Genomic DNA, 72089 nt, shown 5'->3' on the forward strand with positions numbered 1-72089 from the left:
GTACCCTCAGAGGACAATTTGCACAAGTCCAGATTTCTGTTGAGAAGGTTTTACAACAAATTAATGTATGCCTACACATCCCACATTTTTTATGAAAATTCAGCAGTGGTGCTTACTCATTTATGTTGTTTTGTCACTCAAGACTTATCACCAGGGCCCTGTTCTTCGTACGTCGCTTATTACATCCGAGATCAAATGACACATCCAAGATGATATCATCGTGCTAATCCTGATCCAGCTAATTGGGTTCTTCGAACACACGTGTTGTGTATGATTAGTATCGCTGGATTGAGTTATCTGAGATAATTGCACGTTCATGTGTTGTCTTAAAAGGGGATATGTATCGATACTCGAAACCATGATCAGCAGTGCAGCGATTGGCTGGTGGCAAGACGGCAATGTAATGACGTCATATAATTTAAAACGACACCTGACGAAAAACTTGACAAATTTCTGGACTTTTATAAGGAAACAGCCAAGCAAACAAAACTACATAAATGATATAATAGATACATGAAGCAGATATGAGATGCATGTTTTTATTTTATTAGAATTTTAGATTAGCAATTTATAATAGTTGTGCAGTCTTTACATTTTTATTTCAATGTAGAAATTATCTATTCATTTCATTTTATATTTGGAAAGATTTGTTACGTGACAGCATTAAAGAAAGTTTCTTAAGGGTCAATATCATGTTATCTGCATCTCCTGCGCTCCATCAAGCCACTCTTGTAATAGCAGTCATCACTCAAAATAATGCACGACTCTATCTGTATAGCATGTGTGTAAGACTCTAATACAATTATGAAGTAATACTTTTATGACAAATAAATATTTCAGTGAGTAAAATGGTCTGTCTATAGTAGGCTGTTATGGACTACACAACATTTTTATATTATTTTTAAATACATTTTTTAATGATTATTATTTTAAATTATTGTCCCTGGATCAGTACGATACTATTGTAATAAAGTAGCAGTGGTAGCAGACATATTTTGAGTATCAGTTCTGGTTGAAAATAAGCGATCTAATCCTGTTTACATGAAATAAGCTGCTCCCGAGCAGGTTTAAGCTAACGGACCTGTTGCTATGACAGCAGCTCCAGGATGAGCTTCGAAGAACCAAACGATCCAAGATCATGCCAAATCGTCAACATTCAAATCCAGCTAACTGAGTTAGCGACGTACGAAGAACGGGCCCCAGGCCTTGCATTCAACAGTAAATAAAATGACCCTCATTCCCACTTAATAGATGTTCCTGTGCTTATTGTGTATGATTGATTAGTAGATCAGAAAAGTGTAAAACGTTGGTCTTTTTTTAACCCCCGGTTTCACAGACAAGGCTTAGACCTAGTCCCAGACTAAAATGCATGTCTGGGCTGTTTTAACTGAAAGAAACTTGCACTGACTGATCTTAAAATGGCAGTTCCATAGTTTTGCCTCTAGATGCACACCAGTAATTTTTTTAATTTTTTTATAAAAGATACTTAAATGTCCTAATTGAACTGTGGCCTAATCCTGGCATAACCTAAGCCCTGTCTAAGAATCCAGGCCTAAATGTAATTAACTTGTTCCCAGTCGGAAACAACTTTTCTTTTTGGGCTGTGTGATGATTTTGATAGACCATGTTCAGAAAGAAAATGACTTGTACTTCAGAACCCCTAAAGGGAATAAATACGAGATGGGAGGAAAATATATATTTCCGTACTTTCACTTGCAGTTTTATCATTGAGTAATTATACTGTATATAAGTGGCAGGCATCAGGGAGCTGTAATTATGCCTGGCATTGAAACTGGTTTTGAATGCATGACTGCTTTTTAGTTTTACCGTGACTTTCGAGATTCTTGATCAGATGTACTGACTCCGTTTATACCACTGAGCGGCAGTACTCACCACACAATTTACAAGATTTAGATGTTTGTCAGTGGTGCTGAGGATCTGCAAATCATTCGCTATCGTCCTCAGTCATCTTTCCTTTCTCTGTTTATGTGGTAAGTGAAATTTGATGTGCTGTAATGTAACAGGCAACCATTAGCAATCGTTAATTATTTTCGGTGCCTTTCTGAATACAGAAAGGCCCCCTCTCCTCCATGTAATCGCCCATTGTGATGTTTCACACGTCAAATCCCAATTTTTTTGACATCATTCCACCGTATGATCAGTAGTACAGCTAAAATGGCAAATAACAATCTGCTGGAAAGTAGTGTAGCCTTTGGGATATTTGGAGAAGACCTTCTAACTTGACTTTCAGCATCAACGTCCTGGTGAAAAAGCTTCCTAAAAAGTGCCCTAGGAAGAGAGTAAAATCAAATTCAGATCTAACTCCATTCTAGTATTACAATTCTAAGTGGATCCAATCAATTTCCAATTAACAAAATTCCTGTCATGCAACATTTTTCACTCACAGAAGTCAAATAGGTTGTGAATCCGGTTTCTTTTAAGTGTCTTTGTTCAACTTATGTCTTTTGTTGTGTCTTTTTAGGAATCGATTTTAAGATCAAAACAGTTGAATTGCAAGGAAAGAAAATAAAGCTACAGATATGGTAAGTATCATTAAGTTACGACCATGCTTTTTGTAAAACCATTTTAAAATTAGATGTAATTTATATAAAAATTTAATTATATTTAAATGCATTAAAAAAAATGACATAACCAGCACACATTTCATTCTCTTTCTGGGAGAAGACAGCATCACTATTACTGTAAAAAAAAAAAAAAAAAAAAAAAAAGTAAACTGCAGTGTTTTACTTTAGCATTAAATGAAAGGTTAGATTTTAACAAAGTAAACAAACAACTATTTAAATACCACCAATTCTTTGCTCAACTTGGTAATAAAGTTAAATTAATCTTACATTTTTTGAACTATTGAAATCATTCAGGTATTCCAAACTGTTGTGATATGCATATTGCATTAGATGCTCATTTGTCCATCTGTATAGTTGATGGCAACAGCTGTTGAGATATTGGTTGGTAACAATTGGTGGCTCTTAACAACTAGTCAGCTGTGTTCACCAGCTATTGCCAGCCAAAGTTAATTTTGGATCTTCTGTAGTCTATAATCCATTAAGTCCACGAGCGTCTGGGCTGCTGCAGTGTTTGATTGTGGTTGTCAATGTTTTTTTGCAGGGACACAGCGGGGCAGGAACGGTTTCACACCATCACTACCTCTTACTACAGAGGGGCCATGGGAATCATGCTCGTATATGACATCACCAACGCCAAGAGCTTCGAAAACATCAGCAAATGGCTCAGAAATATTGATGAGGTCAGTCTTCACACAACCTTACTGCACCCCTCAGACAACATCAGAATAAGACAGTTATTCAGGGAATGGTGTTTTAAAGGGAAGTTCACTCAAAAATTAAAATTGTTATCATTAGCTCATCAAGTTTTCCCAAACCTCTGTGAATATCCTTCGTCCGTTGATAATAAAGTCAATGGGGAACAGAAACTTTTTGGTTGCCAACAGTGTTCAAAATAGTTTTTTTTGTGTTCAACAGTTCATATTTCTCATTTTCATTTAAAGTTGAAGAACTATAATAACTAGAATTAAGTCAACTAAAACTATAAAATCTGGTTTTAGTTAACTCTGGCGATGTGTAAAATGAGTACGACATGAGCTGAAAAGGAAAATGTTGGCCAATAATTGACTGCCCAGAACAAATTCTGGTCAAGTGAAACCATATTGAATGCAGTTTTCCTATATCTTGCATAGTTTTTTTTTTTTCATGGTTTTTGAGACATGATGTTGTATCCAAATACAGAATTTGTTTGAACAAGCATCTTCTGACGTCAGTGAAAAACAATATGGGAAGTGTTTTCTCTTCCCTTTTAAAAGTTAATAAGCCCATTCATTTTACTAGCCTAACTGTGCATGATCATATGGGTGGTTGCTTTGTATTGTTGTGCTGTTGTAAATAGAACAGACCTCTGAGCTATTTTTGAGTCGAGAACCGCTGGTGTGGGACTTAAGAAGTTCCAGTGCTGTAAAAACACCAGCTTACAGATACATAGTCTGCTGATGGTTAGATTTTTTAAGTCTGATGATTCATGCAGAATTTCCCAACAATCAGCACTTTCAGGAGAATTCATATAACATGGGACTCCATGAGGGATGTGGTTTTGTGTTTGGTGGCCTGTCGTTCAAATCCAAGTTACTTGCACCACTGATGTAAACTCGGTTCTTCAGTGCGGTTTCTTCTGTAACTTCTGAAACTACTTTTAATTGAGGTTGTCAGTCTGAACATGAGTATTTTGTAAGAATGCATCGACTCAAATGTTGTGTATGTTGTTACAGCACGCTAACGAGGATGTAGAGAGGATGCTGCTAGGCAACAAGTGTGACATGGAGGACAAACGTGTCGTACCAAAAGCCAAGGGGGAACAGGTAAGAGACTGTGGATGGATTATGGATTAGGGCTGGTTTTGAAAACATTGATTTGATTTGATTCTCATTTTTGATGAACCTATATGTATTTTTAAGTCCCTAGAATCGACCTGTGTTGTTCAGTTGATGCGTCTGATCAAAATGTAATGAAGCATTCAATAAATTACAATAAGCTTTGTGAAGCAATGTGCTCGCTTTTAAAATATGTCAGTTGTATTTATAAAATTCAAACAAATAAATACTATTTTGGCATTTAATTCTTTAATGTTGTGCAACAGACCTCTGTATAGACACGGCATGAGAACTGATCACTTCCTCTTTACTACCAGTTACTGCACCAAATATACTTGAATAAAAATCAATCAATCAATGTTAAAAACAAACTATCAGTGTTTCAACCATGGAAAGGTGTCAGTGAAACAGCTTGTTAACAATGTTATAATGATGCGTTTACCTCAGAAAAGCCATTCTGTTACCATGAACTCTTAAGTATTAAGTTGTGCTTTTACTTAACCTATTCTGTAATATTTAATGTATGTTTAAATAAATCTGTCAAACAAGCTGCCATCCACTGTTTAAATGTGTAACAGTTATATAATTGAACATTTATTGTAAAACCACCGCATGCAGTTTAAAATTTGTTTACATGTCACTTTAACATAGTAAAGTACCAACTGGCAGCGGTTATTGTATAGTTTACAGCATTAGTTAATTTTAAATAAATTTTTAATTAAATGTTACTGTATTGTCACTGATTGCCTATACTTAAATTAATCAATACTAGGGCTGTAATCGAGTCATAAAAGTCAGGCCCGACCGGACACGAGCCCAACAGGTTTCGGCCAGAGCCCGACAAGCACATTTTGATTGACAGCTTTTTAAAACCCCGAATCATTTACTTAGTTACTTAGCAGTCACAAGCCTCCTGGTTTTCATACAAAATATCTTAAATTGTGTTCCAAAAATGAACAAAGTGTTTACAGGTTTGAAACGACATTTGGGGTAAGTGATTAATGACAAAATTTTCGTTTTGGGGTGGAGTTACCCTTTAATATGTTTTTTTGTTTTTTTATGTTACGTGAGTCAGTTTATTTGTTGAATATTTGTCAGTTCCTCTATTGAAGCACTTTGCTGAGTGTTGATATCTCTAAGAAACTTGAATGGCTCCATACATATTAGTTCCGGCCTGCCAACACAACGAATGTTGACTACTTGTGTTTGTTGATCCTCAGATCGCAAGAGAACATGGGATTCGCTTTTTCGAGACGAGTGCAAAAGCCAACATCAGCATCGAGAAGGCGTTCCTCACGTTAGCAGAAGACATTCTCAAAAAGGTGAGCCGGGGAATGACTGACTGAAGACACCATTGTTATTGTTGTTACAAACCCCTGTTATAAAATGCTCATTGAGAAAGGGGTCCACAACATAAGAGGAGACATGAGGCCAACAGCAATTTAACCATTTATTTTTGGACTAATAAATGATTACTCAATCTCACATCTCTCATTCACCTCAACTCTCCACATGTAACAATTAAACTATACCAAAGTCAAAGAATATACTTAACCGACACTGACAAATAGATCAAACCAAATAAACATCAAATAGAACACAGCTTTCTTCGGAGGCTGGACATCACGATGCACACAACATTCACCGCTGAATGGCATTCACTGCTGCATGCTTCATTCTGGTTCACCCTTCTCTTATATACTCTAGTTGAGCCATCAGAGAAACAGGACAAAGGTGTGCAGGGGCGGAGCCTAACACTCAGAAGAGAAAAGACTAATTAGATCACAAACAAATACAGATTCAACACTCAGAAGGCTTAGGCCGTAACATTGTGCTCAATGCTTTTAAGCAAAAACATTACAGTGCAGAAGAGCAGTGATTTCATGTCATTTAACTCATAAATACACAGTAACAGCAGCTGATCTCTCTGGGATATTAAAGGTTTTTTTTGCTTTTGGTGTTTACTTGTCTGTTATACTCTATTTCTAATTGTAGAAATGAGTCTATATGTTTTTTTCTGAATCATAATACAACAAAACAAAAGTCACTGTCAATTCTCAGAATCGCTTTAAAATTACAAATCAATTTGCTGAAAGATTCCCACCCCAGTTGTGTTTCTGTTGATTTAAGACGATGATGAATTTATCCTGTCTCTGTAATGACAGGAATTTTCTCATTTTGTGGTCCAATTTGGATTTTGCTTTTAGTTTACATCAACAAATAGAGGTTGGAATAGTTTGCAATCCCATGATCCAATTTGATTCTTCGAGTCATTATTTCAATTTGATAGTAAAACTTTATTAGCAGGCAAATTTCTGGAGGTCTTCTACCTCTTTCATTTTTGGATGATGGCGTTCAAAGTGAGCCTCTAAAGTTCTCCCAAATATTATTAAATCGGTCATCTTTTTATGTCAAATTCTTTTCAATTAGAAAAATAAGATGCCATAGGGCTGCTCCCAAGTGACCGTCTCTATCAATGGTTCATTGAATCATTGACTCGTATGATTTATTCAAAAACAGATTCATTCAGAAATGAAACACTGCAGTGTTGAGATGCACAAATGTTCTGCTTTAGCTTTTTTTTTTTACTATTTTTCATTGACTGTATAAAAAAATATTGTCTCTAAAATGTAACTCTCACTTCAATATAAGCTTGTTTGTTCAATTGCGCTTACAATGTATGTTTAAAAAAAAGCATTACTGTTACTTTTGTGATATTATTTAACTATATAAATATAAAAACAAAAAGCCCATACAGGGATATTTAGCTTTTATATCTGGACTTATAGAGGTATTTGGTTACACTTTATTTGAAGGTGTCCTCAGTGTAATGTTAATTAACTACATGTACTTACTATAGGGTTAGGGATAGGGTGAGTGTTTGGTTTAGGGTTAATAGTATGTAATTATGCCTTTTTATTTATTATTATTATTATAACACATGTAACGTGTAACAAGGACATCTTACCAGGCATTCTAACAGGCTTCATCATGCAGTGAATGCTTTTGGACTTTCAAGATGTGTTTTTGTTTGTGTTTTATGCAAAGTGAGTGACATACTCGATAATGTCAGATCACCTATTGTTAAAGCAACAATTAGGATATAGTTTCACACCCCTAATGAACACTGTGGCTCTGTTTGTTTGAGCATCCTGATCAGCCGGACAGAAGCAGTGACCAGCGACCAGTGGTGCGAGTTTGGCACCAGAAAGCGATTAAAATAAACCCGGGTTCACTCCAAAACTCCAAATGTGATGTTTGCAGATCCAAAATGTTTGTTCATATCTATTTTGTGTTGTTTTTTCTGCAGACGCCCGTAAAAGAGCCCAACAGTGAAAACGTGGACATCAGCACTGGTGGTGGAGTCACGGGATGGAAGACCAAGTGCTGCAGTTGAACAGACACACACAGTTACTCACACACTTTACACAGACACACAACCTGTTCTTCTATACCCCCCCCCATCTCTCTCTCTCTCCCCTCTCTTTCATTCACACATCCTTCATTTCTGTCTAACACTCTTCCGTTCTGTCCTTCTCACGGGATTCTCCGTAAAACACATCTCTAACATCTCTCAGACTTACGACTGCTTGCTGACATCATTTTTATTTCTGAAAAAAAAAAAACAAATGTAAAGAGAAAGTCATTTTGTGTTGTTTCTTACTTATTTTAAAGTTTAAAGAACGAAAGAAATGAATTTAAACAAAAAGCGCATTCACCACTACATAGAGACCGTCAGTGGAGCTGGAGACGCTGTCCGGCGGCACAGAGGAGCGGCGTCGCGTTTTAGACGAGACTTTGTCCAGTGTTTTGGGGTTAGTGTTGTGTGTTAGTGTGAGAGATCTTCTCTAGCTGGGTTTTTTGTTCTTTGATTTATTTCATCCGGTGCCTTAATGTAGAGCCTTAGAGCTCACCCCCCCCCCCCCCAAACACACATTTAAACATCACTTTTCTGTAACAGTTATGCACACACACACACTGGTCCTCTCCTCTCTGTTTGACCCGCTAACCCAACCCAACACGCCCGAGTGGAACCATCCGGATTCAACCTGTTTGCTCAGAAGAGAATGGCATTATATATATTTTTTGTTTCGTGTCAGAATTACTTGTTTTTTGAATCTCCTCCTGTATGTTTTTTTTTTTCAATCAGTTACTCATTCTCTCCTGCATGCTGGTTTCTTTGGGTTTTTTAGGGTCCTTTGTAAGTTTTGCCATGTTTGTAATTGACGGGAAGTATCTCTTCTGGTCCAGACACGTGTCAGGGAGGGGAGCGTTCTCTTTGGAATTTCAAACGATTTTGCAGATCCATTAAAAAAATAAGCTTGTTTAAGTTACATGTTGGTCTTGGTTATTGAAGTGTGTGTGTGTGTGTGTGTGTGTGTGTGTACACAGGTTTATGTATCCTGGTGGAGACTTAAACCTGGATACACAGACTCATGGGGACTCGGGATTCAAATATTGAATCATCCTTAAATCAAGATACATTTACTTGAGATGCAAAATAAAGAAGACTTGTTTTCTGAGAAAAAACAAAATTAAGGGAGTTTATGCTTAAAACAAGAAAAAATATGTCCATGGAGAATTAAAACCGGTTTTCCATTTGAATTTTTTTTTTTTTTTTTGAGCCCATCTTTAGACATTTGCACTAAAATGAGACAAAAATACTGATGCGGAACAGTTTTTTTCTATATTTTAGTGTTCAGGAGCAGAGCTATTCAAGCCTCAAGGTGTGTGTGTGTGTGTAATTAATTAAAAAGTAGTTTAGAGACCATAATGACATATTGTGTTCATTCAATTTAGTCCTTATATTTTCACTTACTTTGCTCAAAATATTAAATGTTCATTCATATAACCGGCAGAAACCCTGGTTTTATAGTTACTGTGGGGCATGAGTACCTGAAAAACCACTCATCTGTACATTTTGAAAAGTAAAAATGTATTTCAAAACATTTTCATTGAATGGATTCTATTTATTCCTTGTAGTCTGGTGAATTTCAGCTCTGAGGATGCACTAGTAGTTTTTGGAATATAAATATTTCAAAATTACAATTGCAGTAATATAGCTAAAGAGACAAACTGATCTAATATGTTCTGATCATGAGATTTATGGGATAATTTAAAATTAGACCAGATTAATCAAATTATTAATAAGCCTACCGGTAATCAAAATCCTGATTTGAGAGTAGCGTGCATCTGTGCCTTGTGTTGTGCATCCTGTTGGTTGATGGAAACACTTACACAAATCAACGGAAAATTGTAGGAAAACTCCGCTGTCTGTATTGTCGCTTGCAGGGGCGGATCTACCGGGGTGGCAAATGTCACCCTAAAAGAAAGCCTTGCCACCCCTGCTGCCACCCTAGTTGGCAGCAACGAATTAAAGGTTATGGCCAATTTGAAAATTTACTAGTGCGAATCTTTCGTGATTCGTGATCCGTGATCCCGCCCCGAACTGATTCAAATGATTTGCGATCCCCAAACTGACTCAAATGAACCGCGAATCCGCTTTGAACTCCCGAACTGATTCAAATGATTCGCGATCCTCAAACTGACTCAAACGATTCGCGAACCCGCTTTGAACTCCCGAAATGACTCAAATGATTCGCGATCCCGCTCCGAACTTCCGAACTGATTCAAATGATTCGCGATCCCCAAACTGACTCAAATGATTCGCGAACCCGCTCCGAACTCCCGAACTGATTCAAATGGTTTGCGATCCCCAAACTGACTCAAACAATTCGCGAACCCGCTTTGAACTCCCGAAATGACTCAAATGATTCGTGATCCGCTCCGAACTCCCAAACTGACTCAAATGATTCGCGATCCCCATAACTGACTCAAATGATTCACGATCCCCAAACTAATAATTTACAAAGTATTAATATACTGTAATATTTTTTTTTGTTGTTGTTGTTGCTATAAAAACAGACCTAAGCCATCCGTAGCCTTTAAAATGGCTTAAAATGCATTATATAAAAAATAATGAGGCAATAATGATTGGTTAATAATAACACTGTTAAAATACATAATGTAGGCAAATACAAAATAAACAATTTATGTACATGTTATTACAAATGCCCCGCCCCGAACTCCCGAACTGATTCAAATGATTTGCGATCCCCAAACTGATTCAAATGATTCGCGAACCCGCTTTGAACTCCCGAACTGACTCAAATGATTCGCGAACCCGCTCCGAACTCCCGAACTGATTCAAATGGTTTGCGATCCCCAAACTGACTCAAATGATTCGCGAACCCGCATTGAACTCCCGAAATGACTCAAATGATTCGCGATCCTCATAACTGACTCAAATGATTCGCGATCCCGCTCCGAACTCCCGAACTGATTCCAATTATTTGCGATCCCCAAACTCTAATAATTTACAAAGTATTAATATACTATAATATTTTTTTGTGTTGTTGTTGTTGCAATAAAAACAGACCTAAGCCATCAATAGCCTTTAAAATGGCTTAAAATGCATTATATAAAAAAATTATGAGGCAATAATGATTGGTTAATAATAACACTGTTAAAATACATAATGTAGGCAAATACAAAATAAACAATTTATGTACATGTTATTACAAATGCCATGTGATTGCTGCTGTTACACTTACAGGACGATCAAATCCTTGTTTAGGCTACTGACCAAACATTTCATTCAAATATTCACTTAATCTTTAATTTTTGGCCACCTTAGGCTTTATAATTTCTTCAACAAAAAATGTGCATATCACAACCCTTACAAAAATAAACCATGGCTTTATCATAGTAAAACTGCTTAGTTTCCTTTTGCATGATTTCTGAATGCTTAAGACTATAAATTAAATTAGAGTTATAATAAAGTTATAGCCACAGGTAAATGTCAAGAGCTAATTGTGATTTGTAAATAATAAAAATATTTTTTATTTGATATAAGTTATTTTTTCACCCCTATAGTTTTTTCCATCATCATATTTGAGGAAAGGGGGCACAACAATAAATCCTGCTTATGGGAACCCTTAAGGTGTTGTTATACACCTCTCTGGGAATGTGTGCTCTACTACTACACACACACACACACACACACTGAAGCACGCGTGGTGTTTTCAGGTCTTCACTATATTGATGCATGATGTATGCTACACATGTGCACCATTTCACCATTTCATTTGATAAAACTATCGTCATTCATTCGTATCGTATACACAGACTGACAGAAACGGCAATGTCTTTACGACAACCTGTCAAAATAAAATTTCGGTATAACTATAAATTCAAACAGAAATGTAGTACTATTGCACAGTAGAGTATACTATACATCAAGTATTAGCATACTTGATATGCTATACTTCCTATTAGCTAATAATAATAGTTAATTTAAAAAACACATAAACTCTGGTTACAACCCACCAAAATAAAAGTTTGGTCTAACTCAAAGAAATTATGTAAGAAATTGCTTAGTAAAAATACTTAAAAAAGATATACTAAAACATTATTTTAAAGGAATATCACACAAGTTTTCATTGAAGTTTTAATTTAAGCTTGCCAAAACAATAACACCATATTTTTCAAAAACAATTTCTAAAAGTACATTTGTATTTGTGCCTATAATGTTTATCTATTTATTATTATTGTCAGCTAATAAAACCTTTGCTTCAGAGACCATATTCACATTACATCTAAGGCTAAATGTAGCTCTTGACTGGTTGAGTTAGATGGTGATTAACACTGAACAGTAGAAAATCAGTTGAGTCTCCCCAGCTGGAAATGTCATTGGCTGTTAAAATCTTGTGTTTCTTATAATAAATTGACATATTGATAACACTGAACCTTTTATAATGTTCTTAATACATGTCTATGCATACTGTATGCATTAGTGAGTGTGGTGGGGCTTATGGGGTCACTTATTCCTTATATGTTTGTAACGTTTGTTATAACTGTTTCAAATGCAAGACATTGATTGCATGAGATTAAGTTTGTAAATGATAGCCTGTGTCCTTTTGTAGTGTGCACATATATTTATCATCAAACTTTTATAACTGTGACTAAATTCAGTATATATACGTCTGCCATATGTTGCCACCCCTCAAAAATTCCTGCCCCCTTCGCGCCACCCTATCAATATTTTTCTAGATCCGCCCCTGGTCGCTTGTAATTCATATCTCTCTTCACCAAATGCTTCTAATATTTTAGCAGTGTTTTATATTAAAGACAAGATCTTTTGATTAAACAAAGACCTGAATTTGTCTGGCGTTGCAAATTAAAAATATGTCAAATGTGTTCAACTGTCGACCATTCGCTGTCAGTCTGCTCGCACATCACTGATAAAACAACCACTTTTTATTTTATTTTATTTTTTATACATGTATTTAAAATTATATTGAAATAATATATCACACACACACACTTTTTATTTATTTATTATTTATTTATTTATTACATCAATTCATTTTCCGGTTCCGGTCATGTTGTGTTGTAAAGCCTAAATGATATGAACTAATCTAAAAGATGAATGAACCTCAGAGTGACAGATTAAATTTAAAATAAAATATATTGAAAAAATATATGAAAGGTATAATTAGTCTATGCGGAATATAAATGTGTTTTTATTATCTATAAGGTTTCGACGTTTGAAGATGTTGATCAGAACCACACGATGGCAGCACAGGAAAGAAAATCGTCATGTTTGTCCATGTTTTGAGAAGTGAAGATGTGAGTTTATACAGAGATGAAGTGAATACCACTGACAGCAGTCTTCAGCATGAACTACACATTCATTTTCATTGATTAGTGATTAACAGCACTGTAATTATGACTGGTGAAATATTAAGATGTAATAGAGTAAAGTCAACCATCATAAAACATTTTTATTAAAGACTTGAAAAGAAAGACGGCAAGAATAAAACATTTGATGAAACCAATTCCTTTTATTGTCTGCAATAGAGATATAAATGAAGACACAAATACATTACCTTCCAAAACTGTTTGTGACGTTAGTAGATTATTACATAATATGAAGATAGGCTACTTATAGAAGCCATTAAAAAAAACATTCGATGGGGTGGGTACAAATCAACATTTATACTCCAGCACTTTTAATTAAATTACTGACGATTATTGTATTTCGTTTAACACGTTGATCTATTTTAACAAATTCTTCAGTACGTCATATCTGGAATCTTTGCAGCAAAATTCAAACAGTAAAACAATTATGACGAACAGAACCTCAAAGAGCTAGCAAACATTCTAAAAATTGTTTTGGCCAACGGCTACAATATTACGGATATTGTAATCATTCAATTGTATAAAAATACACGTGACAGCCTCGATATAAATGTGACCATTTTTCCCAACCTTACATTTTTGAAAAGTACTCTAGTCTTGAGAATAAACCTTCAGTCTTTCAGTTAAAAGCTAACTTCCGTGAATAGTTGACTCTTAAAGCATTCAGATTTTGATTGTGTTCCCTTGTTCAACCAACAAACATATTAATAACAATATGAGTTTACTTGAATTTTAGTCTGGAGGACAACAATTTAATAATGGTGTGCTTATGTTTAAATAAAAGGTAACTTTATTGCATTAACGATAAAAAAAATTCTATTGATCTTCAAGAATCTATAGCGCTATAAAACATATAAAATATGACTTCAAATAATCACCTTTTTTTAAACAACTGTGAGTGTAAAACCTCAAATATTGCCTCAATTAAAAACAAACAAACAAAAGATTGTTATAACAGAAAACTAATTGCCAAGACAAAAAAAGAAAAAAAAGAAAAAAAAGGTTTTCTGTAGCTCTTAGATTTAATTAAATATTACATATTTATTTCTTATAGCCTATATTTTCTCTATTCTTATCTATACGGCCTTCATATTAGTTGGCTTTTTATTTATTTATTGTCAAATAGTTTCATAAAAACGAATAAATCTTGTGTCAATTGACAAACCATGCAGGATTTTCGTATTTATCATCTTTAAATGACTCTGACAGAAAACTCAAATTTCTGCACTGCCTGATTATAACCAGGAGATGGAGCAATACATTTTCCTCCCACATTTTCCTGCAATGATGACTGCTGATAATATTCATATTGATAAGCTGCTGTGAACTCTAAAGAAACAGGTCTGATTTTGTATTTCCCTTGAAAGACATGACATGCAAAAAGTTACAAATCACAAACATCTGTAACAAACATATGTGAACGAAGACAAGCCTATTAGATAGCTACATAAAATTAATTATACCGACCTAGACCTCTACTCTAGTAGCCTAAGTCAAGCAATAAACATTATTTGTTTAGATTTTTGAAACAAACGTAAAGTTTCATGTGGAATCCGCGCATGGCAACTAGCGACACTCGCGCGCTCTCTCTGGAGGATGCGGCGAGCTGAGATGCTTAACGGAACCGTGAGGACTCCGCCGTCACCAGCCGCTGCTGGACGATTCCGCCTGCAGATATCAACACAGCTGCGGAAGACACACGTACACACCCGTGTTACTGACGCCCCGGTAATGGCGGATGAAAGGTAAGATTGCGCATGTCGGCATATGGGGAAACTGCAAGACTGTAAAATCAGTAGGTGACTGATTAGAATGTCTTTGCATTCAAAATTCACAAACAGTCAATTTAATTCTTATTGTATGAATCTTGGATTTATAATAGGCTGTCACTGAAACAATCTTAAGTGATCGCATCAGGCGAAGAGAACCCCATGGAAGGCCTAATGAGCAATTTCAGGAAAATACAATAATATTAAAATAAAAAATAATAATAAAAAAACCAAGGCAGTGTCACTACATTGGCAAGGATTTAATTATTTCTTCCAATGTTAACTTCACATTTCTACAAACTTTTTTATTTATTCGTTCATTTTTTTAACTGCCCACCTGAGTTTACGTTCATTTTACTATATGCAAAATTATATAGACCCTAATTCTGCCTTTGAAAACATCTAATTACACGTCAGCATCACCTGTAGCTGAGGCTCATCTGCTCCAAAAACTGCTGCAGAATATGGCAAGCCGCATTACCTTAAAATATTCCAACTGTTAACTCCTCATAATTGCATTTGAACTCTATAATGAAATTCTTAGCAACAATGCCAGAGAGCTTGCTAAAGCAATTCTTATTAGTAACAATTATAATTAGAGACCTCTCTAATTTAATTATTACTAGCAAGAATTCCACATTCTAAAAAAATCGGGTTATTTTTTTAACCCAAATGCTGGGTTGAGCCTTTTGGGTAATTTTTTGGGGTTATTTTTTCAGTGTTTGGGTAGTTTTTGTATTACTCAGATCTTCGGTGACATAACCCAGTGGTTGAGTTATTTATCGCGGGGATTTGCTTCTCTTCTGGAGAGAGCAGTTCATAGCACCATCGTCAAATTACGCATTCGTCTGTAAAATACAGGTTTGTATACATTTTATTTGATCTATGAAATCATTACTGTGCTGAATAGTGTTCAGTTTTATAGAGCAACATACAGGCGTGCAGTTTGAATCACCTTTGCGAGTAATGGAAAAGCCTGAAGGTTTGCAAAAAATAAATGATTTTATTCATAAAGACAGCTCGGGGACGAGAACCAGCGCGACACAGCACAGTTGAAAACAGAACAACAGAGACTACTTAATAACTGTAAATTATTTCTGTTTAACATTTAATTTTTAGTTTTACTGTTGGTTAAACTAGTTTAAATATGGGCAATATGTATAGCCTATTAAAAACGATATAAACAATGCTGTAAATGATAATTAAAGGAAAATAAAGGAAGTTAACATGCAAACCAGTGGTTGTGTGGATTATTTTAGAAAAGTTTAGAGGATTTAAGTTAATCTGTAAACATTATTTAATGTATGAACTAAAAAATAAGCTAGTAATATGGTAAAAGTTGATAAACTTTATTTGGGTTAAATCAACCCCTTATGCTGGGTTACATAAACCCAAGATTGGTTCTGTCCTATATTTACCCAGCCCTTGGGTTAATAACAACCCAAATTGGGTTGTTTTTAACCCAGTGTTTTTTAGAGTGCAATTAGAGAGCTCTACAAATGAAGTATTCATCATCTGTCTCCATTGACTACCATTCATTTTAATTACAGAGCTTTACAACTGTATTTTTATTAGTAATAATTCCAATAAAGAAAGTTCTCCAATTAAATTCTTACTAGCAACACTGGCAATTAGAGATGCAATTCTTACTAGTAAAAATTATAACTGGAGAGATCTCCAATTAAATGTTTACTAATAACAATTAAAATTTTTACAAGTAAAAAGCACATTAAAAATATTTTTAATTGCAGAGGTTTGTAACTGAATTAAAGAGCTATCTCATTCAGTTCTTACTAATAACAATTGAGTTAAAGAGTTCTCTAACTGTAATTCTAACTAGCAAAAACTGAACTGGGGCCATTCTCTTTTGCACGCACAAGTTCGTTATTTCAAAGTTCAAATTTTAAGTTTGTTTTTTCCAGCCGCATCCGCACCGCATCGAGTTAAAAACAACTAAACTTTTCTGAATGCACTGAAAGTGCACCGCAGGTCATGTGACAAGAACCAACCAATCAGCTTCCTCACCTTTTCCTTTACTTTGAAGCCTCAGCAGAAAAATGGAGGATCAGCTCATCATTGCGGTCCAGGGATTTCCTGAACTTTATGATTTGTCAAGCTCTCATTATTTTGACTCAATAAGAGGAACAATGCATGGAGACACAGCTGATAGTTTTGTTTAGCAACGACAGATGGCTCAGGAGCTCAACTGCCCGAGTGCTTTGGAAAATAGGAGAAAGTGCGTTTTAGGCGCGACATGTGAACAGGCCCTTAGAGAGCATTTTAATTCAGTCGGTACTAGTTAGATATGCATTAAAGAGCTCTCTAACTGTAATTCTTACTAGTAAGAATTGAATTGTAGCGCTCTCTTATTCAGTTGTTATTATTAATAATGCAATTACGACGAGTGACGCTGGGAATATTTTAAGATAAAACAGCTTGCCATAGCAGAACCATTTCCCACACTGACGTCATAGCGCTGATTGACAGCCAGAGGGCGCTGCTGGCAGTAAATTCTTCCTACTGTAACCTTGCGGCAGACTGAATCTCATCGAACCCTGCCAATATGATGATTTCTTTTCTTTTCTTTTTTTTTCTTTTTTGGCGTCACAAGATGAAGACATGCCAGTTAGGGATCTTGAGCTTAAAATATAAATCCAGGGACCTTTAATTAGTTTGTTATTTTCCTTGTGTGGATTATGTCTTGAATTTAAGGACTGTTCACACAAAATGGCTGCCAATCAGAGCCCGTCATTCAATCATGTGTGTTTCATCTTACAGACTCTTTTATATCCTTACTGAAAAAACATAAAAGAACACGTTAATGGTGGTTGATGGTTTGTTATGATAAAAATACAGGTCAGTTATTTGACTTGAAAGTTTAAACAAATCTAACAGTTACCTATGTTTACACAAGAATAGCAATATTAATGTCATAATTTCATTTGTTTACAAGCTACATTGCATGTTCTGCTGATCTGCGTTCAAAGTTGTTATTCTATAAACGCATATGTTTACAAAGAAGTTGGGATGTTTCGAAATCGTACATTCAAAAGAGCACGAATGACCAGACTATTTTTTTTTCTCCAGCAGGTATTTGACGGGATATTTTTACGCGAATGGGCTTTACAAAGATTGCCAGAAGTTTTCAAAAAAAAAAAAAAAAAAAAAGTTTCATTTTATTATCCACATCAGTTTGGATTTCAAACTTCAAGATCTCTTCACATCATATTGGCTACAGGTACATAATTTAAACTTATTCTAGTTTACTTTAACTTCAGTAAAACGCGTAAAATAATAATTCAATTTAAATATGATAGTAAGGATTATTTTCCTTTGTGTGTCTGAGGTAAAAGCACGTGCATGTGTGCCCTGTTCCCATGTTTATTATTCGCGGTTTGGATTAAAGGAGCGATTTAAACTCCTCTTACATTTCACGGGCGCTATGAAATATTCATGCTGGAAAATTCCTCCATTCTGCACAAATGAACGCGCCTCAGCAGCACAAACAAAACTCAAACAAACGAGCCTCGGTCGGTGCATTAACATAAAACTTACAAGAACTTTAGTTAAACTACCTCAGATATTAATAAAAAATAACCATTGCACTATTTTTGACTTCTTCACAGGATCAGACACGGAGCACAAACAGCATGGCCGTGCACTCCATTTCAGGTGAGTGGGATATAAAGTGTGTCTTCCATAGAAATAAATACGAATGTAATAATATCCTTTCTGTGAGCGCACACTGCTACCTGTCTGAATGCTCTGAGAACTCAACCTTTATGAAACCATGTCACAATCACATAACATGACCTTCATCATAATAATATGATTAAACTATTTAAACGGGGAAAAGACGTGGTCAGGTCCTTTTACAAGGAGCGACTGAAAGACAGAAGAGGAAAAGAATCCTTGAATGCTCTTTTCATACTTCCGTCGACGTCATGATTTAATTGTGACGTAATAAAGGAGCGTTCAGGCGGAATCAGCCGCCAACAGAAGTAACCCACGCTAGATTTCTTACTATTTTACTGGGCATGATGTTGCAAGCTGATGTTTAGAATGTATATAAAATATTTTAAATGTTTTCACTGCTATCTGTTGAGTATTAGCTATGTTGCAGTAAAGATAGCTAATAGCCTACATGAAGCCAGTTCATTTAGATGGTATTTTTTTTTTTTTTTTTTTTTTTTGTGTAACGACCAACCCAGATAAAATAATAATAAATACATATAAATGAATCAATACAAGCTTTCGGTTTGTTTAACGGGTTATTTTTATGAACCGAAATCGAGAAGACAAACATTTAAACTTTTTTGTTGTTAAATGTTCTTTATTTTATACATATATATATATAAGCATACTAAAACGTTGTCTTTTGCATTTTTAAACAGAAACAAAGCTGATAATAAACCCGAAATCTAATAACGTTTTAAAACGTTTTTGCAACTTAATAGAAACGAAAAATATAGCCTAATGTTGTCTAGCAAAAGAAACAACTGATCTCTCTGTCTCAAATCTTTTTGTGTGACAAAAATGTTTCCAAAATTGCGGCAAAATTAGCAATGAACGAGCTGTGAAAATGAAGACACTGCATAGGAATTTATAAGAAAATATTTGAACTCTTCAGTTTATCATATAGTGCACATAAAACTGTTTTTTAAAATGAATGAGATTATAGGTCAGAACTGTTTTAAGAACTAATTAGACTATAATTCGAATATCGTGTGTGTTTTAAATGGAATAAGTCCTTACCTTCTAATGAAACCTCAGTTGTATTGGTCTTTGTAAGAACAACTGATGTAGCAGCAGCCTTCACACGTGTAAAACTGAGAATGAGATATTTAAAAATATCCTCCCCTCATACTTGATATGTACCTGATTATTATCAAATTAGTTTAAAAAACGGTAGGGTTTGTATTGGCTCCGGTGGATAATTTTGGAGAGATGGAGGATTGAACGAATGCAGCATTAAACCAAAAGAAAGGAGAAGAACTGAATAAACTCTATTGACAACTATGCGTTTCCTCAGGGGTTCAGCTGAGTGGGGGTCGGTGGGTGGATGGGTGTTTGGGTGAGGTGAAGGTGGAGGATCTGAACTGCTCCAACAGACCCTTCAATCTGTTGGGTTTGTAAGCACAAATCACCTCAGGAAACCTTATTCTTCAAACTCACTTTATTAATGGGTTAAACTGGGATCTTGTCTCCTAGGAATATTGACAAAACGATTCCAATGGAATTAGTTTAAAGGGATATTTCTATATTCAGTTTGGAGGGAAAGTCCAAATAAATGGATAATCCAAAGGCCCAAGGGAGTGATTTATTCAGTATGTGCATGGAAGTTCTTGTAAGTGATATTCTTATTTTTATATTGAGCTTATGAATGCACAACAATTAGTGGACCTTTTTGCATTTCAGTGGCACCTATTTGCAGAGTGCTGATTTAAAAGATAATTTCACATGTGGGAAACATGGTGTTTGAATATGAGTTAGGATTTGAAGAATCAGTGTGTAAACTTTGCTCTGACAGAGAGAAAAAGTTTGGTTTGTTTATTTAAAAAGAAATCAAGAGATCCTTCAGGCTAAACTTTAAATGTTTAACTCTTGCCAATCAAACGGTTTAACCCTTGCTAGTGAACAATTCAGGATTGAAACACGTTTAGTGTGTATTACTGTTTAATCTCCTTTATGCACAGTTTTACATGTAAATTAAATTGTAAATGTGGGCTGTTTTGTTATGGATTTAAACATAGCTTTAATTTCAATTTGAGGCATTCATGACTACTACATAGGCTATATAATAAATACGTGGATTTAGGAAAGTTTTTAGAGTGTTGTTATTGAGTCCAGCATTAAACTCAACAAGTCTAAATCAGTTAGCTAATATTTATATGTATTATCCATCGGAAATAAAAAAAATAACGTTTTAATAACCTGCTGATGAATTAGCCTACGCCTCGCTTTTGCTTGTTTTTTTTCTAAACTCTACACTTACAAGCGAATTAATTTTTTTTTATTTATTTTTTTTACTTCAAATCAGTATTCCTCAGTGCTGTTGATTTCAATGCCTCTCTAAAGTCACGCGGACCCGTTTCATGTTTCCAGTAGCTAGATATAAACCACCGAGGAACATCTTTATTTATCGGTCTGTCTGGCAACTTATTCGATGTTTGCGGACTTTAACGGGATCAAACGGGGACATTTAGGGTGTGTCCGTGACCTCGCTGGACGTGTTTCCCGGAGCTCGCGGGGCCGTTTTATGAATGATGGATGGGAAACCCTCGTGCAGGAATTGAGAAACTCCATAACATCTGACACCGGTGACCAGATCCGTGACCTGCGCCGTAATGGCACGACCACCCTCCATCTCTTCCACACACCAGCAAACACACACACAGCATCTCCGACAGCAGAACTGGTGCAGGGGGTGGGGGATTGGGGGCAGGGGTGAATTCCGGAGGGTGGTCGGCATCGATGGGTGGGTGGGTTGGTGGGGGTGGGTGAAAGGGGCGGAGCGTAGAAGCGTTGTGGGGGTAGTTGTTGATTCACTCCTAGTCCTCCGAAGTGTTTTCCCTCTGACTCAAAGACAGAGAAAAACATCCTCTGCCAAGCCATCAGGTTTGATCGAGAGCTTGTCAGAAACGTTCACTAAACGAATGTCTTGTAGAAACGAAAACATTACATTTTTAAAACAAGAGACAATTATTTTACTTGTCAGTTTTCTATTAGCCTAATCTTTTCATTTCAGTTTGTTGGTTTATTACACATTTTACTTTTTTTGTTGTCGTTGTTGTTGAGTAGGCTACTGTGCACATAGCTCCAATTCAAAAGAACACAATAAGCACAAAAACAGAAAAAGTCTTTGAAATAATGATTGCATTTCATCCGTTCCATGTTTCCATTTTTAGAACATTCCATTAGACTGTTACATTTTGTGTTCATATCAATGTGCATGTTTACCATGTTTAATTACTTTAAATACCAGGAAAAAAATGGGGCGATTTGCTATTTGTTGTTTTTTGAAGCCTATTATTGCTTTATTTTCATGAATCAACAGATCATGTAGTTTGAAGGTAAAATATTCATAGACTACTGTTGCAATACAGTATACCTATATTTTATATCTGCATGTTTGTTTTTTCTAGATGAATCACTGATGTATATATATTTTCAAATGCGCAAAGCTGATGTAAATCCATGTGTGAGGGCTTCTAAATCAGTCTCATTGACATCTGTACTGCAGCACACAACAAATGCAAACTGCAGTGTGTTTCAACAAACGATAATTAGCTAGTGATGATCTCATTTCTCTTGAACTATAATATGGAATATTTTGGAAACGTTTAAACAAAAGCAAAAAGGCAGCAGCAACAGCATAAGAAAAATAATATTTTTAGTAAATTTGAAAGGAAACCAAATGCGTGCATAATAAACCTTTCCTTATTTTTGGTTAATGACATCAAGGTATAACTTAAAACAACTGTTATATAATAGGCTAAGACTATTATTGCTCTAGCCTGCAGTTTATTGGCTACACTTCCAGAAAAAAACTACTACCCTCTGTATACTACCATTCTGGAAAACTTTTGTTGTTGCATTTCGCTACAGCAAGCGTTAAAAATGAAGCGTTATACAATTATTTACTTTCATAAGACTATAAAGTATTATGACTGTGGTTACCAGCGGTTGGAATTTGGTTACATAATGCATCATTAAAATTGTTACATATAAATAAAATAAAAACTAAAACTAAAATGCTGGACTTGTTATGGTCCCTCGAAAGACTTACAGAGCACGCAAACAACTGATTTTACTCGTCATAACACGAGTTAAAAAACTGAACCTGATGCTTTTACGTGACGCAGCTGTGGAGCTGTAGTCCAGCCCGGTTCCGAGTCCGCTCCCTCTCCCGGGCTCACGGAGGAGTCACGTGTGCAGGGCTGAGAGCGAGCGAATGAGAAACGGAGAGCGGGAGAGAGAGAGAGCGAATGTGCGAGGGAGGGAAAGAGAGAGGGGATACGAGATGTTAAAAGAGACATGACAAAATATCCAAAAAGGAGACGCACGCCGTACCATGCGCGCTAAATTTGTGCCCGCTGGAAATCGAGATGTCGGATCGACGGTGACGCGCATCACCCCATTTCACGGAGGAAACGATTTCGCTGGAACTTTGGAACGGAGGGTCCGCGGGGAAACATGGCCGAAGGTTACGATGCTTTTTTTTTAATTTAACGTCTCTTTTCACGCGAACTCATATTGTCCATTGCGCTTTGTTTACGTTGTTTGTACGCGTGAAGAAGAGACGTTTGAGCCAGCGGTAGTGGGGGGTGGAAGCGAATACGGGGGGGTGGGTAACGTGTGCACACCTGCCCCACGCCAGGCGGTTCACATACGGTAGATGTGCAAGAAGTTACATAGTGTAGCTACTAACTAGGTACATTGAGCAACCATGCACTGCGACAATAGAGACAAAAACGTCTCTACTTTTCATTGAGTTTCTCCAGTTTTCCAGAGGGTGGGTTGTAGATAAGGGTGTAATAGTGTATAGAAGGTTAAGTTACCCAAATGCAAAAGTTTAACTGTCTGTCACTGAAAACCTCCATATAGGCCTATTGATTTAATATGAAGAAAATGGGGCGTCTGTAGCGGTGGTTATGGCCCTGGTTCACATCGTTGCATTGAATGCATGTTGTTGAGTTGGGGGATTTCCCTTTAGAAACGCTGCCCACGCAGACCCACGGTCATTGTATACACACCGAGAACAAAGTATAGGCTACATCTCAAACATATGCACACAACATCATGGGCTTTTCTCCTTTGACCGCACAGGAGGGCCGCGCAAAGGTGTCGGGTCACCGCAGATTCTGGCTGGCTCGGGTTACTGCAAGTGGTTTAATGTCCGCATGGGTTTTGGCTTTATATCGATGACCAGCAGCGAGGGGAAGCCAGTGGACCCTCCACTGGACGTGTTCGTTCACCAAGTAAGTCCTGTAATGCATGTGCTGGGTTTCAGCCGTTCAGCTCCTCTGACTCTTTTTCACGTTATCTGTCGCATCTCATTGACATCAGCAGCAGATGTGCTCGAGGAAAGCAGAAGTAAACATGCGCGTGTTTTCATCCTCTGTCACTTTAAGAACGCCAAAAACGCATCTTCACTCTCCATTGATATCACCAGTTGAACGGCGTATTAGTAGTAAACACGGAGGTATTTACGATGCAGCTCTTAAAGGAACCTTTATTAGGACGAGAAGAGAGAGTAGCCTGCGATATTGGCGTTTATTCGCCTCATGCACACAGGAACATGTCTGATAAACCTGCCAACATGTCGGAAAATGTGCCACACGGAGCACACGATGATCAGACGGCGCTCACAACCAGACTTTTGAAAAATGGCAAGCGATTTCGGTGTGGACTGTTGTACTGAACATCATGTGCTCTCGTGTTTACAGGGGTGTAGTTCAGCCCCCATTCACAACATTTCGTCTCCTTCTCATGGACATTCAGAGCTAAATCAATACGGACACATGTACTAAACCGGAAATTATCTCCTTTCATCATTTTCCAGGCTTTCCACGGCACCTTAAAATAGCACACGCAGACGTACAGAACAAAAGCAGAGGTTTCTTCTGAGTTCTGTTAGCACTCGAGCTCACTGGACTGTTGTTTTGATTTCATTTCTGTTACAGTGTGTTCTTGTTATGTTTACTGCTGGATGTTAATGAGATGTTAAAATGATTCCTGGTATTAAATATTTCCATTGTCCCAAAACACATCTGCATAATCCTTTAAATCTGAAATTCAACAACATAACAGCTAGTTTGCACAGGAAACAAGTATCTATCTATCTATCTATCTATCTATCTATCTATCTATCTATCTATCTATCTATCTATCTATCTATTTTTTTAAAGAATTTAAAGACTTGTAAATATCTTGAGTTATTAAAATCACAGTTGTGCATTCTTTTCACAAATTCAACAGTATTTTAATAATCTTTTAATATTTGTATAACCAAATTACAATTGCTGAAACCATATGTATTTATCTTGTTATTTGTGTTTTTATGGATATATTAGACATATTGTTTTGTTTAAAAATACAATTTTGTTTAATTAGAGTATAACATTTGAACTAGCACAGTTAAGGAAATTGATAGCAGGCATTTGTAAATCTGTACTGAATTATTTGAAGTGATTTAAAACAGGCAGTTTTACACTGTTATCTCTGAGACTGTTTTGAGCCAAATTTTTTATTTAAATTACAATTTTGTGTGGATGTGATTTTTTGTGCATGATCTTAAACATGAACCTCTTGTGCTAGTAGCCCCTAAACCTGAGTGCATTCTGGGAAATGCAGTTCTCAAAAAAGACAAGCAGCAGCCAGATGCACAGTCAGACTGTTATGTGTGTCGTTAAAAAACGTACTGATAGCATATATAATATTATATATAATTGAGGCAAATGGTTAGAAATTAGCTTGTTGAAATCAAATGAAATCTCCACATCTGTAGTTGCAAATTCAGCAGATTGTCTCCTGAATTATCTGTTGAAATGCACAATAAATGCACTAGTTACTCTGTGTTGTAAAGCACAGGTTAAACCATGCTGACTTGATGATAAATGTGAAATCTGTGTACATAGGTTAAACATGGAACATTTCCTAGCTTGGATGCATTAGAGTAGTTATTATAAGAAAGTCTTGTAGTAGTAATAAAAAGTTTCTGATAAGCATGAAGTAAACAATTGTAACGAATGCATTTGGAAAACAAAGCCTGCGTTTTCCTTATTGCATGGGAAAGTGTATTGATTAGAGTCGTGTTTGTCATCGGGAAGAGCTGGTTGGTTTATTTTTTTGTGCAGTCAATCCTGTGTCTCCATTACTGTATATGAAAATCCTGAAACCAGCAAACACACAGTGGCTTCCAGAGATCAGGGTGTATGATATAATGGCGTAATTTGCATAAAACAATTTAATTATACCAAATGAGTTTTCACTGATGCTTTTACATTTACTTTGGTGCTTTATCTTTTCACAGCGGTGTTGCATGAGCAAAATACCATATTTTTACTCATCCAAGTAAGCAAATCATTATCTGATATTCTCAAAATGCGTAAATATATAAGTATATCACAGGTTAGCTGCAGTATTTATTTGTATGTTTTGAAGACTCGAGCTAATTTTAGCATCATGCAGATGCAGGTCAGGATGTTGAGGCTGCTTGTGTGTGTTAAACAGACTCATGGCAGAAAAGGCTGTAATCCATAATGTCTCTGATAAAGATTTGCGTTTCGCTGCCATGCGGAGGTTTATTTGGATTCTTTGTGTCTGAATGCTGCACGTACATGTGCCTTCATGCTACATTGAAAATGAAAAAGCTTTTATCCTGCGCAGGGTGTGTGTTGTCTACGATGTGTGATAAGCAGAGTGTATAGCTGATTATTCCTTTAGTGTGTGTCTAAACCTGATATTATGTAAAGAAACAGAATGTTTCCTTTGGCAGTTCATCAAAAAAAAAAAAGCCACATTTCTTAACAAACAAGAATGAACTGTGTTGTTTAGCACAATACATGTATGCATTTGGCAGACGTTTTTATCCAGATTGTTATTGTGTTTTTTATCAGTCCATGGGAATTGAACCCATGACCTTAATGTAGCTATGCAGTGCTGTTTGCGTAATGTCTGCCTCAGAAAATGATTTCTTTCCCTTTTATGAGAAATTTTAAGCCAAAACATTTTTTGAGATAAATATTTGTTATTATTTGCATATTATATTCTGTTTATTTATCTGTAGGAGTTACAATAAATTATTTTAAATATGAAATTCTATGAATGAATCAGCATTTCATATGAATATGTAATCAGCATTAATTTATTCAAATCAAGATTCAAGATTTTATTCGTCACATACAAAATTATATATAGCATATATTATTAGTATTATTAGTATTCAGTTAAAAAACTATTTTATATATAAACATTTATAACAACAATAATTAAAAATTTAATCTTTAAAATTTGTGATGTATTAAACCTGATGAAGCAGTCACATTATGCATGCACATTAATTTTTCTTTTACCTATGGTGCATGTATATGTTTTTTGAACCAAAAGTTGGCTCCACTTTATTTTGAAGCACTTATGTATAATGCATTATTAAGTTATTCATAATGTAAATTATAATGTGTTATTTTTTAAAGGTAAATGTTAAAATGGATATAATATTTTCATATTCCTTCTTGCATCTGAAATTGGACATTTTATCATGTTCTAATCCATTTATACTTTCTAAAGGTGTAATAATGAATAGATAAGCATTAGAATTGTGTTTACAGTTATCATTCAATGCATCATAAAGTGCTTTTACAAGGCATAATTAATGCATTAAAATACTTTTTAATGCATTATATATAAAGGCTTTAAAGAAAGTGTTACCTTTGTTACATTAGCCTCCTTTCATGGCACCAATACATCAATACAGTCTCCTCATTGAAACACAGCAGTGTTTCAGATCTTCTACAAATCCATGAGCTTTTTGTGTCAATCCAGGACAGGAAAAAATGTGAATCAGAAGACAAGAGAACGCGCGCGCGTGTGTGTGTGTGTGTGTGTTTGTTTGTATGCGTAAAGAGGATTTCTGTGTGTGTGTGTGTGTGGTGGGGGTTGGGGTCCTCTAACATTCTTTAAAAGAGGAATTTCGTTAAAGACAAAAAAGGGAAAGGAGGCGTGGCCTTGGCCGGCCCTCACACTCCGAATCAACGCACTGCAGTGTGTGTGTGTGTGTGTGTGTTTCATTAGGTGCTTTGTGTTTGATTCTTCCGAATGCTGCACCTCCTGCAGTGTTTGTGCGTGTGTGTGTGTCTAACCGCACGAATACATGTTGTTGTTTATAAATGTGTCACTGTGTATGACTCGATCATTTCATCTGTTTCTACACTATTAAAAATATAGGGTCTTTATTGGTTTTGATGGTTATATGAAGAAGATTTAACATCAATGAAACCTTGCCGTTACACAAAAAGGTTCTTTAGTGGGAAAAGGTTTTTAAAATGTTAGGTAAAAATGGTTATTTAAGAACTGTTGGGTATGTTCTTCTGAACTGGTATGATCAATAAGGCAGAGACTGGAAGTTTTACATTTGAATGACTTTTTATATCTGTTGCTTACTTTGCTATAGATTGTGTCCAAATTGATCTCCGAATGTGAACTAACTCTGACGAAGCCTTTATGCTGTCATTTCCCTTAATGAGAAAATGTTTAACAAAAACTTATTGATATAAATTGTTTTATCTTTATTAATTTGAATTTGAACTTTATAACTTTAAATAAAATAAAAAAATCTTGTATATTGACCACAATAGGTTGTTGGTTAAAAGTAGTCAATTACACTGAGCTACAATGCCAGATTATACTATAGCTCATAAATTGTAAAAAAAATAAATACACTTACAAAATAAAGCGTCTAACTGGGGTTTTGCACAGCAATGAAGAACCATTTTGGGTTCCATAAAAGAACCTTTCAATTAACAGTTCTAAAAAGACCAGTTTTTTCTTCTTAGTGTGAAGAACATTTAAAAGTTCTAAAGAATATTTTATTTCCACTTTAAAGAGCCTTTGGAGTAATCAAAAAGTTTCATGGATGTAAAAGGTTCTTCATGGAACCATCAATGCCAATAAAGAACCTTTATTTTTATGAAAGTATAAAATAAAAATTGTATGACAGGTTGAAGTTGAAGTTAGAAGTTTGAAGGTTGAAGTTTTTAAATATTTAATCAGCATTTACACTTATTTCTCACGTTACTGTAGCTTAAAGGCACATTTATCTGTAGAAGTGTGTAAAATCTCCCTTTGAGGACAACTGAGGACAAGTTTGACTGGAAAAATGATTTGTAGTGTACATTATATTTTTTAATTCTAGAAATGCTGTTCTTGTAGGCATGGGTTGTGCGGTATGTCCTTATTTACATAGCTAGTCAAATATGTGCGTGTGTGTGTGTGTTGTGAGGCTGAGATGAAGCTCTCATCCAGACTCCTCCTCTCACACACATGCTGCTCTCTTCATCCTGTGCTCCATCCGTTTGTTGTTTAACTGCTGATGCCAATACTGATATCTAGAGCGCAGGATGAAATATATGATAGCAGATGTCATGCACCAATCCTAAAGTTGGCACTTATTTTACACAGTAAATAATGAAAGTTGAAAATGTTTATTATGTGAAATCGACATTTGTAAACAGATTTAAGAAGAAACTAAGAACTCCTTTAAATCAAGCAAGAGACAAGTATCTAATATTATATGTGGAAGTGTAAAATCTGTGATCTAATTCAGGTTTATAATCACAGGATTATGAGAGCTATAATGAATATGTACATTTACGCTGATTCCTGTTACACACAATGTTTGTGCTCTGTAACATATAAACTGAATATGTTAATGTTTGTGTTGTCATTTAAGGAAGTGTTGAGGGGTTTAACAGCCAGAAAGCACTTAACACTATTAATAATAATTTGAGTTTTTTCAACTGAAGTTAAAACTGTGATACAAACCAACTAATAGCAATAATAGCAATCCCTTTAATCTTGCCAGTTTTGTAATTTAAAGGAATTTTACAAAAGGCATTGTGATATTGAGAACTCAGGAAAAACAATAAATTAATTACAAATTAAAACAAGTTTCTCAAGTAACTTTGTTTGAAATATTTTGATTAGAGAAACTAAAAATGCAGGAACAACTGGTAATGTTTTTTATTTGTTTTAATGCTTTTAATTATTGTTTTTGATGTGTATAATGGACTGTAGATTTTCGTTTATTTTTTACTCTGTGTTGTGATAGTTGCGACAAAACAGAAATTAACTTGATTTTATCTTTAAAATGATTGGGTTTATACTGAGTTTAATATTTTATTTAGTATGTAAGACCCATAATGAGGAGATGAAAATGCTGTATTACAGGAATGATGCCGAACATGTTATGAATGTAGTTCATTATCTGCCTTAAAATCTTTCTCATTAGCTTCTGATCTCCTTTTATCCTCTGCTCATCTTACTCTGTTTTCATCTAAACTTTAGTTCTGTTTTACTTGAGCTTTCGTTTTCTGTTTTCTCCATTATTGTCTTTAGTATTCTTTCTCACTCTCTGTATCTTGTTTTGTTCACTGTAATTTCTTTTCTTTTTTCTTCCAGAGCTCGATCTCTTCTGCATCCTGCTCTTTTAGACTCCATTTCTCCATTTGTTCAGTTCTTCATGTCTCCATCTCAACACAAGCTGCAGGTCACATGACTTCCTCTTTCAGCTCTGCCCATATATGGAGTGAGTGTGTGGGTGGAGCCGCTGCTGATCTGACACAAACAAATGCTCACTTTCCAAGAGTTCAGCCACAGCTTTGTAGCACTGAAATCAAATTATTATAAATTTTTTTGTATTTTTGCAATGCATTTTTTAAATGCATTTTTTATCAACACATTTTTTTAATAATCTAATTTGATAATCTTATTAATGCTTGACTTGTTGATTAATGTTCACTGGTGGAATTAGTTCTTGAATGAAATAATAAAGGCTCTGTTTTTTATTATTTTGCTAGTTTAATTTTAAGACTTGATTTGTGGTCTCATAATATATATCTATACTTGATTAAAATCACAAACTCATTAAATGATGTATCTTTTTTAAAGAAAACATCTGCCAAGAGCACAAATGTTAAATATAAAAGTGAATCCTGTTTATAATTGTTTTAAATCTCAAGTTAAATGGTTTGGACAGAGAAAAAAAAGGCAACATAAACCAGATACCAAAAGCTATGATTTCTTTTACTTTTTCATACAACTGTTTGTGTTTGCTTTTCAAATATAACGAGCTTTCGGTAAAAGACAATGAGCTACATTGTTGTGTTTTATTGTAATGAAGAAACACAAAAAGTAACAAAACAAACCAGGACAAACAAACATAAAATGTACTTTTGATTCTGTTTCTATTTGTTTTCTGTGCATTTGTTTTATTTTTAAGCTTCATCATAATTCAAACAGACATGTGAACGTCTAAATCATCCCTTTGATCGAATTATTTCAGTTCTTGTTTAATCTTTTGTAATTCTGTACATTCACACTCATGCAGAAACAATGTGTTCATCTTCAAAGGCATTTTTAAAATGTAAAATTAAAGATAGTTCAGTCAGACATAAGCTGACCGTGTGCCTGCACACACACACACACACACACACACACACAAACACAGAGCTCATTTCCGGCTGCTATCAGGAGTGTGTGTGGAGTGATGTAGTGTGTGTCAGCAGATCAAATACTGTGTGAACGTCTTGTAGTCAGAGCAGAAGTGTGTTGTTAATTTAGCGCAGGGAAACGGGATGCCTGTGTGTGTGTGTGAGTGTGTTTGAAGGGGGGGTGGGCAGAGGTCAGAGGTCACAGTGAAGGATGAAAACATGTGGAGGAGGGGTGATGTGCGATACGTCCGGCCCTTTGGTGGCGCTCTCTGTATTTCTCCCTCCTGTTCTCTGTCTTCCGTCTCTTGAGTTTTTTTTGCTTTTTTTCCCCTGCAGTGAGCAGAACAGTGTGACACATCTTCTCCTGTGCTCTTGGATTTCATTTCTTAATTGTGCTTTACTGGATGAGTTCAGACTCCAGAAATGTGTCTGCAGCTGCATTGCTTCTCTCTGAACTTTGACCTGGAAATAGAAGCACACATTTGGTGTAGAAACGATTTTCACTCACAAAGAATTAATTACAAAGAATGAAGTAAAGCACTGAAGAAAGAGAAAGAGACAGAAAAAAATATACAGTAAGAAAGAAATAAAAATAGAAAAGAGAAAAAGATAGAAAGGAAAAAAAAGAAAGAAAGAAATCGACAAAGAAAAAAGAAAAGAAAAATATAGACTAAAAGAAACAAATAAGAAAGAAAGAAAGAAAGAATAGAAAGTATGAGAGAAATGAAAAATAGAAAGAAAGAAAAAGAAAAGAAAATAGAAAGAAATAAAGAAAAAAGAAAAAGAGAAAAAGAAATAAAGGAAAAAATTGATGGACAGAAAAAAAAGGACAGATAGAAAGAAAAAGATAGATGAAAGAAAGTAAAAGAAAAAAGAGACTGAAAGAACAAAAGAAAAAGGATTATATAATTTTATTTTATTAATTATTAATGGAAAGTGTTTACAGTTTTTCACACGACAGATCCAGAAAGAAAGAAAGAAAGAAAGAAAAAGATAGACAGTAAGAAAGAAAAATAGACAGAAAGAGATAAAAAGAATAAAGAAAGGAAAATAGAAAGAAAGAAATAGACAGAAAGAAAAATAAATATAGTAAAAATAGATGAAAGAAAAATAGACATATAGAAAGAAAGAAAAGATAGAAAGTAAGAAAAAAGAAAGAGAAATAGAAAGAAAGGAAAAAGAAAGATGATAGACGAAAGAAAGAGAGAGAAAAAGATAGAAAGAGAAAGGAAAGATAGATGATAGACGAAAGAAAGAAAAATAAAGGAAAAAGATGGAGAGAAAAAACAAACAGACAGATAGACAGAAAAAAGAAAGATAGATGAAAGAAAGATGAGAGAAACAAAGAGATAGATGGACATTCAGTAACACTGGAATAAATAATTTGATAGAAAATGTTAATATATATATATATATAATTGTAATAACAGGCAAAATGTAAATAATTATATTAATAAATAATATTAAAACATTCATATACAAAACAATATATTAATGTATAATAATACTGACTGATTAACTGATTTTTTTTCTTCATTATTACTTACAGATAGAAATATGTGTATCTATTATAAATATGTATTTGTTATTTTTGTGTGTGTGTGTGTGTTTGCCCAGATCTGATCCTGTTGATTGTGTTGTTTAGATTCATATTTCAATAGAACATATCTAATATATCTGTGTGTGAAGGGTTTTGCCCCTGGCTTTTCTCATAAATGCAGTTCTCTCTCATGCTATGGATTTTTAATTTCTCCCCGTCATAAGTGTTAAATCAGAATGCTTTTTGTGCCCATTATGTCAATTAATTTCCTACACGGCTGAATTAAACGTGCTGATATTTCAACATTCATCTTTCCAAAAAGTCTTATTAAAGCGTCTTGACGACTGTTCTCTGAGCGTGATGTTTCTAGAGGAATGTAAATGATGAGAATACATGTCAGCTGCGCTTTACCTCTTGCATTTGATGCATGCATTATGTTAGTGCTGTTTTAATTTCATGAATAATTGAAATGTAAATGGTATGATCATAGCACTGTCTCTGTGACAAGACCATGAGCTTTCTGGAGTTCATTAGTATTCATGTATTTGAATCACAGTTATGACTTAAATCAACGTTACTTGACGAAGTCGACTTGTTTGAATGTTTTTATTATTTTTTTATATATTGGAAAGCTCACAATCAAGCTTTATTAAATCACAAACAAATGTCTAAACATAGATACATATTCAGGATTTGCTGTTTTTGGCATAATCATAAACTAGTTGTGATCTGTGGGTTTTCTAGTATTAATTGTATTTAAATAAATTCATCAATTCAGCTCTAATGTGTGATGAAACAATTTTCATAAAACCAATGCTAAATAACAGATTCTGTGGTGATTTAACTGAAATGAACTGAAATCAATGCTTTAATAATTTCTGATCTTTTCTCAGGGTCTTTGCTTTTCATTTCTAATGATAGAAAATCGTATAAATTGAAGGATGGAATAAACTAATAAACACCTTGGTCACTGTGTGTTGACTGTGAATAATACATGTGATAAATGCTTTTAATGTTCCTCATTTGGATAAAAGCATCTGCTGAATGATTAAATACTATTTTTTTTCTGGCATTGAGCTTTATGTAGAGGATTTTTAATTAATTTTCACTCCTTAAAAGCTATGATTCACATTTGTTCAAATTCTATTTTAATGTAAAAGTTTACTTAAGTCCTATACATTATTTGTGGAACAAGTATTTGCAATTATATTTGCTGTAAGCATCTTGTGTGACAGTGGATACAGTTCTCCTAAAATCTCCAGAATATAAAAGCTGTAAACAAGAATATCAAATATTGTCGAATAACATATACTGTATATAATTAAAATATTGCTGAATTGTCTACTTCTATTGTGACTATTTTTGTAGTATTAACTTTTATGTCAAAACTAAATGTATTAGATTCTGTCATTTGGCAGTGTAAATTGTTCTCTAATATTTTTTGATATGTTTAATATTCTGACGTTCTGGAAAAGAACAGTTCAGTTTTACTACAAATGTTTAAATAGGAAATGTTAGTTTTCAAAATTGTGCATTTTTTGCAAGAAACATTTTAAAATGCAGGTTATTATTCTACATTAAATTACAATTTATGGATCTTGCTGTAGATATGACTGTGATGTAGCTCTTTGAAAATGTTTTAGATTTGATCCTATATATTAATCAAATGTTTTCGATTCTGCCAGGTGGTAGTTTACTTCAAATATTTAAATAAGAAACATCTGTTTTTCAAAATGAGGTTTTGATTTCATTTTAATGCAAGATTAAATGACAGACAGAAGTTGCTATTTCTGGTAAACCTTGTTGTTGAACATCTAAATACACTTCTCTCCCTGACAGATTTGGCTCTTTCTGTAGATATGACCAAATGTATTCAATTGTGTCAGGCAGCAATTAGTATTTAGACAACTTCACTAATATCTGGTGTGACTAAACTAAATAAATGTAAATACATTTATTTTTTTCATATTGCATATTTGAAAATTGTCTGTCATTGGCATTGGTTTAGTGCCTTAAACACTGGGTTTATTACACATATTTAAATATGACAAATTTGTTTTTAAAATTAGTTTAAAATTAGTTTTTTTATTTTAGCAATGAAGTTTATAAAATTGTGCATTTAATGCAAGTGGTCAAATGTATTTTTAAACATTGCTTTTAAACATTTTTTGCAATGCATTGCATTTTTAAACAAAAAATTTGTAAGATTGCTGTTGTTTTTTCTATTAAATAGAAAATCTCTCTTTTTAACATCTATGTATATCTTTCCATATTTGCCATGAAATGTTTTATTAGTTTTATTATTTAAAATAAATATATAGACATTTCTAGATGATATAAGTGTGTTTGTATCTGTATTAAATGAAGTGTGTGTGTGTGTTCAGAGTAAGCTGGTGATGGAGGGCTTCCGGAGCTTACGGGAGGGCGAGCAGGTTGAATTCACCTTCAAGAGGTCGAGTAAAGGTCTGGAGTCGCTCAGGGTCACGGGGCCCGGCGGGGGCCCATGCTCGGGCAGTGACCGACGCCCCAAAGGCAAGGCCCCGCCCCTCAAACGCAAACCAAAGGGAGACCGGTGAGTGCGCCGAGCATGATGGGAAGTGTAGTTTAATACATTTATTCTTTAAATTTATAGCTTGCCTTTAGCAGCTGCAGCTGGTCTTTATAAACCATTAGAATAAGTCACAACATAAGTCTGCTTTTAATAATAATTATAATAATAGGAGTAGTACTAACCAGTGTTCTTTTAGTAGCAGTGATTAATTGAAATAATTGAAACTATTGGAAGATCTTAATTAGTAAAAACGAATTTAAAATCAAAACTTAAAATACATGGCAAACTTTTCTTGTTGCTTTCTTTCTGAAAAATTTCTGATTATATTTTGTTGAATTTTTAAAGGTGTTTAATTATAATCATAATTGTGTGTGTGTGTGTGTGTGTGTGTGTGTTTACCCACAAAAATAGATGGAATCCATCTAAACACTTAAACAAATGACTTTCTGTTAAGGTTTCATTTATTAACATTGCTTTATTACATTATGTAACGGAAATGAACAATGAACAATTCTTCTACAAAATTTATTCATATTTAATAATGTTCAACTTTTTTAAGATCTAGCTGTTAAGATCTTGCACTGTAAACTAACATTTTTATTAACTAAAATGAACTATTGTTAATGAAATATATTTCATATTGTTAAATTATATTAGTGAATGCATTAACTATAATGTTAACAAATGAGACCTTTATTGTAACCTGGTTTGTAATTCAAAATGAGCCTAATTTTCGTAATAATATGAATAGATAATAATAAATTGACATATAAAATAGAGCCGGGGAATTATATAATTACATACTGCATTTAATATATTCCTTAATGTAAAATAATATATATGAATAATGTCATAGTTTAAGATTGATATGCAGACAGGATTATTCATCTAAAATCTTTTATTTCTATCCCACACAAGCATTTTCATCTCTCCTTTTCTCTGTATGAAAGAATCAGTTCCAGTGTTGATAATGCTCTGTGAAGCCACATGAATTACAGCTCATAGTTTTCAGTGTAGACGGCTCATAGTTTGGTTTCGCCAAACGCTTTTCTGTTCACGACTCATTGATTGTGAGTGTGTCTTCTACTTCCTGTTGCCATGGCGATAAGAGCACAAAAAATCTCTGAATAATTATTTTCAGTCTGTTGTGTTAAAGCTATTTATAAGTAGCCTATGTATATGTATATGCATGTGTGTGTGTGTGTGTTTATTGTATAGTCCATCACTATAGATGTGCTAACAAAAAACTAGACATGAGATGATGGAAGTTTTGTTAACACTCTCAGACCTGAACTGATGATTAAAAATTAATTTATGAACAATTCTTTAATCTGTCGGAAACTGAACCGGTATATTAGGACACAGCTCAATTAAAAAACTAAGAACCGTCAGACAGCTGATTTTATGTCAGTAATTTTCAGTGTTTTTGGCAAATACTGAAGATTTGCAGCTAAAATTTCAAGATCTTGTAATTAATATTTTAAACACATTAGTTTAGTTTAGATTAAAGGATTTCGTTTACCGGTTCTTTGTATCTAATGTCATAAGAAAAATGATGCTGTTGTTTTACGGTGTAAATTTAACTACACAATCTTTAAACATCTGATTTTATGTTTGTCGTGGCAGTTTTCCACTTCAATTAAAGGTAAAAGTCTTTAGAATATTTATGTAATAGTGTACATTCATACAGTCATTCTTTAGATTGCAAACAAGGAGGAAACACACAAACTCAACGTTTATATCTTCATCAAATGCGATCATAATGCATATTCCTCATATTTGTCCGTTTAAGACACCTAACTATGTCTTCCAGATGGGTTTCTAAGAACTGAATGCAAATCATTTTCTAAGTAGCCAGGACGTGGAAGACACTAAAATAACATTTCTGTCTCACACTTGTCTTGCACACATACACTAATGGATCTGTCAGCTCATCAGAAACTCAGAGAACACTCTTTAGTACAGAGAAGCAAATAATACAACTAATAATCTAAACTTTCAGATAGAAATAACATTTCCTCCAAACTCCACACTTTTATCATTCTTCGATAACCAAAGAAGATAAAACTACATCTTACACACTCTCTCAAATTGTTTTCTTTCCATGTTTTCCCCCAGAGGTCATAAATCATATTTTTCATGAGACATAGATATCTCAATATCTCTCAATCATATAACAAACTGGTTATGACTCTTTTTACACTTCTTCTGGGAAAGACTTGTATGAATCTACAATTTTATTTGTTCATGCATAAAATGTCCTCCTCTGACGAGGAACATACCAAATTTTTTCTAGACAAACTCTTCAAGAAATATCAAATGAGGATTCAATTAATCCTGCTCTGTGTAAAGTGATAATTACTGGTAGCGGTGATCAAGTTAGCCATCTAATAACCAGATCTAATGTTGATCAACTGCACTTTAATTCTCCTTGATACCTGATATTCCTTCCATCAAGAATCCTAAACTGGAAAATTATTTACTAATGTAATTTTCCCAGTTTTATCACATCTTATTTTCAAGCGATGGAAAATTAGAAACCGAATACCTCAAAGTAAACTGCTATAACAGACCTTTTACAGAGTCAGTTCTCAACAAGCTGATTCATTTGTATACAGAGTGTCAAATCTATCTCTCATTGACCCAGCGCATTGTGATTGGCCGATCACTGCAAGCACTCGTCGGAAATGTAACACCTCTTTCAATTATGTAAAGACAGTTAATAATGTCCTTAGTTTTACCATCAGTTCAAGCCCTAAAGATGAACAGAGTCGTGTGACAGACACAGTGATGAAGCTTGTATGTGTTTGCAGTACACAAGCCACGGACGGTAAAGACTGTGTGACCCTGTCTCTCCCTCACACACACACACACACACACACACACACACACACACACACACACACACACACACACACACACACACATGCAACATGCAAAACTCAGCATTTGAACAGTCAATAGCAAATACTTAAACTAATAACAAAGTATACTTCCAGAAGCTGATTCAGAAGCGCCAGATTGTCGTAGCAAAGTCAAAATGACCTCCTCTCCTAGGATCACCAAACGGTCCTCCATAAAATGCATTGCTGTTCTGTTCTGTAAATATTCCTAAATGCATCTTCTTTCAGAAGACCTCTTTCCAGATACACACATGACTGCTTCAACTGCAGTTACTGAATCCAAGCCTTCTTTTGGGGCGGCATTACGCAAATATTTCCACATAGTGATGTAGACATGTGGAGGCATGTTTGAAAGAGCTTCAGGAAGGCATGGCAGAGTCTTAACTTTAATAAAGAATATTTCTTTGGATTTGAGACTTCCGTCTTTGTAGCTTTACAGATCTTCTTCATGCACCAAGAGCTTGTAACACTCCAAAGAGAAAGGAAAAATTCTAATTGCATCATATGACCCCTTTAAAATCAACCCTATATAACACAGCTGTCACCATGAAATATTCCTGCATCAGTCTGTCTCCATGATCAACTTCCTCTTTCCTGAGCGGTCAAGGCACTAGACACTTGCTCTTCTCACTGCAGTCATGTCTCTCACCCTTGAGCAGACTACAGTCGGGTTGCTCTTTTTTGTCGAGGTTGCTGCTGGGTCAATCCTACACAAAAGCACATGAATCAAATCGAACATTTTTTCTTCAAGCTCTTCACCTTCCGATTCTTGACCTTTCTTTACATTTTATACATCTTATCAGGTCACAGATCTGCAGGAAAAAGAAAAGCAAGCAGTTGCTTCTTTGCAAAAATGCAGTAACTTCACAGAATACAGAATAATGCATATGGTGTAATAGTAAAGACTAATTGGTCTTCCTTGTTAACTCGAAACTAACATGACTGTGAGATGTCTGTTATATGTATTTGACTTGGTTTGGTTGCTGGTCTCGTTCTCATTCGAAGCACAATCATAGCATCTCTGAAATGGATCAACTTTTCACGCTGTCTCCCAGGGATATGAGATATCTTCTTGATGTCTGCAGATTATATCTTTTTATTTATAATATGACAATACTGGCATCTGTTTGTTTCAAAAATAAGAATTCATACATTTCAGGATAACAATATTGATCTACTGATCTTATTCAATTCTTCTTTAGTTTCAATCATGTTTCTAATATATCACCTTGAATAAACATTTCCTGACTAAACATCAGGGAACCCATGATGATCGCACATCTTCCTGTCGTTCATTTATAGCCATAGCCACATACACACTGCATTAGACGATGCGTGGGATTATCATGTTTCTTATTGCTTTGTTTAGTCTGAGATTTTCAGGAAAATTCCTGCAGGAAAATAAATATTCAAAAGACTTTTATCTCATACCTTTAATTTAAATGGAAAATTGCCACAATTTTAGTTCAAGATCATGCAATAATTGTCTTAAATACAATCATGAAATGAATATAACTCTTTAGTTGAATAGTGAACAGCTCTTTCTTTGCATGTAGAGTCTGAATGTCATCAGAAAAATTACAAAACCTTTAGACATTTGATTTCATGTCATTTTCTCAGTTAAAATACAGAAATATTACTTGTATTTTCAGTTAAATGATATGTAGCCTCTAAGTTCGAAAGCATGTAATAATTGTTTTAAATATAGTTATGATGTTAATAGAAATCTTTATCAGTGCATGCAAAGTCTGGATGTAATGAGGGAAATTATACTGTCAATATTTTATGATAGGCATGTGGTCATTTGACCATTTTCCATATTTTTAGATGTGAATGTGTGAGGAGTCAAAGTGATCAAAATGTCATTCATAAACATTGAGTTTTTTTGTTCAGTTGTGTCAGGTTTGTTCGTGTAATAGTCGGCTGTGAAGCTGTAGTTAATCCACTCTGCCACCTACAGGCTCAGTACAGTCACTGCACATATAGACACAGCACGACATAAGTCCAATTGAATCAATTATTTGTGTTTTTCAAGCAGGATTTGTTGTATGTCCGTATTAAACAACTAGTTTTAAACCATATTAACCACATTACATGTACTTACTATAGCAATAACAGTAAATGATGCATAATTACATCCAGTTAACCCTAACCCATGCAGTTAATTAATACGACTCACTTCTTATTTGTCTAATGACACTGTAAAAACACCACCTTAAAATACATCGTAACCTATTAAAATAATTAGATCCCTCGTAAATGCAGGTTGGGGCAAGTTGTCCCCTTTTTTATACAAAACATTCCGTTTCCATTGAGTGGTATGTTTTTTTCCCCCTTAAACGTATTGTTTTATCTATAATAGATATTTATACACATATATTTTAATACAGATATGCTGTGTCTGTGCACGTCATATAATCCTCCTTCTAGCTATTTTTCTCCAATATGAATATTCATTGAATATTAAAAGAGCACTAATATGAGAGACATGTAATAGTTTTGTAAAATTTAATTAACTCTTGACAGTAGTCAGATGTAATTTGACATTATTATTAAAAAAACCCAAAAATGAATGTAGAGTGCTGTGATCGACCAATCAGAATGAAGTATTCCAGAGAGCAGTGTAATAATATATCCCCCTCTCTCTCTCTCTCTCTCTCTCTCTCTCTCACACACACACACACACACACACACACACACACATTAGTGGAACTGAGAGATCTGATCTGATTCTCTATATTTAGATCTATAATGTCATTTCCTACTCTCTCATTTCCATGCACTGGAATTTCCTTGGCAACCAAAGGCTCCATGGTAACATACAAGGTTCCTGTTAACTACCATACAATTCCTCAGGATCACAGTCACTCAGTTCCCTCATATCTAACAAAAGAGCTGAGAACTGTATTCTTGAATCTTATTTGTATTTTTGTGGCTATGAATCATTTAATGGGTTTTTATGGTTACATTTTATTGTTCTATTTTTTTACTCCTATATGATTAAAACAATACTTATTAAATACTGTAGTGCCTATTTTCTAAGAAAAAAATATATATTTCTGAGACGGATGTTTGTTATTGGAGTCAGTTTTATCCTGTACTGCCCTCTAGTGACCAAAACTCGGAAAAGTCCAGCTCACATTTCATTCCAAAAAATGAAAGAAAATAATAATAATAATAATAATAATAATGTTTTGCATTTAAAAGCTTGTTTTAATAAATTTTATGTTTTTGGGGTGTATTATTTTCATTAATTAGATTTTTCTCCATTTTTTTTATTGATATGACAAGCATTATTAGAATACAACCATGATGCATACTTTATTATTTAAATACATTATATTATTAATTAGTTTGCATTCTGAATCTGGTTAGTGGTCTTATCTTAATGAGTAATGATCTTAATGACGGTTTCCACTTTCTTCATGCAAATCACTAATAACATAATAAACTGAATCCATGGTTATGTAACAAATACAAATTAATTAACTTTGGTCAAATGTTGGGAATAATTAAGTTTTTTTTTTTTTACTAACTTTGGTTAAAAGTTATGAATAAATCAAAAAGTCTCTTATGCTCAGCAAATTAAAAATATATGTATAATGTTCAAATAAATGTTATTCACCAAGAATTCAAAAAAAATTATCATGGTTTCCACTAAAATATAATTGACCATTTTCAAAATTGACAACAAAAATTTATTGAGCAGTAAATCAGCATATTAGAATAATTTCGTTGCATCACAGAAATAAATTCCATTTTAAAATACATTCAAATAGAAATCAGCTATTTTAGTATGTAATATTTCACAGTTTGTCTGTTTTTACTGTATTCTTGATCAAATAAATGCAGCCTTGGTTGAGCAGAGGAAACGTTTTTAAAGCTTTAAAAACTGATTTTTCTGATATAAACAAGCAAGATAAGTCCTGATTTCCAATAAATCTCCAATTTGATTAGTAAAATTTAGAAGCATAATTTCTGTAATGTTTTAATATAACGAAGCATTTTTCATCCCTCTGTAGGTGTTACAACTGTGGAGGTCTGGACCACCACGCTAAAGAGTGTGGCCTTCCACCCCAGCCAAAGAAGTGTCACTACTGTCAGAGTGTCACACACATGGTGGCCCAGTGTCCCCATAAGAGGGCGCTGTCCCCCTCCACGTCTCAGGACCCCCAGCGCCCCTCCACCTCCGCTCAGTCCCAGGAAGAGGGGAGCCGGTCGGGCTCGTCGTCCTCTCCCGAAGAAGCATCTCAAAGGGGGAGTCACTCCCGGAGCTGGAGGAAAAGCCGGGACTGAAAGCAACCGAAAGGTTCCTCATCCAGACGAAGCCCAGACCTGAAATCATCTACCTCACATGGCTGGGTCACAGAGGAGACCCTCCCTCCCTTCCTTCCTTCCCGTGCAGCTATGGTATCAGCCGATGGGGGTCATGCGTGTACATGCGTGTTCTCACTGAGAAATCACAACAAACTCTGCGACTGGTGTGTGTGTGTGTGTGTGTGTGTGTGTATGCAAATGAGCGAATCACATGGCAAAACAGATTACACAAAAACATGAAGCAGTGTTTTAAAAACCCAAGCATGAAGTCAACAGATGTTGTAGTTTGCTAGCCATTTTATCTCCATAATAGTGAAATGGGCTTTTGATTGAGTAACAATGTTTGCCGTGTGCTGCATAAGTGACGTCAGTGAACTCGTTTCAGAGGAGAAGCAGGATATCATGTTATCTTAACATACACAGTTATCACGTTAAAGAAATAGTTCACCCTAAAAGTAAAAATTTTATGAATATGTACCATCAGGCCATTCAATGTGTAGATGAGTGTGTTTCTTCCTGGGAACAGATTTGGAGAAATGTAGCTTCACTTTATTTGTTCAACAATGGATGCTCTGCAGTGAATGGGTGCCGTCAGAATCAGAGTCCAAACAGCTGATAAAAACATCACAATAATCCACACCACTCCAGTCCATCAGTTAACATCTTGTGAGGTGAAAATCTGTGTTTGTAAGAAACAAATATATAGAACAAATAAAAAAAATATGAGTTCTCTATTATTTCTCAATTATATTATTTCCTCTAGTGAAAAGTAATACATTTTGAATTAAGAGAGAAATATGCGCAGATCAAGCACTGATTACAAGCAAAAACAACCCAAAATGTTTTTTAACAAATATGTGGGTGGATTTTTTATGTGAAAGGACAACAGAGGAAGAACTTGTTTAAATATTTTTTTTATATATATATTTTTACTAAAAGCAATTTTATTATGGATTATCGACTTTTATTTTGGTGAAAGCAATGGATTTTAAGCTCCACAAGACATTAACTGATGGACTTGACTGCTGTGGATTAAGTGTGGATTATTGTAATGTTTTTATCAGCTGTTTGGTCTCTCATGCTGACGGCACCCATTCACTGCAGAGCATACATTGGTGAACAAATGATTTGATGCTACATTTTTCCAAATCTATTCAAATAAAGTAACAAACTCATCTACATTTTGGGTGGCCTGAGAGTGAGTAAATTTCCAGCAGTTTTCCTTTTTTTTATTAGGAAAGTAAATATGATCAAGTTTGGTGCCCGCAGGGTCCAGCACAGATTATTCTGGCTGGCAGTGGTTAAAGTCAATAACATTATTATGGGATCCTGAGGAATTGTGAATTAGTTTGTGTGTGTGGGTTGTTTTCACATACAGCTCTCAGATAAGGTGCTGTCAGTAAGAGTTTGAGATTAGACTGTAACAGTTGAAGACTAACTAACTGATTTAAACGTATTGCCATTATTTAACTGCAGACTGTTCCACAGCTCACAGTGATTATTTAAGGCATCAATATATATGTTGAAATCTTATAAATGTGAAAGTGTAACTTATATAGAGCACATAGGCAGATTAAGTTTTGATTTGATCTCTCTCCTCTCTCATGCATCTCATGCAGCTTCACTGAAAGCGATCAGCTTGTGGAGGAAACAATGCTATGTCGAAATTACCACAATGATAAAGCTTTTTTCACCACAGAAAAAAAATCCCTGCCTTGTAAATGCATTTAAATTTATTTTTAATAATAACATCTCTTAATCTTCAGCAAAAAAGTGAATATAACTAATGCTTTGCTGAAGTTCTTAATGATTGGCTTTCAAGTTCACGCACTCCAGAGTTGATCACAAACCCTTGTTCAAACTCTAGATGATCGAGAACGTTTCTATTGAGCTTCGTGAGGCCGCTGGGTTGGATTTGTTTGTTTTTTTTCAACTCTAAACCTACTCCCCTTTGTCTTTTGTCCATGCTTATATACTCCTAAACAAGTTGTTACGCTCTTATGCAGTGCATATGCTTTTTCTCCCGTTCAGCTAATGAATGTAGATGAACTGAAGCCTTAGATCTGATCGTTTAAAGCTGCTGGCAGAGATGTGAAAGTTAAAAGCAAATCTGCTACAATCATCCACTGAACAGTGAAAAAAGTGCACTTGAACAAAGTAAGCATGGTTTACCCAGAATGCCACGCTGTAGAGATTTGCTGTTTAATGTCTCAAAGTCACTGAAAGCTCCAGTGAAGTGACTGCCAGCAATAATTTCAGACCCTTTTCATTCTGTCGACCTTAAATACTGATCAACTTTAGAAATCCAAGAGAAGAACAGTGTTCATAGAGTGTTATGGCAGCATCTCTCATTTTGTCGTGATCTGGAGGAAAGGAGGGTGAATCTCATGAAACACAGCAGTCATATTTGACCTCAAAAGAAAGAAATTATGAATTGATACATTTTATTTATTTTCATAACATGAAACAACTTTATAAAGCATGCTTTAAAATGTAAGACATTTTTTCTTTGTATTTAAGCATTTCTCCTCACTTCAATGTCCTCAAATCTCATTCTCATTACTGTAATATGAGAAAAATTTGCATTTTAAATAATAATAATATAAAAATTAAAATATTTAATTTCTAAAGTGTTTATACTTCAAGGTAGTGTTGCTGATTTGAAAAAAAAAAATATTTTTATTGCAGTATTTTGCTGTAAAACTATGAATTACAGTAATGTGAATACATGAGAATACAGTAATGTTATAGATGAGAATAATAGTGAAAAATACTTATTTTTATTCACATAAAATCTTAATTTTTCTTTTGTGTCTAGGGTGAAATATGACATTTGCATGTTTTTCTGAGATTCATCGGGGAGCCAATCAAAAATGTCTGTTTTCTGTAGATAGGAAGCGTTGAACAGTCTTAAGTTTCTGTATCTCATCACATGAGCAGATGTGTGTGTGTGTGTGTGTGTGTGTGTGTGTGTGTGTGTGTGTGCGCTCAGGCAGAGATTTCCGGAAAGAGACACGAGTGCTGCCTCACATCATGACTTGAACTGGCGCTCATCCTCCACTTGAGGTCCTTAAAGACAAGACGACTCCTCTCTGACCGTACTGAATGTGATAAAGATTCAAAGCGAGCTTACATGACTGTTCCCGGCCGTCGGCTCCATGGACTTTCCTATCCTCTGTGTGTTGACAAATCAGACGGCCCGTGGTAACATTGGAGGGCGTAAACTAACTGTGTGTTTTGGTATAGACCTTTATACCAAAGACTGGCTGTGTTTGAAGGCATTAGACGTGAATGTGTGTGTGCGCGCATTATACTTAATCAAGTGCACAGACGAAGAAAAACAATCTGAGAGAAAGAACCCCACCAGTGACAGACATGGATAGCACAGACTCAGATCCCAAACCTCGTACAGATTTATACAGTGTATTTTTGTACATTTCTACCCACAATTCTTCTCAGGATGAACTTCTCTCAGGAAACGAACCAAATAAGCGTATTTGATGTTATTCTGTAGGGAAGCGTTGACCATTAACTGAATCTATCGACTGTTGCTTATCACTCTCGTTCTCGTTCATTACAACTACCTCCTTCAGTTACACAGTCATACTTTTCCGTTCGAGTCTGATGTTTTTAACAAAGCATTCGTTTGTTTTGTTAGTCTGCGAAAGTAATAATTTGCTTTGTGTTTACACAGAAGTCTACCTCATTTTCTCTCTCTTCATCTCCAGTTCATCTCGGTCTGGTCCAGATGCTGGTCTGGGGCAGTTTGAGTTTTATCAGAACACTTCTGCTGAAAATAGGACACCTCATGTTATTTTTTTGTTGTTGTTGTTGTCTCTCTCTTTTATTTTTAGAGTAACTCAACTAGATTTGAATGTGTTGAAATGGTTCAGCGTAAATCTAACAGATTCACCCAGCATAAAACGCTCAGAATGTTCTCCAGTGCAAAGATTGTTTAGCATCTTGTGCCTTTCTTTTCTATTGTTATGGCTAGACTTTTAATCGGGAGGAAGTATGTTATCATTTTGGGGCATTAGTTTGCTATAATATGATTCCGGTTCAGTACTAGAGAAGGACTTTAATACATTAGCAGCAGTATTAAATATATATATATTATAACTACTGATTTAATGCTGTTTGATTGAGAGATTTGCAGTCACAAATGCATCAAGATCGATATGTTTCTTGCCATCAGATTGAAGTGATTTCTGAGCAGATGTTGGAAATCAGATCAATGTGCGTTTTCTTTGCCTCACTTTTAGCACTGAATGTATGAAACTGACCAAAGCCCGGGACTAATGAACATAACTGCTGCAAAGTCTTGATTGTTATTGTAATGCCTAATGAATCACTGCGCTCTTAAGAATCAATCAAATCCCGTTTTTATGACTCTGTTTGATTTTGACACATAGCTTTGTTGCCATGCAGCTGCTGAACTTTGAAGAAGTGTGTCTCTCAGAGATGTATGATATCTGTGAGTTGAAGAGCTGGTGTGTTTATGCCCTGTGTATTTAAACGTTGACGTGCTGTAAATCAGAGTATGGTTGATGAAGTCAGTGATGTCATGTATTTGAGGGGAGACGGCGACGCAGTGGGTCTTTGGTTCATTAACCCTCATTTTAACAGTGTTGTACTTTAGTTCTCAGTTCTGCTCTTGAGATGTATTTGGAGCGGCGGTCATGTCTGATTTTAACTTCATTAAAGCACTGATTGCCTCTTATGATATTTTTTGAAGAGCATATCATTCATTGTAACCACATTTATATGCATTTTGCCTCTTTTGTCTGTGAATTTAGGACTTCTGAATATTTTTAACTGTTTTACTTGATTGATATTAAAGTGCCCCTATTATGCCTTTTCCAATATCACCTTTCATGCAGCATGTAATGTAGCTGTATGTGAATGTAAATGATCAGCAAAGTTGGATATTAGGAACCTTAAAAATGGCACAATAGGGGCACTTTAAACCAATTATAGCAACATCAAATATGTTGCATAAAAGTTCTCAGCTGACGTCTTCATTTCAATGGAAAAATTTGGGGAAATCATGGGGCTGGTTGGTATTTTTCATAAGTGCTTTAAAAAATTGGCCACAACAAAATGAAAATTTTTTTTTTAACAAATTTTACCATTAGAAAAGGGTTTACCAGGCTCACAAGGTCAAGTTAAACTGAATATGAGTTGACAAAATGCAAGATTTCTGTGATTTTTTTTTTTTATGCTATTTTCTGGCAATAATCATTTTGGAAAGTTATAATAAAATAAACAAAATCAAAGATGTCGGAAAGGGTAAACACATTGCATATTAAGACTAAATTAAGCTGTTTCTCAGTGCAGACTGTAATGGGTAAAGCCTATAAGATTAATACAATTATTAAAATAGATAAGTGAAATTATTTCACTTTTGTTCTTTATTGCCATATCACAAATTACACATTCATATTGTTAAAGCATAGCTATACAGCATAGCTGCTTACATTATTAAATAATGCAAAATAAGTAAAATAGTTAATATAATTCTGACAATTTACAATTATGATTTCTATTTGAATATATTTTAAAATATAATTTATTCCTGTGATGCAAAGCATCCATTTCACTAGTCTTCAGTGTCGTGATACATTTATCTTTTCAAGATTGTTTGATCAATAGAAAGTTCAAATGCAATATACATTTTGTAACATTATACATGTCTTTATATTTACTACATACTGTCTTTACTATATTTTGAACACTTGAATGCATCCATGCTTAATATAAGTATTAATAAAAAAAAAAGAAAGAAAAAATCTCACTGACACCTAACTTTTCAACAGTAGCATATGTTTATATTTTAAATCAATTTTAAATGAAATGTTTGATTATTTGGTTTAATATTACTTTAACTCGCAATACATGCCTTTTTTCATACCAAAATATTCAGAAGGGGATATTAAATTATTAACAGATTTGAAATATAATCGACTGTACTTACTTTACTCCGTCAGCAGAGGTCAGCCATTCTGCAAACTCACACTGAATCTAGTCAACTTCTGCAGTGGGTTTTACTGGACTAGAGAAAGAAAGAAAGAAAGGCCAAACTTAGTATATTAAGACCTTCTGTGACCTAGTGAAAAAACATAACAAACATACACAGACAGCATACAAGATCATTACATACACAAACAACACACACCATATTTACAGTGAACATCATTCATATCCACAGCTCAAACACAGAAACGCAACGTCCCATTTGACAACAAAGATCTCACTTTAACTGCACACACACACACAGACCAAATTAATGGGAACTGATAGGACTGCACAAGTTAAAAACGACCCCAAGTAAACAAACAACTGCAGCAGAAGAAACAGAATTATCCGGAGAAAGACCGAGCGAGAGAGAGAGAGATGGATGGCTAACTGAAGTGGCCAGCAGCAAACGCGCAAAAATGATTAATACGGGCAGAAATAATTGCATTTCATTAAGATTGATGAGACACCATTTAACCTCTTCTCTCTGTGTGTGTCTCTCTCTCCCTCCAGCGTTCATCCTCCACCACTCTGAGCTCCTCTCTATAGCAACGACAGACAGTGATGGAGCGGCTGTTATCCTAACAGCCAATCAACAGCTCTGTTACAGACACGCACGCTAACACACTTCTGGGGTTATTTCTCTCGGCCAATGAGCTGTCAGAATTCAATCACCGCCGAATGACAGAGAGTGAGACAATTACAATAATCCATTTGTATTAACAATCATTCGGTAGCGTGTTATCACTGTTTATAATGTTATTATTACATGAAGGTGAATCAGGGATGTGCTTCAAGAGATTTGAATAGATATTGAACGAGCACTGAAAGACAGACAGAACGACCGAATGATAGATAGATAGATAGATAGATAGATAGATAGATAGATAGATAGAATGTTAAAACGATAGATGGATGGATGATAGATAAAATGATAAAACGATAGATAGATAGATAGATAGATAGATAGATAGATAGATAGATAGATAGATAGATAGATAGAATGTTAAAACGATGGATGGATTGGATGATAAATAAAATGTTAAAACAGACAGATAGATAGATAGATAGATAGATAGATAGATAGATAGATAGATAGATAGATAGATAGATAGATAGATAGATAGATAGAATGTTAAAACGATGGATGGATTGGATGATAAATAAAATGTTAAAACAGATAGATAGATAGATAGATAGATAGATAGATAGATAGATAGATAGATAGATAGATAGATAGATAGATAGATAGATAGATAGATAGAAATTATATTCTAAAAATCTCAGTGTGTAATATCATTGCTGTTTTTATATTTATTAGTGTTTCTTAAAACTGTTCTCAGCCAAGCCCCTATTACATTGAAATATCCCAGAGGAAGTTAATACAGGTTCATCTCAATAAATTAGACTGTCGAGGAAAAGTTCATTTATTTCAGTAATTCAACTCAAATTGTGAAACCCATGTTAAATAAATACAATGCACACAGACTGAAGTAATTTAAGTCTTTGATTATTTTAATTGTGATTATTTTGGCTCAAACTTAACAAAAACGCACCAATTCACTATCTCAGCAAATTAGAAAACTTCATAAAAAAAAAAAAAAACATTTAGTAAACTGTTGGCTTCTGGAAAGTATGTTCATTTACTGTACATGTACTCAATACTTGTTAGGGGCTCCTGCTTTAATTACTGCCTCAGTTCAGCGTGGCATGGAGGTGATCAGTTTGAGGCACTGCTGAGGTGGTCTGAAGCCCAGGTTTCTTTGACAGTTCTTCTTCTTCTTCTTCTTCTTAGCCCAGGTAAGATGCCTCAGGAGTGGCTTAACAAGTATAATACGACAACTGTAGTCAAATTTCTTGACACATCTGTGTGTGGTGGCTTTTGATGCCTTGACCCCAGCCTCAGTGCATTCCTTGTGAAGTTCTATAAAATTATTTAATCCAGTTTGCTTGATAATCCTCATAAAGCTGCAGTTCTCTCGGTTGGTTGTGCATCTTTTTCTTCCACAGCTTTTCCTTCCACTCAACTATCTGTTAACATACTTGGATACAGCACTCTGTGAACAGCCAGCTTCTTTGGCAATGCATTTTTGTGGCTTACCCTACTTGTGAAGGGTGTCAATGATTGCCAGAGACCATTTTGAAGACTCCAAAAAAAAGACTTTGCAGGTGTTTTGAGTTGATTAGTGGATTGGCATGTCACCATATTCTAATTTGTTGAAATTTGTTGTAGGTTTTTGTTAAATGCAGGCCAAAATCATAAAAATGAAAAGAACCAAAGACTGAGACTACTAGTCTGTGTGCATTGAATTTAATGAATTTATTTATATTGAAGTTTCACAATTTGAGTTGAATTAATGAAATAAATTAACTTTTCCTCGACATTCTAATTTATTGAGAAACACCTGTATTTCAATGATTTAACAAGACCTTCACATGTTCACAGTTCTCTGAGGTCGGTTAATGGTCACACAGACATGCAGGTAAACAAATATTTACATTTTTACCATATTATTTTTATTGACTCGATCAAACCGACTGCAGTTCCTTCATTAAGCCCAGTTTGGGCAAACCTGGTGTAATGGAATGTTAAATGCATTTCATAATGTTGATAGCAAAGAATAAAATCTATTTTCTTTCTGCTTTTTATATTAATATTGTACATTTAATGATAAATTAGGTTAAAACTAATGTAATCTAAAAAGATGTCAGAATACGAGTAACATAGATTAGGTTACTAACTACAATTCTCATCATGTAATCTGTAAACAGTAACAGACTATAATTTATAAATAATCCATCCAGTATGTGACTTTAAAACTTCTAGTTTAAATAAAAAAATAAACAGGCTACATTTCATACTTTAGATACATTGTGTTTTAATAGTCCCTTCCTTGGGTGAATATGATTTAGTTATTAAAGAAATTAATTTAAGACTTTATACAATGATTCATTAAAATGATCAAAAGTGAGAGTAAAAACAAGATTTGTTTCAATTAAATGCAGTTCTTTTGAACAATAATCAAATCATGTGACACTGAGGGCCGGAGCATTTGAAAACATTCAAATAGAAAAATAATTCTTTTAAATTGTAATAATATTTCACAATATTATTTTTTTTCATTTGTATTTTTAATCAAATAAATGCAACTTAGGTGATCAGAAGAGACATTTCAACATTGAAAATCTTACTGACCCCAAACAGTACAAGTGTGTGTGTGTGTGTGTGTGTGTGTGTGTGTAGAGGGACATGGTTTGGGTTAGTTTGATAATTATGATTAGTTTTATGTGAAAAACAAAACAAAAACAAGTGTGTGTGTGTGTGTGTTTTACAAAGACCCAGACAGACAGAAATCAGAGATATCTTGAGTAAATTCGTTCACCTTCACTACTCCGGTGCAAATCAAACACACACACACACACACACACACACACACACACACACACACACACACACACACACACAGAGACTTTATAGCAGATTAGAAAGGAAGAGCGGTGTGGAAACGCAACGTGGCCAAGGTTATTAAAAAAAGGATGTAGCAAAGCAAGATGGCGAGTGCATGGCCCGGGGCATTATGGGAGATAAATGGTTGACCCGGGCGGTGTCAGGCCTGGATTGATGCTACTATCAGCAGTGTGTTCTCCCAACGATTTCACTCTCGCTGATAGAGTGTGTTATCTAGTTACTAGCATGAGGGCTTCGGCCTGCGGGCAAACGCAAGGTCAATCTCCGAGGACAATCTTTGTTGGACTAAATGAGAAAAAGAGCAGATCCCAAAAAAAGAGAAAAGAGGAGAAGGAGGGAGAGGAATCAAAAGGCAGCTGTGAGGTCTACGTGATAAGATAAGCCAAATTACTCTCTTTAGCAGGACGAGCCGCGGGCGGCAGAGGAACACAACTGCAGGAAAAGTTAAGCAGAGCACAGCTCACCTGAGAAACACTCTTCACCTGGAAACACACACACACACACACACACACAGACTGATGTTTATTCACACAGAGCATGAATCTGTCTGCTCCTGAAATGAAAGAGCGTGAAAGATGCCGTCTGCATGGAGCAAATCATTCAAACTGATAAAGTCATCCTAATAATTTGGAAATTGTCAGAAAATATTTTGCTAAATGAAAGTATAACTCCATATACTGTATGGACATGTATGGAAGCCCTTTAATTATATGGAGGAGAGCAGCTTGGACATTTTTCTAAACCTTTCATTTTGTGTTCCTCTGAAAAAAGGACAGTAGTCCTACAGGTTTGGAAAGACATGAGGGAGTAAATGATGGCAGAATTTAATTTTTGGATAAACTATGAAAAACTCTTGAGACTGCAAAGTAAAAAAGTTACATTTTTTCATTAATTCTTTCATTATTTATTTATTCACAGATTTATTTAAATAACATTAATATACTATTATAGTTTTTATTTATATTTTGAATTTATTTTTAAAATAAATTCTGTTTTCACAAGTTTTAGTAATTTTTTGTGTTTTGTCATTTTTATTACATTTGCAATTGATTTTTTAAAATACTTCCATATAGTCTTTTAAATAATTTTGCATTTATTTTAGTTTACTTGTTAACTAATTTTTTTATGGTTTCAGTTTATAATGCAAACAATGATAACCATAATTATAAGCATAACAATTTGAGCAAAATGTTAAATGTAAAATGGTTTTAGTATTTGGTGTGCTTCCCTTTTGCATTAATGACAACAGCTACATGAACAAAACCTGACGATCATGTTCTCCAGCATGATTTGAGACATTCTCAAGCTTCAATGTCCGTCTGTGCAGAGTCACATGATCAATGACACTCATTTATTTATAATCATTTATAACAAAAGCCTAAAACATTGTTTATTTCCAGGTTTTAAGCAGATTTCCCAGACGTTTGGACTCTCTCCAGCACTAGATGGCAGTGCTGACTATGGCGCAAACACAGAAACGCTCAAACTCTGAATCGCGACTCCAGTCAGAATATGACTGCATCTCAATTCACACAATCACTTGTACATAATAAACAAATAAATAATGGGAATAACTAAAAATGAATAATCCCAAATAAAGTTGAATGCATCACATATCACTGCATTGGAAACAATATGTCCGGGTTATAAACATTTGTCTAATGTTCCCCACAATCCCTTGAGCTACAGAAGATGTGGTTTGTGAGTACTCACTTTTGACTTTTTAAGGTTTAGAAAAACGCTGTTGAAATGTGTGAACCAAGTGCATTTTATGGTTTAATTATGTCCATATGTGTCACAGATTTTATTTTCTGAACATAAGTATAAAATGCATTTTGAACACACTGTAAGTCGCTTTAGATAAAAGTGACAAATATCAACTGCATAGATGCAAGCTAGTAAAAAGTTGTTTAAGACATCAAGATAATGCTCAAGTACTTATTTATCATCTTCAGTGTTTATTTTCATCATCTTCAGTTGTATATTAGATATATGTGAATTGAAATGCATACCAACTCAGTGGCTCAGTCTCATATGATATTGAAATCTTGCCATCAGCACCGTCCTGTTTGTCTTTCCTGTTTAATATTACAGTTCACTTGACTTCCTGTGATCCCATGATCCATCGTGATCATCTGAAAAAAAGTTCAGTCGTTCCGCTTTAAAAAGCTCAACGAGGCCTCGCTGAGAAAAAGTGACACAATTTCCTGTGCTTTTGCCTTGGGAGATTTATGGCTTTTTTACTACCATAACATTTTTATCGTTCAAATAATAAATGGTCAGACAAGCTTGGTTATTAAACTGCTGTACAGAAATATTTTGAATGACACAACATTTAAGGCTTTGCCTTTGACACTGACTTGAGATTTCATAAAGCAGGGATGTTTTTCCTGTTCCTGTCTGCGCTTGTAAATATTAGCCAGAGGAGATCCAGAGAGATTTTCCATTTCAACTCCGGCATGACTGGATTATTTACTGACTACTGATGGATTATTAATGTTAGAGTCATGTTATGATGAGTTATTAATTCTTGTTGTCAGTTATTGTTAGAATAAATGATGTCAGAGCTGTGGCTTTGAGAATTAGCAAGTGTGTGTGTGTGTGTGTGTGTGTGTGTGCTTGTGCGTGTGTGTGTGTGTGTGTGTGTGTGTGTGTGTGTGTGTGTGTGTATGTACTTAGTTCTTTGGAAACAAAGCTGTCCTCAAAAATGAGCTATATGTGATAAAACTTTTCTTTGGGGATATTCTCAAAGATTAAACTGAAAGAAAAAAATAGACTCTTTATAAACACACACACAGATAGATAAAAAAATTAATTGTCATTTTAAATCTTAACCAATCTCTGCCAATTGTTTTTAATTATTTTACATTTAATAAAATGTTGTATGATCATGTATTCTTGTATACATTTTAATCATTACAGGTCAGAATAAATTTGTTGCATTTTACATAAATATATATATATACGTATATAATAAGGGCTGTCAGTTTAAAGCATTAACTTAATTAATTAGTTAAGAAAAATAAAGGAATAAAAATAGTAAGAAAGTAAAAGTAAGATTAATCCCAATGTAATCTTGGAATTAATCTAGAATAATCTAGATTAAAATGGCTCATTTGAATTCCGCCGAAGGCATTCAGAATATGTGTGTTACCCAAATAAAATAATGACTAAAAGTAACGTTAAGTCTTTTAGAACGGGTTTCTCAAGCTAGGTGGTGCATTAGACCAGGGGCTCATCTCCTGTTTCCAAAATGCATCACAAACTGCTTGAGAAAGCTGTAAACTAATTCCACATTGCAAAATGTGCAAACAACCTTACGTTTGTTTCACACAAAATCCGTCTGCAGTGCGCATGCATTGCGTATTTTTTTTTACGCACCCATGTTAACGGATTCAAGCGTTCATGTGGTTGCGGTCCGTCAGTGCGTTCCAGGAGCTGTGCGTCTGCAGCAGTGCAGTGATCGTTCACATACCGAGTAGCGGACTGCAAACGCGTCCTGTGTGAAAGTCCCTGCTGCTTCTGCACCACATACGTAGAGCACACGGACTGCATACGCACTGCAGACGGAGTATGTGTGAAACAGGCGTGCGTCTTGTCGAGGTTTCCATTGGGAAGCTTCTTAAAAAAAAAAAAATTCCCTGAAGCAAACCCAGCATCTTAGCTGCATCCATGTTAGCACGTCACGTTTGATGTGGTAATTTCACAGTAGGCATACACACAGGTTTAAAGACTCGTTCTCGCCCCCTACAGTGCAATTCGGCTAGGTATACATCCGCGCTAAAATATCAAGGTGAAAGTCATCATAGCTCGCGTAGTATAGACCCAGCTCCCAACCCAACTTTTCTGGTTTTATGTTCCAGGGTCACATATTGGCTACTCACCCTCTTGTTGTTTCAAATCTGAAATTCAAATTGTTTTGTTTCTCAAATTATCTTCTTTTATGTTGCATACTTTATGTTAGGCCGTTGTGCCTAAGAATTTAACACAACAATAGCTTTACTTTTGGGGGTATTTTCACAGCCAAATTTAGTTTGTGATTAATTCGATTAATTAATCGCAGCCCCCTGTAATTAAAAATTTGAATTAACTGACAGCCTTACTATAAATATATCTGTTATGCTCAATGATGATGGATATATATATTCAATGGTTTGTGGTCCGTAAGCCTCTTCTGCTCACCAAGGCTGCATTTATTTAATCAAAAATACAGTAAATCTGTAAAATTGTGAAATATCATTACAATTTAAAACAACTTTTTTACATTTGAATATATTTTAAAATGTAATTTATTTCTTTAATACAAAGCTGTATTTTCATCATCATTCCTCCAGTCTTCAGTGTCACATGATCTTCAGAAATCATTCTAATATACAGATCTGCTGCTCCAGAAACATTTCTGATTATTATCAGTGCTGAAAACAGTTGTGCTGCTTCATATTTTTGTGAAAACTGTAATACATAATTTATTTTCATGGTTCTTTGATGAATAGAAAGTTCAAAAGGACTGCATTTTTTCATTATAAAAGCCTACTGTTTTTCTGAAAATTTCTGTCATATGCACATAAAGTGACACACCACTGATAAATTACTGCTAAATATTGTAGATATTAAAATTTCTGTAAAGTTGCTTTGCAATGATTTGTATTTTAAAAAGCGCTATACAAATAAACTTGAATTGAACTGAATACTTCCACTTTTGATCAATTTAATTAATCCTTTCCAAACAACTTCTTTAAAACTGACCTCAAATCTTTGAATGTTAATGTACATATACTTATTTTACAATGCAAAATGTTTTCTTTTAAAGGTAAAGTTGACATTTGCATTAGTGTTTGTATGTTTTTCAGAGCTATAAACTGACTGACAAATTATTTTACTATGACTTTTATGTCACACTGGACATATCAAAGCTGACATTTGACCTCTTTGACTGACACACACACACACACACACACACACACACACACACACACACACACACACACACACACACACACACACACACACACACACACACACACACACACACGTGTTTGTTTTTGTGAATAGTGGGTTCATCCCATAGATGTAATGGTTTTTATACTGTACAAACTGTATATTCTATGGCCCTTCACCAACCCTACACCTAACCCTCACAGGAAACTTTGTGCATTTTTACTTTCTCAAAAAAACTCATTCTGTGTGATTTCTAAGCATTTTGAAAAATGGTGACATGGGTTATGTCATTATACAAAGTTGTGTCCTGATATGTCACAAAAAACATGCCCCCCCCCACACACACACATCGTCCGTACGTCATGTCAAAACTTGGGTAAAGTCTTGCTTTCTAATAAAGTCTCATTCCAGCATCCATCCATCTGGAGTGTGAGGGGTCAGACGGTGTGAACCCTTCGTGTGTGTGTGTGTGTGTTCTGCAGTCTGGACATTGATAAATTCCCTCTGCCGAACAATCGATAAACGTCTGTTATGGGCCTGTGATAGCCTGCAGCAAGCCTCATAATTATACTGTCACACAGCACTGACACACACACACACACACACACACACACTCGCACGCTGACGTCTGATTGGCAGCTGGACAGCTGTAACCGAGGGCAACGAGCCCAGAACGGATACGGCAACTCGCGACCATCAGACGCGAAAATAAACACGGTGCAAACAATCGTCGTAATTATAAACCCCACACACTTGTGAAGTTCTGACCTCCTTGTTCTCACAGGCTTTATATGTGATGTTTGCGCAGCGATGCTCAGGGCTGATAACAGCGGATGAAGAATTCTGAATCATAAACTTTGCGTCTGGGTGGTTGATTGCTGAAGCTCTTATCTGACATCTCTCTTGCACAAACAGCAGCTGATTGCGTGAGTGACACTGTGAATCGTTCCCACTTGTAGTTGCCAAAGATATTTTCTACTTCAGAGAGTGAGTTTGACATGGATTTATTTATATTTAAAGGTGAAGTTCAATGTTAAAATTCTTTCTCATATTCTAGCTTACAACTGCAGTAGATGGTATAGTATAGATCTCTCTTTGTTTGAGGATTTCAACCACCCTGACACTCCAGAGTGGATCTGTTTGTTCGGGAAACCTGTGTGGAAACAGTCATCACCTTTGCCGTTATGTCTGATGATGCTAGTGGTGCTGAAACTGCACACTTTAGCTTTTATATTGAGAATCTGATTCAAAGATTTGGCATTGTGATATGAAAGTCGTAGCCAGATTTAAAAGTTTAGGGGCGGTAAAAATGCAGGGGAAAAAAATTGGAAAAGAAAACATTAAATAATATTGTGCTTTAAAAGAACTGTTTTCTAATATAGCATATTGTAAACTAATTTATTCCTGTGAATTTTTAACATCATTCCTCCAGTTTTCAATGTCACTTGATCCTTCAGAAATCATTATAATTTGCTGCTCAAGAAACATTTTTAATAACATAATGCTATGAAATATAAAATATCTTAGTATAGATATTAAGGTTATATTTATATTAAATGTATTTATCTTCACATTGTTGGTACAGTAAAAATATTATTTTGATGAAAACTAATAAATAAAATAAATTTTCTGAAATAATATGTGCTGTATATGTGAATATATTGTAAATTTCTATTGTTATTTTGCAATAATTTGCTACATAAAATGTTTTGCTCTAATGCTAAGATGATTTTTTAAAAAAAAAGAACAGCATTTTTTTATAGAAATCTTTTGTAACATTATAAATGTCTTTACTGTCCGTTTTGAACAGTTGAATGCATCTTTGCTGAATAAAAGCTTTTTTTTTTTTCTTTAAAAAAACTTAAAGACCACAAACTTTTGTTTTCTTAGTGGTCTAAATGAAAAGACTCTGCCCTCAAGTCTCTGTGAAACCGGTCTCTAGATATAGCACATTTGGCCTCTCCGTCGTGTAACAAAACACTTTCTCTGAGGTCACAGCTGCCCACAAACACCTGCATTTGACCTGCTGACCACTATCTACAGATGACCTTTGCCCCAGCTTGACCTTTGACCTTCAGGCCTCACACAGACCAGAGGGGAAGTGATGTGTGCGCAGTAAGTGTGACTGGAACTATGTTTACAGCAGCACTGCTTTAGTCACATTATCTAGTTTTGGTAAATAAAAGTGTGATGTTTCAGGACAGTGTTTTGTCCTCCACAGTAAGACTCAAGCACTTCTTCATCAACACCAGCCAGACTATTGTTTTGTTTTCAACACAATATTATAATGGATGTAATTTAGCATCATCATGTTGTATTATTAAAATGTTCATTATAAGAATTATATAATAAACTTTTGAACCAAAAACAATGAATCGGGACAATCAGACTTTCAGATTATTTAGTTGGGTTTGATATCCAGTCTGATGTGAAAAACAAAACAAAAATAAAATAATTATACTTAAAAACAAAAATTAGAATTAAAATAATCATAATTAAAAACAAAAGAAAATAATGTAAAAAGTAATTTAAAATTAATTTCAAATAAAATAAGGCAAAATAAAATAATACAAATATTAGGTCTTTTTACAGCCTTAACAACATAAAGCTAAATATTTTTCATTACTTATCTTATTATTATTATATATAATTTTCTTTTAATTTACCAGCTTATCGGTTTTAGTAAAAAAAAACTATTTGTGTAACTGTGTATAGTGTTTTCTGAATTCATGTAAAAAAAAAAAAATGTATTTCGAGGCACTTTCCAAATATAATTTTTGAAGTTTTGTGCATTGATGTAAACATATCTTAGCTTTCTTATGATATAATTATTATGTTCCACTCTAAAATGACATATAATCATTCAACTGTTTTACTGTTGTGCATGAAATGTATGCCTATGATGTAAATGTGATAATTATATCAAATGTATTTAACTATGTTTGTGCAGTAAAAATTATTCTTTTGACAGGCTTAATATTTCCTTTTTTTGTATTTTATTTAATTGTATTTACTGTATAAAATGTTATTTTATTGCATTATATTTACATTATTTTTCTTGTATTTTATTTCATTGGATTACATTTATGTTTTATTAATTTTAATAACATTTATTTATACATTAATAATACATTTATAAAATGGTTTTTTTTTCAAACTTTATCACTTTATTACTTTTTACTTATTGATTTTGGTATACATGTATCCCTGATTGGAAATTGCTGCTTTAGGATGCCACACACATTCATGTCTGACTATGAGAAAATGTGCAGCATTTATTTCTGATTATTGATTATTGATTAGCTTTAACTTCATTTCACTTTTAGGGCCTGCAGCCAGACACATATAAACACACACACACACACACACACACACACACATAAAGACTGACGGGCAGCTGGCTGGACACCCTGCAGGGTCTTTGCGAAGTGTGTGTCTGTGTGTTAGCTCAAGAGCAGAGACACAGGCAGCTGCCGCCGCTCGGCTCTTTTGTGATGGAGACCACTTCCCAGCATGCACCACACAGCCACCCCATTGTATTCTGGGAGCAGAAGATTTCACGCTCGGGCCTGTCTGAGTCCAGCTGCATCAGAACAGACGAGCGCGAGTCTGTGTGAGAGTGTGTGCATATGTACATGAGAGTTTGTGTGTACTGTCATTATTAGCGTGTTGTGTCTGCGCCGGCAGGCAAAGAGCCATGCATGGACAAACATTAGTGTAATGCCTGATGCTAACACACAGAGATAGATAATAACGCTACTACCCCTAATTGAATAACGTCTTCAGACTCGATCCTGCTGGGACACGAGCGCTTAGGAAAATGATCAGCGTCATCTGTCATTGACTGCCAACTCACTCAGACAGACCTAAAGATCTGATCCTCTCCCGCTGCGCGGCTCTGGGCTGATTTAGCAGCACTCTGATGATAAAATGGCTTCAGAAGTGAGTTCAATTTGACAAAACCTCATCAAAGGTAAAACGATTCCTAACTAAAGCAGATCATGTTTTACAGAGTAGTTCTTTTAGCTTTCTTATATTCTTATATTTTTAGCTAACTCGCTCCTGAATGCTTGATTCTGATTGGTCGGTTGTGGCATTCAGCAGCCTGTTTTTCTGAATAAGAGTTTTTTTTTTCAACTCAAGTAAATATTAAAATGAATAGCTCTCAAATATAATGTAACGTTAGTATAGTCTACATTACATATTGTCAGTGGTTAAATATACGCATATATATTTTTAAAAATCATTTAATTTGTTCACTGATTAGTATTAAAAATGTATTAAATTAATAGTAATAATAATGTATTAAATATAATTATAATTAATTAATAATATATTGTTGTTCAAGTAAATAATAATAATTATGGCATATAATAATTGTAGTATTAATTATTATTATAATTGTATTATTATTATCAGAAATGTATTAAATTATTATTAATATTATTTTAATATTAATTATTATTAATAATAGTAATTTAATTATTTTCTAATTAATTGAAGTATAAGTCATTTTAATATATATATATATATATATATATATATATATATATATATATATATATATATATATATATATATACACACACTTTAAGATATTCTACAAGTAAATGGAAACTTATCAGTTTTACATTATTAATTCATTAATTCAATTGTATAATAACTTACAAATAACAAAGCTTTCTCACGACCAATTCATGTATTTTATGAGGTGGATATTTCGTACAAATTCGTATGAATTGTGCAACTACTACAATACATGAAATTCGTACAAATTAGCCACCTCGTAAAATATCTATCAATTTCTGTGAGATCAGGCTGGAAAATAAAGAAAGCTGTCATATAATGTTTGGTTTTATATAAGTCTTTGGTCATAATAATTAGCTTTATATGAACAATAGATGTCTATGGTGCATCTTTATTTGTGTGTTTGTGAAGGCGGAAAGTCTTGACCTTCAGTGGGAGAGAAGAACAAATCATCATCAGACTGAGAGACTGAGTCTGTAGACTGCTGACCAATACTTGTGTGTGTCTCACACACACACACACACACACACACACACACACACACACACACACACACACACACACACACACACACACACACACACACAGGCCTGGGGGTCATTAGCTCATTAGTGGTGGAGAAAAAGGAACAAACTGTTTCAACTTCACAGCCTTTAAACATCTGAATAATTCAAACACACACACAATTCTAAATTATTCACCAAAAGAAGAACAGAACTGTAACAGGAAGAATAACAGAACAACTGTGCTGACCACATTAACATATGTATAGTGTGTGTGTGTGCGTGTATGTCTGAGTGTGTGTGTTCAGACGGATGGTAGAAAAGCAGTTTCTGTGGTGTTCTGTATCTCACTTAAGCACTTGTACAGTCTTCAACATTTCACAGAAGAGAATCACAGCTCTGTGATGTTTAGAATAATGACTCTTTAAATAACTTTAACCTCTCTCTCTCTCTCTCTCTCTCTCTCACACACACACACACACACACACACACACTGAACGGCCCTCGGCGGTCGCCCTGAGGCAGTGTGTGCTGGTTTGCCAGGGGCGATGGCTCTGATACTCTAACTGCACTCTGTCAGAAAACATTACAGTCCGTATGAGCTACTTAGAGTCCGATTACACACACACACACACACACTCATCTCACACACATGCACACACACTGAGAAAACTGCAGGAAAGAGGGACACTTATGAGTGTGGGTTCAGGAGGCCCGTCACAGCGGGAGCTTGTTCTGTACAATATGATCCGTTTCCACAAGGCCTGAATCACAACATAAACAGAGAACAAGACCACAGGTCTCCACGTTTCTACATGATTCATGAGCATTATCAAAGGTTTGAGATGCATTAATAACTCAGTTATGAATTTACCTGAGATTGATCAGATCAGAACTATGTGGGAAGATCTTGTAATTTATTCATGCTTCATATAAAATCTTTATCCTTACAAGAAAAGTTATTTGTTGTAAAGCACTACAGGTTTAACCAGCTTTGTAAATGATGTGAACATGGTGTTATATGAACATTACTGTTGAAATAATATGTTTCATTTAATTATCTTGAATAATAATAGTAATAATAATAAATGTTTATTAATTATTCTGACTATTTATGTACTTATTTGGAAAAAAGTCATATACAATAAGCAAGATTTAATCATTCAATTTTCAACATTTAGAAATGATTATTATTTATTCACTCTATTTGTTTTAGATGATAAGCAGCCATACATAAACGGGATACATCTTTGATTTTCGATTAAATCATTTTAAAATAAATATTTGTTTGTTTGTTTATTCATCCATCCATCCACCCACCCACCCATTCATTCATATATATATATATATATATATATATATATATATATATATATATATATATATATATATATATATATATATATATATATATACATGGAATTTTTATTGATTCATTTATTATTCATTTATTTGATAAGTAGCCATGTATATATGGGATAAGTTGAACTTTCAACTGAAATTTGACTTTCATTAGAAATATTTATTTATTTGTATTTGCTTGTTTGGTAATTAGCCATATATAATAGAGATAAGTTAAAAAAAAAACTTAAGACATTTTTACTTGACAACTTCAAAAAGTAGAAAAAGCTATTTAAACCTCTTAGTGGCCCTAGAGAGTTTGAGGTAGAGACCACATGTAACCGTAGTATAAGTTAAAACTGTCCTTTGGTTTACAAAATATACAAAAACTCAACAGTTATTTATCAAATGCAATGATAGATGTTTTTAAATGTGCCTAAGTTACATTTTGAAAAAAGTAAGTGGGCATGGCAGCTGCAATTTATAAACACTAAGTATAACGGGACAGTGAGTGTGTATGTGTTTGATCATACTGTAATAATCACAATCTTCTTCTACTAAACATCAACAATGAGAAAATTCACATGTGCCATCCTGCTCCCACTTCCTTTCTGCCTTATTTTCTCTCTCACTCACACAATCACATCTATTATCCAGATGGAGACAGCGAGACTGACTGTTTTAATAAAAGATCATAGAGACTTTAGTGGCTTTTCCTACAATATTTGCTGCATCAAAGCAATAAAGCAAGAGACTTTTGACTTGTGCTCAGCCACGCACGCACACACACACACACACACACGCAGAGCTGATATTAGGCTTTAATCAAAGCCACTCTCTGTATTTTTATTTTGCGTTGAGTTCAGACCTGGCAGTGAGGAGTCAAAATGTTTAGATTCTCTCTAAACATAGAATCTTGTTATTTTCATCTGCTTTTTTTTTATTTGTTTCACTTTACAGTCCTGCTTTCACTGCATAGGCCTTTGTGCATGTGTGTGTGTGTTAAACTTATTCTGCTTGTTATATATGATCACGTAGTAAGTGAGTAAATAACTCACTGACGCACTAACCAACCAACCAACTAATTTACTAACCAACCAACCAACCAGCCCACTCACTCACTCACTCACCAACCAACCCACTCACTCACTCACTAACTCACCAAACAACCAATCAACCGAGTCACTCACTCACTCACTCACTCACCAACCAACAACTTACTCACTCACTCACCAACCGACCGACTCACTCACTCACTCACTCACTAACCAACCAACTGACTCATTCACTCACTCACCAACCAACCAACCAACTGACTCACTCACTCACTCACCAACCAACCAATTGACTCACTCACTCACCAACCAACCAACCGACTCACTCACTCACTCACTCACCCACCAACCAACCAACTTACTCACTCAGTTACTCACTCACTCACTCACTCACTCACCGACCAACCAACCAACCAACTTACTCACTCAGTCACTCAGTCACTCACTCACTCACTCACTCACCAACCAACAAACCAACCGACTCATTCACTCACTCACTCACCAACCAACCAACTTACTCACTCGCTCACTCGCTCACTCACTCACTCACTCACTCACTCACTCACTCACTCACTCACTAACCAACCAACCAACCAACCAAATGACTCATTCACTCACTCACTCACTCACTAACTAACCAACTGACTCATTCACTCACTCACTCACCAACCAACCAACCAACCAACCAACCGACTCACTCACTCACTCACTCACTCACTCACCAACCAACAAACTTACTCACTCACTCACTAACCAACCGACCGACTCACTCACTCACTCACCAACCAACCAACTGACTCACTCACTCACTAACCAATAGTGTTGTGCAAGTTACTTCCAAACTGTAATACATTATATATTACTTGTTACTATCATTTAAAAGTAATTCCCTACATTACAATATTACTGTCTCAGAATTGTAATGCGTTACATTACCCCTGTATTAATTTTGAGTTACTTTCAGCAGAACCAACCATGTAAATTTTTTTTGAATATGGTTTGCAGTTTACCGTACCTGTTTATTTATTTAATTATTCATTTATTTTTGCTCTTTATTTGTTTGTATGCTATTTAAAAAAAGGGGAAAATTATACTTAAAATAAAACTCCACACTTCTGTATAGGGCTGGGCGATCTGAGGAAAAATTCATTTCTCTCTATTTTTTGTCTGATTTGCGGTAAAAGGTAGTCTATATCTTGGTATTTTGGATTTGGATTAAACAAATAAAGTGAATGTAAGCATGGCATATATTAGGGTTATAATCTCATTACATTGTAACATAACATTGCAATCGAATGTATATATATATATATATATATATATATATATATATATATATATATATATATATATATATATATATAATATATAAGTTAAAGTTAAAAATGAAAATTTTTAAAAAACACAGACTGAGTAAAAAGGATTTTGATTACCCCATTACACTTTACAGTTAGTGCTATCATACAAATGCACTTACTTATAGGTTTTAAATTCTACATGTCTCATTTAATGTATACATTAGAATTAATGCGCTCCTGTTTCATTGAGCTCATCTGTTTGGCGCATGCGCGGCTGCGCTCGACTAGCGGAGAATCGCTGAAGCAAAAGCTCATGCACTTCTGACAGCAAAATGGAAATATTTCCATTGGTTTTTTAACATTTACAGATGGAGAATATACCTGTGCAATGTAAGTTATGCATTAAGGAAAACAGCACATCTCGAACACGTCTCTCAGTCTATGTCAGCCTTACATGCAGCCTTTCTGTCAGAGCTTCTAACGGGGCGAGCGCGAGCCGCTTTGAACTGAAACTATAAACTATAGGCTACTAGGAAATAAATATAACGCAAAAATTATTTAAATGCAAAACAAACACCACAAGCAGCTATTGACTGACCACGAACAGGAAATATGACTTATTTGCTTTATATTTCGATTCGTTAATGTCTTGCGGTCTTTAGTTTTTTTTTTTTCTTTTCTTTGAAAAATTTAATTTTGGGCTAAAAGTGCATTGTAACGCAAACATTACTGAACATGTACCGAGTAAAATAATACTGAAAATTGATTAGTAATGCCTTACACTAGTGTGTTACAGCAAAAAGTAATATTTTACTGTAATGCATTACTTTTGTAACGCGTTACTCCCAACACTGCTAACCAAACAACTGACTCATTCACTCACTCACTAACCAACCAACTCACTCACTCACCAACCAACCGACTCACTCACTCACTAACCAACCAACTGACTTATTCACTCACTCAACCAACCCGACTCACTCACTCAATCACTCACCAACCAACCGAACAACCAACTTACTCACTCACTCACTCACTCACTCACTCACTTACTCACTCACCAACCAACCAACTCACTCACTCACCAACCAACCAACCAACTTACTCACTCACTAACCAACCAACTGACTCGCTCACTCACTCACCAACCAACCGACTCACTCACTCACTCACCCACCAACCAACCAACTTACTCACTCAGTCACTCACTCACTCACCAACCAACCGACTCACTCACTCACTCACTCACTCACCCACCAACCAACCAACTTACTCACTCAGTCACTCACTCACTCACTCACCAACCAACCAACCAACTTACTCACTCGCTCACTTCGCTCACTCACTCACTAACCAACCAACTGACTCATTCACTCACTCACTCACTCACTAACCAACCAACTTACTCACTCGCTCACTCACTCACTCACTAACCAACCAACTGACTCATTTCACTCACTCACTCACTCACTCACTCACTCACTCACTCACTCACTAACCAACCAACTGACTCATTTCACTTACTCACTCACTCACTAACCAACCAACTGACTCATTCACTCACTCACTCACTCACTCACTCACTCACTCACTCACTCACTAACCAACCAACTTACTCACTCGCTCACTCACTCACTCACTAACCAACCAACTGACTCATTTCACTCACTCACTCACTCACTCACTCACTCACTCACTCACTCACTCACTCACTAACCAACCAACTGACTCATTTCACTTACTCACTCACTCACTAACCAACCAACCGACTCACTCACTCACTCACTCACTCACCCACCAACCAACCAACTTACTCACTCAGTCACTCACTCACTCACCAACCAACCAAACCAACTTACTCACTCGCTCACTCGCTCACTCACTCACTAACCAACCAACTGACTCATTCACTCACTCACTCACTCACTAACCAACCAACTTACTCACTCGCTCACTCACTCACTCACTAACCAACCAACTGACTCATTCACTCACTCACTCACTAACAAACCAACTTACTCACTCACTCACTCACTCACTAACCAACCAACTGACTCATTTCACTTACTCACTCACTCACTAACCAACCAACTGACTCATTCACTCACTCACTCACTCACTCACTCACTCACTCACTAACCCAACCAACTCATTCACTCACCAACCAACCGACTCACTCACTCACTAACCAACCAGCTGACTCATTCACTCACTCACCAACCAACCAACTGACTCATTCACTCACTCACTCACTCACTCACTCACTCACTCACTCACTAACCAACCAACTGACTCATTCACTCACTCACTCACTAACAAACCAACTTACTCACTCACTCACTCACTCACTAACCAACCAACTGACTCATTTCACTTACTCACTCACTCACTAACCAACCAACCAACTGACTCATTCACTCACTCACTCACTCACTCACTCACTCACTCACTAACCAACCAACTCATTCACTCACCAACCAACCGACTCACTCACTCACTAACCAACCAGCTGACTCACTCACTCACTCACCAACCAACCAACCAACTTACTTACTCACACACTCACTCACTAACCAACCAACTGACTCACTCACTCATAAATTTAACGCAAAAATTATTTAAATGCAAAACAAACACCACAAGCAGCTATTGACTGACTCACTCACTCACTAACCAACCAACTGACTCATTCACTCACTCACCAACCAACTCACTCACTCATTCACTCACTCACTCAACAACCAACTTACTCACTCACTCACTCACCAACCAACTTACTCATTCACCCACTCACTCACCAACCAACCAGCTGACTCACTCACTCACCAAACAACCAACCGACTCACTCACTCACTCACCAACCAACTCACTCACTCACCCAACTCACTCACTCACTCACTCACCAACCTACCAGACACACATACTGAGTTTGACTGTGGTAATTATAATAAGGTTTATTTAAAAACAAGCAACTAAATGTGTGTGTGAGTTTTGTCATGTGTACACACAAACACATGTCTGGTTTGCAGTAACCCTTACGAAAGTAAAATATATTTACCAATATATTTCTTAAAATATATTGTGATATATTGCAATATATTATTTTACCTTTTTATTTTCTAATATATTATATATTCGAATACATTTAATAATATATTGATGATACATATATTATATAATATATTGCAAAATATACAAATGATTGCTGCTTTCAATGTATTGCAATATATTGAAAAAAATAAATATATTTAAGAATATATGCCTAATATATTACATGATATTTTCCAATATAATGCAATATATTTTTGTTTCATAAGGGAACACACACACACATACACACACACATGCACGCACGCACACACACATGCACAAGCGCACATGTGCGTTTTTGTATGGCTATCTTATACACTGCATAGCCTTCCATTTATTTTAAATATCAGGATAATGATATTTTCTATCAGCTAACCCAACCTTTACCCTATAACTTACCCATCACATAAATGTCAGAAATGTGCAAAAACACCCAATTTAAATCAAAAACTTTTTTTGGCTGATCTATAAACCTTTTTAACTAGTGAGGACCAGTAAAATGTCTCATTTGAGTTTTGTCAAAGTATTTCACAATATAGGTGAGAACATTTGGTCCCCACAATTAGTCAAAACAAGTACACACACATACACACACACACTATCAGTGTTGATATGGTGTTTACTGTCACATCATTTATTTGTGATGTTGTCACCATATTGCCCAGGGAATAGACGTGTGTGTGTGTCGGTGTGTGTTTGTGTGTGTGTGCGCACCGCATGGGGTCAGCAGTGGTCTGTGAGAAAGGAACTCAAACAGGAAATGGACACATATGGCTTTGATTTATTGTTTTGGCCTCTTCCCATTCTAATTTCATTACTAACACACACACACACACACACACACACAATCTCTCTTTCTTCTTCTTTTTTTTCCAGTTCTGCCTCTCCAATGTGCATACACACACAATTAGATTTCATTCCTCTTAGACTGTGTGTGTGTTGTTCTGGTTGAATTTCTGTTTCTGTATTCAAAGTGAATCGCCCCTACAAATGCAAAAGTCTGAGACAGACAGACAGATGGATGGATGGATGGATGGACAGTGTCAGAGTAAGTAAATAAATAATGTAACAATTTTTAAATACTCACATTTTTAACTTAAAATGAATTTTACTGCAAATATGATGCCATATATATATATATATATATATATATATATATATATATAATATATATATATATATATATATATATATATATATATATATATACATAATATATTAATATTAATGTTTATTAAATAGTCATATAAAATAGGCAGAAGAAGCTGAAAAAAAATGTTTTTGTTAGTTTGTTTGGTAAGTAGCCGAATACAGAAAAATAAGTGGGATATGCTAAATGTTTTAAAATAAAAAATAAATTCATATAAATATTTCTTCGCTTGTTTATCAAATACATATAAAATAGGCAGAAGCAGTTGAAGAGTGTTTTCGACAACATGATCAAATCTGAGCTCTTGGTGGCACTAGAAGGTTTTAGGTAGAGGCCCCAAATTTATTGTGGTATAAATAGAGCATTACAGTCCCGCCCACAGCTGGTGCCGGAAGTAAAATTTCAATGCAATTTCTGCATTGACATTTGGGGTATAAGCCATAAAAACATAAACATACATGGTAGACTTAAAACCAGCTACGGCTGTACTAAGCGATAGTATATGCTCATAGAAACGTAAAAGGATCATGGGGCACTAACCTTGTTTTGATATAAATGCCTTTTATTCGCGATGTCTTGGCTAAGTACTTCATTACCCACAATCCTGAACAATCCCACAATCCCACAGTGTTTGATCTGATTGGTGGAGCCATAGACAGTAGGTGGAGCTCGTGTAACCATCTGGTTAAACCCCGCGAAGGTCGGTGAAGACTGAAGATCATTAATAAAAAAATTAAATAAAATAAAAACCTGTGTTGCGTTTTTGCTCGGTAGACTTATCAGTGCAATCATGATCTCCTTGGCTGCCATGAGAGTTTTGCAGGGGGGTTGGTAACTTACTGTAGCCTTCATATGGTATGAGTCATATCAAGCATTTTATAATACCACTGTCAAACAATATTTAGCCTCGGCATACCTTTTTGTGCATTTACTGAACATTTGTGTAATGGCAACGACATGTGTTGACGACTGAGCGGTGATTGCAGTCAGGTACAAAGCACTGCACCATGTTGCTGACGTTATTGTTAACCACTTTCACACACGCACACAATATGTAAAATACACGATGATAAATATAAAAATCAATACACAATACCTATATAAAACACTATTTATTTACACGATTTTAAATTCACTACATTCACTATATAAATAAAATTCACTGGAGGAAAAATTTGCGCGAGCGGCCGTCATCAAGATTTGGAAGTCGCTCAAAAGACTCGTTGACTTGTTCGCGGTTGTGGCTTCAGTCGAATTCAATGGGGTGCGGTGGTTTATGGGATGAGTAGTTCCTGCTCTCGAAATGAAAATATGTACAGTCTTGTACCTTTGACTTTTTTTTGGATTTTCTCTTAATTTTTTCACTCGAAATGATATGTTATATGAGTTCAGCCGTAGCTGGTTATCCTCAGACATGCTCTAAAACTCTTTAGATACGGATTTTTCCGAAAGTCAATGGGAGAAATGAATGTGAAATTTACTTCCGGCACCAGAGCCCTCTCGGACTGTGATGCTCTATTGAGACCCTTTTAGAAGTTTGCCAAATTTCACAACTTTTTACCATAGGTGAGTTGTAATAAGACACCCTTGGAGGGGAAAAATTCTGACAGTAAAGATGCTTGATCTAACTTTTCTTATCTAAATCAATGACAGGCATTTTTTAAGTGAGTTTTAGGTACATTTTAACATAAAATCATGATGTTTAATGAAAGAAGATTTAATTGGAATGACAAATACCCAATATATTTAGAATTGGACAGTGACTATAAATGGATGAATGACAGATAAATAGGCGGTCTTTATTCGTTTTGCATTAGCGCCTTAGTTTTTACATTACAATTGCAATGTGATCCAATGAATTTCTAACTAGTTATGAATATGATATGAAATGCAAAATATTTTTAAAACATGTTTGCACCTGTAGTTTTTGCATTGACCACATATAAAGAGAAGGTGAATAAGGAGTGCTGGATATGAATATGAGTGTTGCTTATTTCTCAAAACACGGTACTTTCTCCACACCTGTACTTTCCACACACACTTGAAAACGTCTGTGTGTGTGTGTGTGTGTGTAATTGGGCAGCTGGCCTGTGGCCGTGTTTAGTGTTAATGACTATCATCATAAATGAAGTTTCATTAAGTCATTAAAGGCACATTTCCATCCACTCATCAGTGCTAACCGCTAACCGCTAACCTTTGGGGTGTGACAGAGACGTCTCAAATGTTCCCGGGGGACGGTGGAGGAGGGGG

At 35.0% G+C, this 72089-nt stretch overlaps 2 protein-coding genes across 3 annotated transcripts in view; both read left to right on the forward strand.

Annotated features, from left to right (window-relative positions):
- LOC113120664 (ras-related protein Rab-10-like) overlaps positions 1-8733 on the forward strand; it is a 15397-nt gene extending 6664 nt beyond the window's left edge. The window contains exons 2-6 of the mRNA XM_026290627.1: positions 2483-2543; positions 3127-3265; positions 4298-4387; positions 5620-5721; positions 7710-8733. Coding sequence (XP_026146412.1) covers positions 2483-2543; positions 3127-3265; positions 4298-4387; positions 5620-5721; positions 7710-7796 — 479 coding nt within the window. The 3' untranslated portion in view covers positions 7797-8733. The remainder of the gene's footprint in view (positions 1-2482; positions 2544-3126; positions 3266-4297; positions 4388-5619; positions 5722-7709) is intronic.
- Positions 8734-20081: 11348 nt separating this feature from the next.
- Positions 20082-42638, forward strand: LOC113120665 (protein lin-28 homolog B-like). Of its 2 annotated transcripts, none has more exons than XM_026290629.1 (4): positions 20082-20278; positions 23761-23912; positions 35067-35254; positions 42159-42638. In XM_026290629.1, exons 2-4 carry the CDS (start codon positions 23835-23837, stop codon positions 42430-42432), a joined length of 540 nt encoding a protein of 179 aa, XP_026146414.1. In that variant the 5' UTR covers positions 20082-20278; positions 23761-23834; the 3' UTR covers positions 42433-42638. The 2 variants fall into 2 exon arrangements, with proteins under 2 accessions (XP_026146414.1, XP_026146413.1); XM_026290628.1 differs by lacking the exon at positions 20082-20278 and adding an exon at positions 22844-23137.
- Positions 42639-72089: the final 29451 nt, after the last annotated feature.

This window comes from Carassius auratus, chromosome 20 (assembly GCF_003368295.1).
Source record: "Carassius auratus strain Wakin chromosome 20, ASM336829v1, whole genome shotgun sequence".
Taxonomy (NCBI): Eukaryota; Metazoa; Chordata; class Actinopteri; order Cypriniformes; family Cyprinidae; genus Carassius; species Carassius auratus.

What these genes read in the sequence shown, in the direction of transcription:
- LOC113120665 (XM_026290628.1), top strand. An exon ending in TGGACGTGTTCGTTCACCAA is followed by an intron (nt 23,913 to 35,066) that starts GTAAGTCCTGTA and finishes GTGTGTGTTCAG; the next exon opens with AGTAAGCTGGTGATGGAGGG. An exon ending in CGCAAACCAAAGGGAGACCG is followed by an intron (nt 35,255 to 42,158) that starts GTGAGTGCGCCG and finishes ATCCCTCTGTAG; the next exon opens with GTGTTACAACTGTGGAGGTC.